The sequence below is a fragment of the Lolium rigidum genome, chromosome 2, assembly GCF_022539505.1.
Source record: "Lolium rigidum isolate FL_2022 chromosome 2, APGP_CSIRO_Lrig_0.1, whole genome shotgun sequence".
In the NCBI taxonomy this organism is placed as follows: Eukaryota; Viridiplantae; Streptophyta; class Magnoliopsida; order Poales; family Poaceae; genus Lolium; species Lolium rigidum.
In genome coordinates this window covers 198,077,430-198,148,551 of record NC_061509.1, presented here as the reverse complement: position 1 = coordinate 198,148,551, position 71,122 = coordinate 198,077,430, and the positions used below count along the sequence as shown (strand labels likewise).

The 71,122-nt window shown below is 44.0% G+C and overlaps 5 protein-coding genes across 7 annotated transcripts; 2 read left to right on the top strand and 3 right to left on the bottom strand.

The window, feature by feature from the left end:
* Nucleotides 1–1,687: 1,687 nt before the first annotated feature.
* On the bottom strand, nt 1,688–5,378 carry LOC124692808 (zinc finger protein STAR3-like). The gene is made up of 2 exons (XM_047226242.1): nt 4,185–5,378; nt 1,688–1,983 (listed from the first exon to the last, which is right to left on the bottom strand). The coding sequence occupies exon 1, from the start codon at nt 5,345–5,347 to the stop codon at nt 4,208–4,210; it is 1,140 nt and encodes a 379-aa protein (XP_047082198.1). The 5' UTR covers nt 5,348–5,378; the 3' UTR covers nt 1,688–1,983; nt 4,185–4,207.
* A 35,406-nt stretch (nt 5,379–40,784) lies between these two features.
* On the top strand, nt 40,785–44,595 carry LOC124692807 (cryptochrome-1-like). Of its 2 annotated transcripts, none has more exons than XM_047226240.1 (5): nt 40,785–41,658; nt 42,209–42,424; nt 42,563–43,269; nt 43,353–44,190; nt 44,277–44,595. In XM_047226240.1, the coding sequence occupies exons 1-4, from the start codon at nt 41,304–41,306 to the stop codon at nt 44,175–44,177; spliced, it is 2,103 nt and encodes a 700-aa protein (XP_047082196.1). In that variant the 5' UTR covers nt 40,785–41,303; the 3' UTR covers nt 44,178–44,190; nt 44,277–44,595. The 2 variants fall into 2 exon arrangements, with proteins under 2 accessions (XP_047082196.1, XP_047082195.1); XM_047226239.1 differs by having other exon boundaries at nt 40,787–41,658; nt 43,353–44,185.
* A 534-nt stretch (nt 44,596–45,129) lies between these two features.
* LOC124692806 (UDP-N-acetylglucosamine transporter ROCK1) lies at nt 45,130–53,173 on the bottom strand. Its single transcript, XM_047226238.1, has 7 exons — nt 53,046–53,173; nt 51,793–51,841; nt 51,492–51,718; nt 50,135–50,333; nt 49,924–50,067; nt 45,742–45,816; nt 45,130–45,656 (listed from the first exon to the last, which is right to left on the bottom strand). The coding sequence occupies exons 1-7, from the start codon at nt 53,171–53,173 to the stop codon at nt 45,495–45,497; spliced, it is 984 nt and encodes a 327-aa protein (XP_047082194.1). The 3' UTR covers nt 45,130–45,494.
* Nucleotides 53,174–55,852: 2,679 nt separating this feature from the next.
* LOC124692804 (ubiquitin carboxyl-terminal hydrolase 4-like) lies at nt 55,853–60,874 on the bottom strand. Its single transcript, XM_047226237.1, has 6 exons — nt 60,629–60,874; nt 59,552–59,668; nt 58,128–58,226; nt 57,547–57,735; nt 57,284–57,465; nt 55,853–56,481 (listed from the first exon to the last, which is right to left on the bottom strand). The coding sequence occupies exons 1-6, from the start codon at nt 60,872–60,874 to the stop codon at nt 56,085–56,087; spliced, it is 1,230 nt and encodes a 409-aa protein (XP_047082193.1). The 3' UTR covers nt 55,853–56,084.
* Nucleotides 60,875–65,390: 4,516 nt separating this feature from the next.
* Nucleotides 65,391–67,941, top strand: LOC124687947. 2 transcript variants are annotated; one of them, XM_047221671.1, is made up of 7 exons: nt 65,391–65,546; nt 66,487–66,789; nt 66,862–66,905; nt 66,987–67,049; nt 67,176–67,308; nt 67,382–67,442; nt 67,520–67,941. In XM_047221671.1, the coding sequence occupies exons 1-6, from the start codon at nt 65,417–65,419 to the stop codon at nt 67,432–67,434; spliced, it is 726 nt and encodes a 241-aa protein (XP_047077627.1). In that variant the 5' UTR covers nt 65,391–65,416; the 3' UTR covers nt 67,435–67,442; nt 67,520–67,941. The 2 variants fall into 2 exon arrangements, with proteins under 2 accessions (XP_047077627.1, XP_047077628.1); XM_047221672.1 differs by lacking the exon at nt 67,176–67,308.
* The last annotated feature ends 3,181 nt before the right edge of the window (nt 67,942–71,122 follow it).

The following is a 71,122-nucleotide window of genomic DNA, read 5'->3' as shown; positions in this document are numbered from 1 at the left end:
CCGGCCGCTCCACCGGCAGCACCGACATATGTTCTGTTGGCTGCCAACTGGCCGTGAGAGGTCCCGGAGCTCGTCATCCTCGACGATGACGATGAGTAGGCTAGGGTAGCAGGCATATCGACCTTTTTTCCATCAATATCAGAGATGCCGTCTCTAGCGATTATCAAATAAAGTTTAAAATAAAAATATTTTTTAGGTTTTCGAACTGTTTTTCTCAAGACACAATCTTGTGGATTTTAAAGGCAGTCATATGACATACACGCCAAACCACGTATCCATAAATACTGATGAAGTTCTTCCTAATTTTAATTTAGAGTAAATCGCATGGGCGATCCCAATTCTTTTCCGGTACCTTCACTTTGGTCCTGATTCTTTAAAATTGCACATCTAAGTCCTAAATCTTTTGTAAGTGCTTCACGCGAGGTCCTAAATCAGTTTGGCCCGTGTTGACCGGTGTCACGTGGACATTAGGGCCCGACCAGACATGTATATTTGTGAGAAGGTCCTCTAATTTACATTCCTTCCAAACCACAATCTTTTTTTGGGAGCAAGGCACCCGCCCTGCCCGCGCGCCCACCTCCCTCCTACGAGCTGGCCGCTTCTGCGTCGCCCTGCACGCCCCCGGCCGACTCCGCCGCACACGCCCGCGCTCGGCCGCATCCGCGCCGGTCGGTTCCGACTCTGCCCACCGCCACATGCGCCTCCGGATGCGCCCCTGCGCCCGCCTCGGCTAGCTCCGGCGCCTGGCAAGGCCACGCCCCCCGCACCCGCCCAAGCCGCCTCGGGCTCCGCCTCACGTGCCACCCAGCTCCGCCCCGGCTACTCCACTGCTCCGGCCGCTCCAGCTGCGCCCGGCCATGTCAGCCCAACATTGCAGAGGAGAAGAGAAAGGAAGAGTACGAGCTGGCTGAAAAAAAGAAGAGAGAAGATGGGCGCGGGGGCAACTCCTACCGGCGGAGGTCCAGCGGTGTCAGCCATGGTGCAGCAGCAACCGGTGGCGCCGGCGGCAACTAGCTAGGGTTCGAGTGGGAACATCAGGGTTACCTTTGAAAAAAAATCAGGTCACTGTTTGCAATAAAAACAATAGTCTAGGACCAGTATTTGAAAGAAATACAACCGGTGGGGGTTTTTGCAAAAACACACAGCTGGCTATACCCTTCCGGGCCCTACTGTCGATGTGGCACCGGTCAACACGGGTCAACCCGATTTAGGACCTTGCATGAAGCACTTACAAAAGATTTAGGACTTAGATGTGTGATTTTAAAGAATCGGAACCAAAGTGAAGGTACCGGAAAAGAATTGGGACCGCTCTTCCAGGCATAAAACCAAAATGGTTTTTAGGGGCGCCAGCTTAAATTTGTTATTTAGGGCGGCTATAAGGAACCAGCTGGACGGAGCTCCCATTTTGGCTTGTTAGCCTCTGCGAAAGACTGAGTGGAGATGCTCTTAGTCCCAAGTTCAATTGCCGCCGGCATTGTTCTTGTGGAGATTTCCAAGACCGGGACTCAAGGAGAGATGACTGCTGTCGTGATACTCATCACCATTCACCAGTTGAACAAAAGGGCGAACGAGCCACTTCCTCCAGGCTCCAGCCATGGTGCCTCGGCCTGTCGGCCACTACCACCAAGGTCGAACCATTCTAAGGGTAACAACTGACATTTTTACTTTCGGTGCCTCCAGCACACCAGAGACTGAATACACCATTTGTCAGGATAATTTTCTCATCAGTTGATACAGAAGAGGAACCATGCAACTGCATAAGTGCAAAACCAACAACTGGGTGTATTTTCCGCCAACAGGCAACAGAATAACAAGGGAGCAACATGACAAAGGTGAGGCGGAAGAAGTGAGCACCATGAAACAAGAGAGGATGGATGGGGAGAAAGAGGTAGAAAACCCTGTGTTGTCTTCAGAAGCACCTTCCTCACTGATCTTCCCATTCACTTTCACAAGCCAATGGCCCTTGTTGTGCCTACCGTACACCTACAGGGCAGAGTTGGAGGTTTGATAATTAGTCAGAGTGTGCTTGCAAACATCACCTTGTAGGAATTCACAATAACCCACGTGACGCCTTAACAGATGATGGACAATGCAACCCTATAAGTGTCATTTACTCGGATATGCAATGTTTACATAGACGGTATCTTTCAATATTTGTGTGAGCCATGAGAATAACAACATAACAATACTATATTAGCTTTCCTTATTACCAGCTGAATATCTGCATGAATTCAGAAAGAGTGGAATTCAACAAAGCCAAGTCAAATAAATATGGTATTAACAAACATCGGAGCAAATCTAGAGAAAAACCATTATTTTCCTCACTTACAAAATAACCTGAGGTATAGCAGACAACTAGAGGGCAAGTACATGTCCTGATAATGGAGTTGCGTGAGAGCGAACAAACAAACCCAGGTTCAATAGCTGGAACAGTTGGGTGGCACATGTGTCCAATATAATGAAGAAACAAAACAAAAGCCGAATCTAATTCAGGAAAAATCTTGCTTGCACTAAGCGGACTACCACATTGAGTTCAAGAAGCTTGTCATGCCCAACTGCCGCTTGCTGTTTCTAAAAGATTAGTAAGTTTTGCATGTACACCACTGCACATAGTAACCATTAATTGCTAATCCCTCCGTCCCACAATATAAGACGTTTGACAATATCTGTATGAGCCGTGAGAATAACAAGAACTTAACATTTTATATTAGCTTTCCTTACTAGCTGAATATATGCATAAATTCGGAAAGAGTACAATTGAGCAAAGCCAAGTCAAACAAATATGGAATTAACAAGCATCGGAGCAAATCTAGAGTAACGGAACAACGAGGATAGTGCCAAAACCATTATTTTCCTCACATAAAAAGAACCTGAGATATAGCGGACAACTAGAGGACAAGTACAGGTCCTGATATTGGCGTTGAGTGAGAGCGAACAAGCAAACCCAGGTTCAACAGTTGGAAGAAATCATGTTTGTCCAATAAAATGAAGAAACAAAACGACAACCGAATCTAATTCAGGACATGTCTTGCTTTAAGTCAGCAGACTACCCCATTGACTTCAAGCCACGTGTCATGCCCCAACTGCCGCTTGCTGTTTCCAAAAAATTAGTAAGTTTTGCATGTACACCACTGCACATAGTAGCCCTTGATTGCTACTGTAGTTCTTTATATATTAACAAGATAGAGAAAATGTAAGCTATTGATTACACTAATCATAAACAAAAAAAACAACCGGCATGCTACGGATGTGCAAAAGCTCGATTCCTTCCACAGCAGCCATTTAGTCATATTGCATGAAAAGGGCTAAAATACCTCTATTAGAATATAAATGAGGAATTCACTAAATCGCACGGAGTGGCAATGTGCCACTCACCTGGCCTAACCTAAGGCACCACATGAACACTTTCGAAATAACAAACCTAATAAGGAAGTTATTTAGTAGGGTTTCAAGTTCTATCCAAATAGACGAACAATGGTTGGAATGAACTGCATATAATGATATTAATTCAGCGCATACAAGAGTTCAAGAACAACCAGAGGAAATATATGACAAAGTTCCACAAGACAAAGTTGTTAGAACAGAAAACCAGAGGAATGAGCCAGATAAGAAACACAATTTTTTCCATTGCAATCAAAGTGCTCGTATAACTCGTTGTGGTGAACAAGGAGGCTGATTTCCAGCTAAGCTCACCATATTTTTCTATTTATCTTTAGTCTTTTTTAAACAGTACACATATGATCATATATTTCCACAAAATTTTGTACACGGATCTAAATTAACATTTTGTAGTAACATGAATCTTTTGAGAAAATATACAAAATTCTAACTGTAGAAAATCAAGAAGGTGTGTATATGAACATAGGTTCAAATTAAACTCCGTTAAACTCACTTCCCCAAAACTCGTTCCAATATAAAATACACTGCGCTAGTTCTCAGTTGCCTGGTATTTTCTTAAATCGCAAGTCACCTCAAACTGCAGACTAATACTGAAATTACATGTCATACAAGAACATCTTACATACTTGAGTTCAGTTGCATAAATCATTTATGCTTTTGGTGTATTCTTAACCTGGAATACATATTAGCATTTTGGCATTATTTATACCTTCTTTCACTAATTCATTTCAGATACTATAAGTTCCAATTTTACAACAAAAATGGCAGGAAGAGAAAGCTCTTACCCCAAACAGTACTCAGTACATTGCTATTGCCCGGCTGCTGCAGGTCCAGGCCAGCTTGTGCCATCAGCAGGTCCAGCACCATCTTTAAGCTCCTCCATCCACTCATTGAAGAACTCCGGATCAAACCTACCTTCATCGTCATCCTCCTGGTCACAGTTTCCTTCAATTCCTCCTTCATCCATTATATCAAAGGGTGCCTCTGTAGGCGCTGCCACTGCATCATTGTTCGGCGCGGAGATGGCAGGCATATGACCTTCAAAGAGCGCAAGATGGCCGAACAGCTTGTCCTTGCGGGAGAAGGTGGTGCCGCAGGAGCAGCGCCACTGTGCCTCCTCACCGCAGTGGCGAAGGTGACTGCGGAGATCGGCAAGAACAGCAAAACGCTTCTTACCACCGCAGCGCTCGCAAGCATAGAGCTTGGGGCAGTGGCTGCGGCGGAAGTGGTTGCGCGCGCAGACCGCCGACTTGAGTGGCCGGAAGCGGCGATGAACACGGTTCCGGTTGCACCCAGTGAAAGGGCACGAGAATCGCACATCGCGGCCAGCAGCTGGCTTCGCCTGGCCGGGCCGGGAGAGGGCGTCAAGGGTCTTGAATTGGTCGCCGTGTGCACGCATGTGCATCCTGAGGTTGGCGTCGCGGCGGAAGCCCTTGCCGCAGATATTGCAGAAGTGGACATGCTCCGCAAGCAGCTCTTCGGCGTTGAGCTCCACGACATCGTAGCCCCCATCGCCCTCGATGGCTTCCAGGGGAGGTCCTTGGGCGGAGGTGGCCGCGGAGGGAAGTTCTTGGATAGGAGCAGGAGGAGCAGGAGGTGCAGCAGGTGGAGAAGGGGCAGGAAAGGGGAGGGAGGAAGAAAGGAGGGAGGCGGCGTTGAGGACTACCAGGTGAGCGGCGGACGAGATCTCGGAGGAGACGGACTGGATATCGGAAGGGGAGAGGGGCTGCGATTCGCCTGAGATGGAGGCGGCGAGGCGGCGCCGGACGGCGGCCATGCGGTCCCCGAGGGCAGCAAGCCGTTCGAGAGCGGCGCGGGGGTCTCCATCTCCTCCTCCAGCTCCGGCACCGCTAACGGCGCCGGCGAGTATGGCCTGTAGCGGTGCCGCGTTAGCCGATGGCGCGCCGGCGCAGCCGCCGGCGGCCATATGCTTGGTTGTGGAGTCCATCCGGCGACCAGAGGTGGTGGCCAACTTCGATTTGGCCGACGACCTAGCTTTAGATGATTTCGAGGTTTGCGATTTCTCTTGCGTACAGGTCCATTGGACATGTGAAATTTGCGTTAGCGCTAACGGCACACTTTTCGGTTTCCCCTTTTCTCGCAATTTGAGGACTGAATAAGAAATGTGAATAAAGTTGGTGCCTTTTCAGTTATCTCCCTTTGACTATGCTGAGATTTTGTATGAGCTGCCATCTCCGTGTTGACATTTTCTTCATCATCTATTAATTATTGCACATTATTTTGTCATGTAAATTTTGTATGAGTTGCCATCTCCGTGTTGACATTTTGATCATCTATTAATTATTGCACATTATTTTGTCATGCAATAATTCACTACTCACTCCATCTAAATTAGGTGTCTCAACTTTTATAGATGTGGATGTATCTATAACTAAAGTGTGTCTACATTGTATTTCAAAAAAAAAAGTGTGTCTACATTGTATCTTTTCAAAATTTTGATTATATTGTATGTAATTAATATCATTGGATTCTTATTAAAAACACTTTATAATGATGTTAATTTTATACCAATATTATTTTATATTTGAAGCAACTTTTTGGTCAAAGAAAAAACATACTACTTTAGAAGATTTATTAAAATGAAGGGAGTATTATATACACTACTACTTTAGAAGATTTAAGTTCCAAATAAATACAATGTGAACATAATCTTGAAAAGCCCATAAAACATTTAATTCCTTATAAGTTTGGAAAATAACGTCGGCGAAATGACGTGATACATTATAATTATTTTGAAGTTTGATTATGTATTTTCTTGTTATTGATTTTTTTGGACTAAAATATCAATGTATAGTTTCACAAACAACTTACATACTCATTGATGTTGAATTTATAAGCAAATATCCATATGAAATAATCCGTACAGGTAATTGATAAATCATGACTATGAAAATAACAAGTAAACTAATCATGCAGACTAGTAAAGTAGATGAACAGATCACATCTAAACAAGACAAATCGATCGCATCTACAATAGAAACTAGAAGAAGAAACTCTAACAGAAACTGAAAGAGAAACGACAAGATCACATACTTCACAGCAGCGTCGTTGTCGCCCATGTTGAGGTTGTTGAAAAAGTCGGCGAGGTCCGGGAAGAAGTTGTCGGTGTGGAGGAACTCGTCGTCCGAGGACGACGTCGTGATGCCGGTAGTCGCGCCGGAGCGCTCCCCAAAAGCCCGATTGCCCTTCACCCGTACGGGTTCACGAGAGGCGGGGTTCCGGAGGCCTCGCGTCCCGGCGGTCGGTGCACGCCGACGGACGGGATGATGAAGACGAAGACGGCGGCGCAATGAACTGGAAACAGGTAGTCGCATGTGCGTCTGGTACAGACTAGGGTTGGAGTCCGCGCTTATATAGTGCGGTTCGGGAAGGTCGTGGGGCGCAGCCCACTTCCGAGTCGGCACAGCCACGATCCAGAAAAACCGGAAGGCAAAATGGCTGAGTAACGCGTCCGTTAATGACTCGAAATTGATTATACAATTAATTTCCCAAACAGCAAAAAGATAAGCTCGGCTCGGCGAGATTCCCGCAACCCGCGGCGCGTCGCGTCGTGACGAGGCGAGGCGAGGCGAGGCGGGCGGCGGAGGAGGAGGAGTGCGCGAGGGCTCTCTCTCTTCTCACTCACTTACTAGGACTAGAACAACCCACTTTATATACCACTCTAACTCTCTCCCAACTAGCAATGTGGGACTAAACTTTAGCTCCCACTAGTGCTGCCACTGATTATTGGAATGGGCCATGTGAGTTTCAGAATTTGATAATGGGCCATGGGCCAAAGGCCAAATACCCCAAATTCCAGCAATCCCCCACAAACTCTCATTAGCACATCTCATCAATAAGTTTTCAGAACATTGTTTTATATACCGGTATGTCGTGGAGACTGTTAAGTTGAACTTCCACTTAAAGCTTCATATTACACTAGATTGCAACTTGGATAGTGGACTATGCCTTGAACTACAAGTTTTCTGCTCACTAGCTTCATACAAAGCCTAGACCGATACTAGGCTGCCGCGAGACTTCCTCGCGGTTTGGAGCTTATACGTCATACTCCAGGGCCTTTCATGAGTTTACTAGAGAGCACCCAACTCTCATAGATTGCGACATTTAACAATCAGACTCATATATGTGTGTTCTTCAAAAGATGTTCTGCAGGACAACATCTTTGCTAAAATAAGCCACTTAGAACACATTAAGATAATTATCAACCTGCCATGCAGATTAAGAGAGTATTGCATCTTATGGATTGGTAAAATTGCTATAGGGATATATACTCTCCTCCCAGCTAACAAACAGCTTGTCTCCCGGCTCTAATTCACGGGATCTCCGATCACATAGAATGGGTTACCACCGTGGGCAGCTCATACTGTGGGTCTCATACCCATCTCCCTTGATGCATTTTCTATCACATTTCGTGATAGTCCCTTTGTGAAGGGGTCTGCCAGGTTTCTAGACGTATGGATATAATCCAACGCTATAACTCCGGAGTTTCTCATTTTCCTGACAGTTTTTCAGTCTCCTCTTCACATGCCTTGATGACTTCATATTATCCTTAGAACTCATTTACTTTAACGATCACGGTTTGATTATCACGGTTCATAGGAATAGCGGGTATTGGTTTCTCAACCACAGGTAAGTCCATCAAGAGCTCACGAAGCCACTCTGCTTCAACAGTGGCTGTGTCTAATGCTGTGAGTTATGCTTCCATAGTTGACCTTGTAATGATGGTCTGCTTGCAAAACTTCCAGGAAACAATGCCACCTCCAAGTGTAAACAAATAACCACTTGTGGCCTTAGTCTCATCAGCATCAGATATCCAATTTGCGTCACTATAACCCTCAAGTACCCTTGGATACCCATTGTAGTGAATGCCATAACTCGCATTGCCTTTCAAATAGCGCAAAACTCTGTCAAGAGCATGCCAATGAACATCTCCAGGTCTAGACACAAAACGGCTGAGTTTACTTACATCAAAGGAGATGTCAGGCCTCGTGGCGCTGGCTAAATACATAAGCGAGCCAATGATTTGCGAATATCGCAATTGATCTCTAGCAATTCTTTTATTCTTACGAATTATCACACTAGGATCATAAGGCGTTGGAGAAGATTTGCGGTCGCTATACCCGAAGCGACTTAGGATCTTTTCCACATAGTGGGACCGAAGCAATGTAATCCCACCATTGTCATCCTTCAGCGACTTAATGTTTAAGATCACATCGGCTACTCCCAAGTCCTTCATCTCAAAACAACGAGATAGGAACTCCTTGACCTCCTTAATCACGGTAAGGTTGGTCCCAAATATCAATATGTCATCGACATAGAGACAAAGAATAACTCCCTCGCCCCCACCATGGCGATAGTATACACACTTGTCGACTTCGTTTACAACAAAGCCTTCGGCGGTTAAAGTTCTTTCAAACTTCTCATGCCACTCGCTAGGCGCTTGCTTAAGCCCATATAAAGATTTCAGTAATTTACACACTTTTCCTTCTTGACCATCTACTACAAATCCATCAGGCTGCTCCATATAAATTTCCTCTTCAAGCTCTCCATTTAGGAAAGCAGTCTTAACATCCATTTGATGAACGAGAAGACCATGTGAGACAGCCAAGGATAGTAGCACTCGAATGGTGGTCAATCTGGCAACGGGTGAGTATGTATCAAAGAAATCTTCACCCTCTTTCTGGGTATAATGCTTGGCCACAAGACGTGCCTTGTACTTTTCAATAGTACCATCGGGCCTAAGCTTTTTCTTGAACACCCACTTGCATCCTACAGGTTTGCACCCATAAGGACGATCAGTAACCTCCCAAGTTCCATTAGCTAAGATGGAATCCATCTCGCTACGGATAGCTTCCTTCTAGTAGTCAGCATCCTGAGATGCATATGCTTCTGAAATAGAAGTGGGAGTATCATCCACGAGGTACACAATGAAATCATGACCAAAGGAATTTGCAGTCCTCTGTCTCTTGCTCCTTTTGGGAGCTTCATTGCCATCCTCTACAGGATTGTCAAAGTGTTCTATAGCCATGGTAGGTTCAGGAAATAATTCATGAGTAGATGAACTAGGCATCTCCTGAATTGATGAGCTAGACGTTTCTTTCATAAGAAAGATGTCCTCAAAGAAAGTCGCATCATTCGACTCCATAATTGTACCAACATGCATGTCGGATACCTCAGATTTTACTATCAAAGATCTGTAGCCAATGCTATGAAATGCATATCCCAGAAGAACACAATCCACGGTTTTTGGTCCAAGCTTGCGCTTCTTGGGTATCGGCACATTTACTTTCGCCATACAACCCCAAGTTCGTAAGTAAGAGAGTTTCAACCGTTTCCTTTCCCATTCCTCAAAAGGGGTAATGGTTTTGTTCTTTGTGGGGACACGGTTTAGGACATGGCACGTGATGACCCACAAGTATAGGGGATCGCAACAGTCTTCGAGGGAAGTATTACCCAATTTATTGATTCGACACAAGGGGAGACAAAGAACACTTGGAAGCCTTAACAACGGAGTTGTCAATTTAGTTGCACCTGGAAACAGACTTGCTCGCAGGAGTTTATCAGTAGTAACAGTTTTATAACGAGTAGCAGTAGTGAAATAACGAAGCAGCAGAGTAACAAAGACAAGCAGTAGTGATTTTAGTAAACAAGCAGGATTAAAATATCGTAGGCACGGGGATGGATAACGGGCGTTGCATGGATGAGAGAAACTCATGTAACAATCATAGCAGGGCATTTGCGGATAATAATAAAACGGTATCCAAGTACTAATCAATCAATAGGCATGTGTTCCAATTATAGTCGTACGTGCTCGCAATGAGAAACTTGCACAACATCTTTTGTCCTACCAGCACGGTGGCAGCCGGGCCTCAAGGGAAACTATCTGGATATTAAGGTACTCCTTTTAATAGAGTACCGGAGCAAAGCATTAACACTCCGTGAACACATGTGATCCTCACATCACCGCCATCCCCTCCGGTTGTCCCGATTTCGTCACTTCGGGGCCATTGGTTCCGGACGAGTGACATGTGTATACAACTTGCGGGTAAGATCATAAACAACGAATATCATGATGAAATAATAACATGTTCAGATCTGAGATCATGGCACTCGGGCCCTAGTGACAAGCATTAAGCATAACAAGTTGCAACAATATCATAAAAGTACCATCTACTGGACACTAGGCACTATGCCCTAACAATCTTATGCTATTACATGACCAATCTCATCCAATCCCTACCATCCCCTTCGGCCTACAGCGGGGGAATTACTCACACATGGATGGGGGAAACATTGCTGGTTGATGGAGAGGCGTTGGCGGTGATGGCGGTGATGATCTCCTCCAATTCCCCGTCCCGGCGGAGTGCCGTAACGGAGACTTCGGCTCCCGCGATGGAGTTTCGCGATGTGGCGGCGTTCTGGAGGGTTTCTGGCGACTTCGACTTCTCTCCGTGCGTTTTTAGGTCGAGGCGAATAAGTAGTCCGAAGGAGGGCGTCGGAGGCCGGCCGAGGGGGCCACACCACATGGCCGCGCGGGCCCCCCCTAGGCCGCGCCGCCATGTAGTGTGGGGCCCTCGGGCCTCCACTTCAATTGCCCTTCTGGCTCCGTCATTATTCTGGGAAAATAGGCCCTTTCGTCAAAATCCCGAGGTTTTTCCTGAAAGTTGGATTTCGCACAAAAACGAGACACCGTAACAGCTTCGCTGAAAACAGCGTTAGTCCGTGTTAGTTGCATCCAAAATACACAAATTAGAGGCAAAACAATAGCAAAAGTGTTCGGGAAAGTAGATACGTTTTGGACGTATCAACTCCCCCAAGCTTAGCTTATTGCTTGTCCTCAAGCAATTCGGTTAACAACTGAGCGATAAAAGAACTTTCACGAACACATTTGCTCATATGATGTATATATTCTCATGATATGGCTAATACTTGAGCAGTTCATAATAAGGTACATGCAAATAAGATCATCTAACAACTATGTCAATCATGAAGAGGTACCAACAATTAATAATAAGCATCATGAATCATGTATATAAGCAGGATTGCAATGTTCATAAGAGAGTATGATAAAGTGGTATCTCGCTTGCCTGTATTTGATTGGCAAAACATAAATGCCCGGGCACCTTCGAAGTTCATAGAAAGACTAGAAGTAGTGATTGTCAAAGATAAAAGCATCAAAGTTATACCACAATCAATCATATTTTGAGACAAGCATATTGTACTAAGAATGACAGTTGTGCTCTCAAGAAAGTGCTCAAAGAAAGGATGGAGACACAACATAAAAGTAAAAGATTGACCCTTCGCAGAGGGAAGCAGGGATTAACATGCGCTAGAGCTTTTCATTTGTAAAGTAGGAGTAAAATTATTTTGAGAGGTGTTTGTTGTTGTCAACGAATGGTAATGGGTAAACCAACTACCTCGCCAACCGGACTTTCAAGAGCGGCTCCCATGAATTATTTGCACTTTTATGTGGCACTCCTTCCAACCTTTCTTGCACAAACCATGGCTAACCGAATCCTCGGGTGCCTGCCAACAATCTCATACCATGAAGGAGTGCCTTTTTATTTTAGTTTTATTATGATGATGACACTCCCCCAACCTTTGCTTACACAAGCCATGGCTAACCGAATCCTTCGGATGCCGTCCAACAATCACAAACCATGGAGGAGTGTCTATTTAAGTTTAATTAATTCGGGACTCGGGAATCCCATTGCCAGCTCTTTTTGCAAAATTATTGGATAAGCGGATGTGCCACTATTCCATATGAGAGTCCGTCAAAAGTAAATGACAAGGTTGAAAGCTAAACACCACATACTTCCTCATGAGCTATGAAACATTAACACAAATTAAGAAGCATTTTGAAGGTTTTAAAGGTAGCGCATGAGAATTTACTTGGAATGGTTTGAAATGCCATGCATAGGTATTTATGGTGGACACTCGGAATAACTTGGTTTTCATGTGTTTGGAGGCACGAGCAGCGTTCCCGCTCAGTACAAGTGAAGGCTAGCAAAAAGACTAGGGAGCGACAAATCAAGAGAGCAAGAATCGTCATAATCATGCTTGCGGCAAAATAAATTAATTGAGGCATAAAAGTGATACAAGAACTCGAAGCAATGTAAATCATTGAGGCTTAATTGACTCTTGTTCAGTCATATGCATGCGTGAGCATGTTCCAAGTCGATATAAATGAATTATTCAGAGGAGGATACCACAATGCCATACTTACTTATGAATAAAACAATGCAAGCAAACATCCACGACATGCTACTCATATTAATAGATTGGAGCTAATCATGAGAGATCATGAACTACTAGACTTTCTTAAATAACATATACCTCACATGAACCAACTAAGCATGCTCACATGGATGAGTATATGTACAAAAATGAAAACAAATAGAGTTCATACCAGCCTCTCACCACAATCGATTGTCGTAGATCGTCATTATTGCCTTTTCACTTGTGTAGCTTGGATAATATGAAATGAAAACCACGCTCCAGCCACCGAAGACCATTGAACTCATGATGAACTCCCCCCAAGCTTAGGCTTTTGGCCTAAGTGGAGTTCAATCCCATCGATCCCATGAAGTAGTATCTCCGTAATATGAAGATGGGTCGTATTCCGGGTATGTGCTAGAAGAAGCACCCGGATATGTGACGGTGTGGTCGTAGGAGGTCCCGACGTCCTCGGAGTCATGTTGCTGGTGGAACTCTTGTATCTTCATATGTTCATCCACCTCCTCCTTAGTGCACGACCATGATTGCCTCGTCAATACCGAGCAAACCTGGTTGGGGAAGAGGGATTTCCTTCTCCTCCCCGTCGAAAACAACATTCTATATACCATATTATCTAAAGTAGAGTCAGTTGTAACAAAATGATGACTCTTCATAGCAGCAATATCAAATCTCCTAGGGGCCAATGGCACATCATTAGGATCAATAGGAAGATTAAGAAAAGTTAAAACACGCAAGCGCAATGGTTCCTCCAAAAATAGGCCCCCGGTAGACAAAGCGGCGAGCAATAAGAGCACCAAGGTGATAGGATGTTTGTCCAAGTAAGTGCAATGTTCAAGAAAGCAAGATGGTAGCTAGAGATATTACTAGTGTTCTCCCTACCAAGAATGCTAGTAGCAATGTAGTATGCAAAATATTTAATGGCGAGGAGTTGAATGTTCCTTATCTTGCCCCGCCGAATGGTGCGACAATCATCATCGGTAACCCTCGGTAGAGCTCCAGCAAGTCCCGGGGGTTGTCATCAATCCTACTTGCTGTACCTACAGGGGCAATATCCAAGGCACAACAAAAATCCTTCAACGGCATAGTCACAGTATTACCATAGATCCTGAACGCAACCGTTGGCTCATATTGTTTGTTGTTGAACTGGAAACTCTCGACGAAGGTCTTGGTGAGCAAGTAGTATTGCTCCCTTTCATCGCCCATATAGGTGGTTAACCCTGCCCTGTTGACAAGGGTTAAGAAATCCTCCAATATTCCTGCATTCCTTAGAAAATCATAGCATGGAAAAGTAGAAGCATTAGGAGGACCGTTGTCCTCTTCAGGCGCGAAGCTAGGCGCGAGGATGTCTTCATTGTATGATTGCCTAATCCGGGTGGCGGCCCTAGAGGGCCTCCCGGTGCTGGTTGTCCCCTTCTTGAACAACTCTCCAAATTTGAACTTCTTCATTTTCTGAAATTTTCAACAAACAATATAAAACTTGATTTGGTGACATATAATTGAGGGAAACTACCATAGGAACTTGCTAGAGTACTAATCATGCATCAAAACTAATTTCTACCAATTAGAACAAGCATGCAAGCTCACCAAACATGTTACCTACAACAGCAAAATATTCAAGATATACTCAACCAAACGAAATTCTACTTGGATGGGTGGAGGAGTCACATACCGAAGAGCAAATGTGCCAAATTTCAGCAGGAAATCTGGGCTGAGCAAAGAGATCGAGAAATCTGGAGTTCTTGAGCAGAAACGCGAGTGAGAGGAAATGTGTTCGAGTTTTTTCGGGAGAGAGAAGGTGCTGGGAGGAAGAGATGGCAAAGTGGGGCAGAGGGGAGCCCACACCACATGGTGGCGCGGCCACCTCCTTGGCCGCGCCGGCCAGTGGTGTGGCGCCCTCCGGTGCCCCACAGGTCATCCTCTCGGTGCTCCCGAGTGCCTCGTCGAAAAATAGGACCAACGGTATAATTTTCGCGAATTTTTGAAAACTTTGAAAAATGCACATTTTCTGGGTATTAAGTTTATTATTACTGGCCAGGAAAATTTTGAAATCTCTAATCAACTAAGAAACTTTGCAAATTAAAAGTGCTACAGCAACTAAAGCAAGTGGAGAAAGAAAGAAATGTTGTTTACCTCCTCTATGCATATAAAAGGTATTTGTTAACAAGGTTGATCAAGTCTTGCCACCAAATAAATTTTACATAGCATATGAAGAAATAAACCTCAAATCAATCATGTTACCTTGAATTGTATTGATATGGATCCAATAACAAGAGTTTGATATTCTTCTTTAGGCTCATATATAGGACAATCGATGGTTCCCACTTTGATAGTTCTCACATGAGAGATAGTATTAACTCCGCACGCTTTTTCAATCCTCTTGGGGAAATAGACAGTGTGTTCCTTATCATCAACATTGAAAGTAACCTTTCCTTTATTGCAATCAATAACAGCCCTCGCGGTGTTAAGAAAAGGTCTCCCAAGAATAATAGACATATTATCATCTTCGGGCATTTCCAACACAACAAAATCAGTTAATATCAAGCACTTATTAGTAACTTGAACAGGAACATCCTCACATATACCAACAGGAATAGCAGTAGATTTATCAGCCATTTGCAAAGATATATCAGTAGGTATCAACTTATCTAAGTAAAGTCTCTTGTATAGAGAAAAAGGCATAACACTAACACCGGCTCCCAAATCACATAGAGCAGCTTTTAACATAATTATTCTTAATAGAACAAGGAATAGTAGGTATACCCGGGTCGCCCAACTTCTTTGGAACTTTGCCATTGAAAGAGTAATTAGCAAGCATAGTGGAAATTTCCTCATTGGGGATTTTCCTTTTGTTAGTAACAATATCTTTCATATACTTTGAATAAGGAGGCAATTTAATAGCATCAGTCAAAGGAATTTGCAAGAATAAAGGTTTCATCCAATCACAGAATTTATTATAGTGTTCTTCTTCCTTTGATTTTAGTTTCTTAGCAGGAAAAGGCATTGGCTTTTGCACCCAAGGTTCTCTTTCATTACCATGTTTCTCAGCAATAAAATCTTCTTTAGTATACTTTTTATTTTTAGCATGCTTTTCGAGTTCTTTTTCAACCTCTTCTTTATCGTGAGTATCATTCTTATCATTATCTTCACTATTATCATGTTCATTACCACTTTCGGCTTTAGCATCGAAATAGAAATACTATTAGGATCATTAACAGGTTCGGAGGATTCTACAACATTTTTATGTTTCTTCTTCTTTTTCCTAGAATGAGCTCTAGGTTCAATGCGTTGAGAATCTTGTTCAATTCTTTTGGGATGCCCTTCAGGATATAGAGGATCCTGGGTAGAGACACCACCTCTAGTTGTTACTTCATAAGCATGTTTTTCTTTAGCATTATTTCCTAACAAGTCATTTTGCACTTTAGTGAGTTGATCAATTTGAGTTTGAATCATATGAAAATGTTTAACAAGCATCTTAACATCATTGGAGGTTCTCTCCACAATATCATGCAATTGACTAATAGCTTGAGAATTTTCCATTAGATGATTCTCTACTCTCATATTAAAATTTTCTTGCTTAACAATATAATTATCAAACTCATCTAAGCATTGCGCAGAGGTTTTGAATACGGAATATCTTCCCTAGTAAAGCGTTGAAGCGAGTTTACCTCAATCATGGATGAAGGGGGAATTATCTCACATATATCTTCTATTGGAGGTAGATTCTTCACATCTTCGGATTTAATACCTTTCTCCTTGAGAGACTTCTTGGCTTCCCTCATATCTTCATCATTCAATTTAATTAAACCCCTCTTCTTCACTATTGGCGTTGGAGTTGGTTCGAGCGTATTCCAATCATCATAATTCCGGCTTATTTTAGCCAATAATTCTTCAGCGTCGTCCGGAGTTCTTTTCCCGAAAACACAACCAAGCACAACTATCCAGGTATGCCCTAGACTCAATGGTTAGTCCACTATAAAATATATCAAGTAAATCATGCTTTTCTAAATCATGGTCGAGCAGAGCTCTAATAAGAGAGCAAAATCTCGCCCAAGCCTCGTGCAATTTCTCTTCATCTTCCCGATCAAAATTATAAACTCTCTCGCAAAGCAGCATGTTGAGCACTAGCAGGAAAGTATTTGCGGAAGAAAACAGCAAGTAATTCTTTTGGACTTTTAATAGAACTAGGCGGCAAACTATTATACCAAGTTTTAGCGTCATCCTTTAATGAGAATGGAAAGATTTTAGCAACAAAGTAAGTACGCTTCTTAACATCATCAGAAAACAAGCTACTCAAAGTAGATAACTCAGTCATGTGTTCAACAACACTTTCTTTTTCAGCACTCACAAAAAGGTGTTTTCTCAACAATAGCTATATGAGATAGATCAAGAGAAAAATCATAATCTTTATCCCTAATGTTTATAGGAGATGTGGCAAATTTAGGATCGGGAGACAGCTTTATATCTAACAAGTATGTTCTGCAAGCAACTTTTTAATTTTTCTTGCATCAGTAGTAGCATGGCATTTTTCAATAAAATCATCATCAAGTTCCACATAATCTTCATCAAGATCATCACTAGAGTATTCAAGTTCGGGTGAACTAACGGTGTAGTAGCATTAGGAGTTTCAGTATTTTCAATTTGTCTAGATTTAGCAATTGTAGCATCTAGAAAAGATCCCAATGAACCACTATCATCAAGCACAGCAGAAACATTATCAATATTATGAGAGTGTTCAGATTCAGCAGATGTACCCGCATGCGAAGCATGTGGCGGTGAAACAAGTTTATCAATCACAGATGGTGAATCAAGTGTAGCGGAGGTACTCAGAATTGTACCTTTTCTTGTAGTGGATGGTAATATGGCGACCTTAGTATCGCGAGGTTTACCCATGATGGAGAATTTGCAGCGAACAATATTAATCCAAGTGAACTTCCAAATAAAGCTATGCTCCCCGGCAACGGCGCCGTGAAAATAGTCTTGATGACCCACAAGTATAGGCGATCGCAACAGTCTTCGAGGGAAGTATTACCCAATTTATTGATTCGACACAAGGGGAGACAAAGAACACTTGGAAGCCTTAACAACGGAGTTGTCAATTCAGCTGCACTGGAAACAGACTTGCTCGCAAGAGTTTATCAAGTAGTAACAGCTTTATAGCAAGTAGCAGTAGTGAAATAACAAGCAGCAGAGTAACAAAGACAGCAGTAGTGATTTTAGTAAACAGCAGGATTAAAATACTGTAGGCACGGGGATGGATAACGGGCGTTGCATGGATGAGAGAAACTCATGTAACAATCATAGCAGGGCATTTGCAGATAATAATAAAACGGTATCCAAGTACTAATCAATCAATAGGCATGTGTTCCAATTATAGTCGTACGTGCTCGCAATGAGAAACTTGCACAACATCTTTTGTCCTACCAGCCGGTGGCAGCCCGGCCTCAAGGGAAACTACTGGATATTAAGGTACTCCTTTTAATAGAGTACCGGAGCAAAGCATTAACACTCCGTGAACACATGTGATCCTCACATCACTGCCATCCCCTCCGGTTGTCCCGATTTCGTCACTTCGGGGCCATTGGTTCCGGACAGATGACATGTGTATACAACTTGCATGTAAGATCATAAACAACGAATATCATGATGAAATAATAACATGTTCAGATCTGAGATCATGGCACTCGGGCCCTAGTGACAAGCATTAAGCATAACAAGTTGCAACAATATCATAAAAGTACCATCTACGGACACTAGGCACTATGCCCTAACAATCTTATGCTATTACATGACCAATCTCATCCAATCCCTACCATCCCCTTCGGCCTACAGACGGGGGAATTACTCACACATGGATGGGGGAAACATTGCTGGTTGATGGAGAGGCGTTGGCGGTGATGGCGGTGATGATCTCCTCCAATTCCCCGTCCCGGCGGAGTGCCATAACGGAGACTTCTGGCTCCCGCGACGGAGTTTCGCGATGTGGCGGCGTTCCGGAGGGTTTCGGCGACTTCGACTTCTCTCCGTGCGTTTTTAGGTCGAGGCGAATAAGTAGTCCGAAGGGGGCGTCGGAGGCCGGCCGAGGGGGCCACACTACATGGCCGCGCGGCCCCCCTGGGCCGCGTCGCCATGTAGTGTGGGGCCCTCGGGCCTCCACTTCAATTGCCCTTCCGGCTCCGTTAGTTTCCGGGAAAATAGGCCCTTTCGTCATAAATCCCGAGGTTTTTCCCGAAAGTTGGATTTCCGCACAAAAACGAGACACTGTAGCAGCTTCTGCTGAAAACAGCGTTAGTCCGTGTTAGTTGCATCCAAAATACACAAATTAGAGGCAAAACAATAGCAAAAGTGTTCGGGAAAGTAGATACGTTTTGGACGTATCAGCACGCAGTCAATATCGCCTCCCCCTACCATGCCTTGGATAGACCCGATGTATCTAACATGGCGTTAACCAAATCAGTTAGAGTACGGTTCTTTCTTTCGGCCACCCCATTTGACTGAGGTGAGTAGGGAGACGTCCTCTCATGGATAATACCATGTTCCGCACAGAAAGAATCAAACTCGTTGGAAAAATACTCTCCACCACGATCAGACCTTAGCCGCTTGATCTTTCGATCAAGTTGGTTTTCTGCTTCAGCTTTAAATTTTTTGAAGTGATTAAGAGCTTCATCTTTAGATTTCAGGAGGTACACATAACAATATCGAGTAGAGTCATCAATTAAAGTCATGAAGTATCTTTTTCCTCCTTTTGTCAATTCACCATTCATTTCACAAAGATCCGAATGTATAAGCTCCAGACGGTGCCAAGTCTCTTGCCTCCGCAGTCTTATGAGACTTACGTGGTTGCTTAGCTTGCACACATACTTGGCACTTGGATTTCTTGACAATAGCAAATTTCGGAATTATATTCATATTCGCTAGCCACGTCATGCACCCAAAATTAATATGACAAAGTCGTGAATGCCAAATATCGGACTCACTATCATTGCAAACATGATTAATAATTTGAGTACATAAGTCTGACAAAGATAAGCGGAACAGGCCTCCGCACACATAACCCTTTCCAACAAATTGTCCACACTTGGAAATTACAACTTTATTGGACTCAAAAACCAACTTAAAACCATCTCGACATAAAAGCGATCCGCTAACGAGATTCTTATTAATGGAGGGAACGTGCTGCACATTCTTCGACTGGATGGTCTTTCCCGAAGTAAACTTCGGATCCACCGTACAAACACCACGAACGGAAGCACGTGAGCCGTTTCCCATCGGGACGGAGGAAGTCCTTGCGACCTCGATAAGAAGAAAACATAGATACATCGGAACATACATGTGTATTGGCTCCGGTGTCTATCCACCAATCGAGAGAATTACATACCGAAAGGACGGTAGGGGAAATACCGTACCCAACGTCCTTCATCTCAGTATCAACGCCAATAACAACATTTGCGGACTTGCCACTGTTCCCACGCCGATCATGGCGTTCTGGGCAATCAGGAGCCCAATGTCCAGGAGCGCCACAAACATGGCAGTTCTCTTTCTTCTTATAAGGAGTCTTCCTCTTGAAGTTGGTTGAGTGGAGGCTTTGTTCTTCTCATCAAACTTGCCTTTTTCCATTGTTCTTATTCTTAGACTTGTGAGATTGGAAATTCTTCTTATGTACCACATTGGCACTAGAACCTCCCTCAAAACTACGAGCGCGTGTGTCCTTTGCTCTCGCCTTCTCTTCCACATGAAGCGAGCCAATGAGATCCAAAACGGAAAACTCTTGTCTCTTATGTTTCAGAGAAGTAGCAAAGTTCCTCCACGAAGGAGGAAGCTTGGCAATAATACCACCGGCCACAAATTTGTCCGGTAAGGTACACTTAAACTGCTCGAGTTCTTTGGCAAGGAACTGAATCTCATGAGCCTGCTCAACCACGGAGCGCTCATCAGTCATCCTGTAGTCATAGTATTGCTCCATGACATACGGTTCGGTGCCGGCGTCCGAGACCCAAAATTTGGCCTCGAGCGCATCCCACGCATCTTTACCATGGTCGAAAGCCATGTACGGGTCAACAATGTTGTCCGCAAGAATGCTGAACAAGGCCGCCTTAAATATGGCGTCGACCTTCTCAAACTTTTCCTGCTCCTCAGAGAGAGGCCCCTCAGGTCTAGCATCTGTGGCGCTAAAATAGCCTAGGTTTGTAAACCATAGAACTGCCTTTGTGCGCCACCTCTTGTAATGCATACCATCAAAGAGGGGAGGTCGAGTAGCGGCAGCAACGCTGCTTGAATTGATTTGCCTAAAATCAGGTTTTTGGATTGTTGAATATATAAGCAAATATCCATATAAAATAATCCGTACAGGTAATTGATAAATCATGACTACGAAATAACAAGTAAACTAATCATGCAGACTAGTAAAGTAGATGAACAGATCACGTCTAAACAAGACAAATCGATCGCATCTACAATAGAAACTAGAAGAAGAAACTCTAACAGAAACTGAAAGAGAAACGACAAGATCACATACTTCACAGCAGCGTCGTTGTCGCCCATGTTGAGGTTGTTGAAGAAGTCGCTGAGGTCCGGGAAGAAGTTGTCGGTGTGGAGGAACTCGTCGTCCGAGGACGACTTCGTGATGCCAGTAGTCGCACCGGAGCGCTCCCCAAAAACCTGATTGCCCTTCACCCGTACAGGTTCACGAGAGGCAGGGTTCCGGAGGCCTACTGTCCCGGCAGTCGGTGCACGCCGACGGATGGGATGAGGAAGACGAATGCGGCGTCGCAATGAACTGGAAACAGGTAGTCGCATGTGCGTCTGGTACAGATTAGGGTTGGAGTATAGTGCGGTTCGGGAAGGTCGTGGGGCGCAGCCCACGTCCGAGTCGGAACAGCCACGATCCAGAAAAACCGGAAGGCAAAACGGCTGAGTAACGCGTTCGTTAATGACTCAAAGTTGATTATACAATTAATTTCCCAAACAGCAAAAAGATAAGCTCGGCTCAGCGAGATTCCCGCAACCCGCGTCGTGACGTGTCGTGACGAGGCGGGCGGCGGAGGAGGAGGAGTGCGCGAGGGCTCTCTCTCTTCTTACTCACTTACTAGGACTAGAACAGCCCACCTTATATACCACTCCAACTCTCTCCCAACTAGCAATGTGGGACTAAACTTTAGCTCCCACTAGTGCTGCCACTGATTATTGAAATGGGCCATGTGAGTTTCAGAATTTGATAATGGGCCATGGGTCAAAGGCCAAATACCCCAAATTCCAGCAATTGATACATATCGGTGCTGGTGTTCAAGGACAAAATAGAAAAGACGGTTAATACATAGGAGAAATATCATCACATTATTATCTCTATAGCATATCCCAACAATATCTCACTTGCACGAGAGTTCACACTTAACCCATGCTTGTACCGCGAGAGTGGTATTTGCTTGAGTATGTGTTTGGATCTCCCAAGTTACCTTGTTTCCTTTGTTTACGCAATAGTATCACTATGCAAAAATTAGAGGTCCAACGGTTTGGGCATGCTCAAACATATGCCATCAAAAGTAAATTTCTTCACGCAAATACCTTACTCTCTGGTTTCTCAAGCCATGGTGTACTTGACTCACGCTTGAGATTGCGAGCGAAAATCATGCTTTGGAGTTCGGAAGCTTGCATATACGTAACCTATATATTACAACAAGTATTTACTCACCTATGTAAACTACGAACGTATCCTTAATCATTCCCAATTCTCAAAAGATAAGCTAACTCAGACCGTTTACTTGCGTGTAACACTCTAAACATAGGAAACTTACATCCAAATACATAACGTAGCATACAAGGTAACCTCGAAAACTGAAACCAGATGAATTGTACTCGACAGTCACTCTCATCAGAAGTTGTGGGAATATATGAATTTTGTTAAGACTAATTCCTTGCGACATACGTTCATTTTAGCATGAGGTAATGTGAAGCAGTAACGCATAGATGAACAATTAGAGAGGGAGGGAGATGTATCGGTAGGTGAAGGATGGGAAAGATGGTGAGTGAAGTACACGAGAGAAACATACACTGCATATGTTTGCGTGGTAGAATGATATGATCCTCAATTAGTTTTTTCTATGGTATAAGACTTGAATTACTTTTGGCTTGAAAGGATGTAAGTTGGAGGTGACTTGCGCGAATGATCCGCAAATACATAATTTTTTATAGTAGTACTGTAATTCAACATTTGAAATTGCATAATTTAGCATTTTATTAATTTAGACATAAAAAAAGGAACTTGTAGCTAACGTGAGAGCCTTCTCACAAGTCACACGGGCATAATTGTCCATATGTCAGGCTGGGCCAAGGACAGACCGGCTGCTAAAAACTAGGGCCAAGCCTGGCCCGACCTAGCCAAAATCTTGTCGGGCCATAGACTAGGCTTCTGTGTTAAACCTAGTTTTTGCACTACCTAGGGCTAGCCCGGCTTGGCAGTCGGGCCAACATTTTTGGGCCTAGGCCTCGCAATTTCAGGCCGGGCCAGGCTGCCCGTGGCTAAACAAGAACAAGGGTAACATATGGTCGAAACTTATTTCTCACATAGTAGCTTACCATAACACCTTATGTGTACACCGCCCTATAGGTTTCTTGCACGGCCATGTTTGCATGGGCGGGCCGAGGTACACCGGTGCATGGACCTATTATTTTTGGGAAAACAACACTTGATTATGTGTGTATAGTTCACATATACATCAAATAAACTAGAAACTCTTAGTAAAACAACAATCTTAGGATGATACGGTTATCCATTATTTGGATGGCTACTCCACCACTGCATATGTATATGTGTAATTGTTTCGTGGGCACGTTATTGAACGCTATCCAGAATAGCAAAAAAATGCAGAAAAGGGAGGGGGCTGGGGAAGGGGGCAAGTGAAACTTAAAATTTATGAGAAAATGCATGAAACTTAGTGCATCACTATTATTTCGTAGAAATGTACCAACATTTTAAGCAAAAATATAATCTAAAAAAATCAAACAGATTGAAATAACAGTTGACGCAAAACGGACATATATAACAGGAGAATCTGTTATGCAGTGAAAATGTGTGATTATTCATTTGGGGGAAATGTTTCAGTAAATTATATATGTGCGTGCCAAGAAATGTTTCAGTAAAATATAATCTAAGTGGAACTCTCACACTCAGCCCTTGAAAGAAATGATACGTGCCAAGAAAAAAAAAACTCCATGACATCAATTTGGCCTTTTTTTTAGCAGACACCAATTTGGCCTGGTCGGGGCTGGAATGTGCATTCGTTTTCCCACGTTGGGATAAAAGTTCAATTGGGCCTTATGGGATTTCTTTTCGGCTGGTAGAGATGCCTAGTGAACCTTTACCAGGCCTTAATTCGAGGTCTTGCTTACTCGTCCAAGAATTACAAGTTTTTTTTTCCTTTTGATTTGATGAGGGGGAAATTCCAATCCCTTAGGCCATGTATAATGGAGAGTGCTTAGAGAGGCGCTTGCAAAAATAAACAAAGCAATTTTTGAACACTAATACCTATTTCGGCAGGGGAGATTGGTGCCTAATTAAGCATCTTTGTTGTATAACTAAGCAATAATGCTTAACAGAAAACTAGTTTATTTTTCTAAGCATCTCATTTGTATATGTGGGTAATACATGAGGACGAATTTAGAACAAGTAAGAAGTGTCAACAAATTTGTGGAGCAAACAACATATAGTACTTCCTTGTATGTGTAGATTCACATGTATTCCTTCAAATACCTCGTCCATTCCAAGGTATGGAGACTAAGCAATAATACATCTCAAAACCACCTCGTCTTTCTACCATGCCCCAGCCGCCTCTTCTAAACTAGCATTGTCTCTCCGCCTCCTCCTCTTTCATATGTTGGAGCTGGCCTTACTGGCGTTGGGAGGGGTGGAAAACTCGATCTATGAGTTGTGTTTTAGTTGAAGTAGTGTTTTAACCGACTAGATATAATTGTTTCATGGAAGATGGAAAATTTTGAAGAACTAGAAGGTTTGCTGGGTTCTTTACAGTTTGTTTTGTAGCCGCTCAAGGCAGCAAATGTACATGGTATTGATTGTAAGAAAAACAATACTGTAATACATCTTGGAAGAATGTGTGTAGCTTTCAGTCACTGGGTCGGACGCCACAGTGGCTTCCACGGTTGGATATACGCAGCACATACTCGAAGTTGCCATCCATGTCGGGACCCTAGGCACAAGGGGTATGGGCCTCCGCCCGGGCTAGACGAAAAGGGCGTCGCTGTCGCCGGCGCGGGGCTTTATGCCGGCGCCCACGAGGCCGCGCGTGGCACCCAGGAAAAGAGGACGACGGACCAGCCACCGATTCCCTTCACACGTACAATCCAGCGCCGCCACTGATGCTCCGCACACCGGCGTATCGATCGGCGGCCAAACCCTCTCTGTCGATCGTGGGGTATGGGCGTGATCTACCATGCCGGATTTTTGCCGCGGCGCCGGATTCTGTCCCGGGGACGCCCATGCCGCCATGCCAAGCCACGCCGCGCCGGGCGAGCCACCGCCATCCCTCGGTGTCCATGTCCATGTCGACGCGCGCGAGCGTTTCCCCGGCCGGGTGCTCCGGCGGCATGGCGCAAAGCTAATAGCACGCCGTCATCTATCTATCCACTCCTCCCTTGCCGCTCGGATCGCTTTCACCCCAGTCAACGCGTACGCCCGTCGTGGCGTCCCGCTTGCCTCACGTAACTTATCGGCTCCGGCGCCGTCACGTGGGCCGGTTTTTTGGCACTCCTCTACAAGTCTCATTTCAACTTGTTGGTAGATGGTCGCTTTATTTTCACTTGTTCCACTAGCTAGCTGCTCTTAGAGCATCTCCAGCCGCGTTTTCTAAAGCGTCTCCCAAACAACGCTGGATTGAGTGTTTGGGGATATGTTTTGTTCGTGTTGTGTTTGAGGGACGTCGCACCTCAGCCGCGTCCCCAAACGTCATCCCCAAACTTTTCATAACATTAAAATACTATTTTTTTGCATTTTATTTCAATAGAAAGAAGAAACATTCCATAAACTAATACATAATTCGGAACATGGTTTACACAAACTAAGACATAGTTTGGAATATGGTTTTCACAAACTAATACATAGTTTAAACCATGGACACAAATATAAAAACATTGCAAAATAACGAACTACCTAACTAGTGTTGGCATCGCAGGTTTCGTGTGTTCGCTGCTAAGAAAAAACACTCTCAGGCACACCCAGTCACTCAAACTAGAAAATCCAGCTGTTGACGGTACCCCTGTTGATTCTTTCGAGGAACAACAACCAGAAACCTCTTTGCCTATTTCCGCCGCGAAGAAACGACACTCATCGTCGTCCTCCTCGTCACTATCGCCGTGGTAGTGCCGGCGGCAGCGCGTCTCGTCGAACACCTTGACGCTCATGTCCCCCTCGCCAAGATAGGAGAACGTGAGCATGAAGCCGGCTTCGAGGCGGTGGTAGTGCGCGAACTTCTACCAGCTGATTTGGAGGTACATCCTGCCGCGCGCGTCGAAGATCACGTCCACAATCCACCGGCAACAGCCGCAGGAAGCCTCCGCAGATGCAGCGACGACGGCTCGCTGCCGGCGACGAAGTCTGCGAACTTATCCGGCAGCCTCTGGATGCCGAGTGGGTCGTCCTTGAGGACGACGACGAACTCGAACATCACTTGCCGCTCCTCCTCCTGCGTGTGCGACGATGAAGACGATGTCATCGCAGGCGACGGTGAGCGTGCAGCTCTGCCGCGAGCTCGTCCTCCGCCTCTACCAGACATGGCGTCGACTCTTGAGATGGTGGCGGCTAGGGTTGAGGAGAGAGGCGCTAGGGTTTCTGTGTGAGGGACGATGAGAGACCGACCCTTTTTATAGGCCGGAGGGAGGCGGGGGAGCGGTGGCGCTCATTAACGCCGGCACACAGAGCTAGGCACGATGAGACTCTTCGATGCGCCTCTGCGGGAACTGCACCGTCGCTGCACGCCAATAACTTCCATCGCGAGGTGCGACGGTTAGGTTAAACTCCAATGTGCCACTGACGCGTCGGTCCCTCCACTCCTCACCTCGATTTTCGTTGTGTCTGACATGCCCGGAGCGTTCTTGTGGGGCGGGAACGGGCTCAGGGCGCCCGACACCGTATCGGACTGCGCCGGACAAAAAGAGCCTTTGGGGAACACGGCTGGGAACATTTTGTTTATCTAGCGTGCCCCAAATCCCTTTGGGGATGCTTTTCGGACACAGCTGGAGATGCTCGGTGACCCTTAAACCAACGCCGGCAAGCAGCGTCTGCTGAACCTCAATCTTGAAGAGGCGGGGGGTGCTTCACAGAGTTCGCCTCATCGTGTCGCCGTATATAGTATGAACTGCCGCACGGTTGGCACTTGTCGAACGACGGGTACGTGGTGCCACCGTTGCGTGTCCTCATGCCGCATCGCAGCAAAGCGACCCGGCATGGGGGCCGAACACTCGTGAGTGGCTCGGCGTCTTCCGGCACAGGCGTGATGCGGAGATCGCCCGCTTCACCGGCCCCAGCTCCAGGTGGTTCAACCACATCGTCGAGCGAGCGTGGTGTGGCACATGCGCCAGCTCTGGCTCCAGAAGTAGGAGGCCTACGACAGCCTCGAGGAAGTGTTTGCATCCTATTTCAACGACGACGGCGATGGCACGGAGAGCATGAACTACCGCGTGTTCTACTAGTTAGGTTTTTTATGTTTTGGCTTAAGTTTCGCAAACTTTTGTACAAATTAGAACGAACGTCGATGTCTGTTTTAATTTATCAAGTTTTAAAAAATTTAAATTTTCGGGGGCCAAACGTTTGGGGCGCGCCGGTGAGAAACGGTCGTCTCTATTCCTAGGGAGGTACTGCCGCCGCCGTCCATTCAGAAGCCGCCGGTAGAGATGCTCATGCATATCGATTCAAGTAGACAATGTATTTTCTTGTTTGTTATTGGAGTTTATAGTGGCGATAATCTCTAAAGAGATTGGGTGAACTCATGATCAATACGTAGTGTGATTCGTGATGAGGCTAAGTTTAGTCATAGCGGAAAGTATCATACATCGATATCATTCATGTATATTTTCATTGAATGAATCCAGGATTGATGACATACTCCAAGTTGTCCATAAGAAAAATGCTTTACTTACCACCCCTATTTATGAAGAGAAAGTAAAGAAGGCAATTTTTCAAACGGAACACAATAAAGCTGGAGAGGATGGCTTCCCAGCAGAGTTCTACGTGGAAGATAATCAAATTGGATTTGTTGGAACTTTTTAGTGATCTCCATCTCGGATAACTTGAGTTTTTTCACATTAACTTCGGAGAAAATTATTTTATTGCCAAAAGTTAGTGATGCAGAAAGGATTCAACATTATAGACCGATCTGATTTCTTAATGTTTGTTTTAAGATTTTCACTAAAGTTCAGTGGCCGATCATGTGGTTCGCCCGACTCAAACAGCTTTTATGCAAGAAAAAAATATCCTAGATGGTGTTGTAACCTTGCATGAAACGGTTCATGAGTTACATCGTAAAAGGACGAATGACATCATCCTGAAGATTGATTTTGAAAAGGATTTACGATAAGGTTAAGTGGTCCTTTCTGGAGCAGACTCTCAGAATGGAAGGATTGTGCTCTAATTAACAACTTTGTTTTTAGAAGAAGTGTAGCCATAAAAGTTAATGATAACGTGGGCAGATATTTTCAGGCGAAAAAAAGGTTTAAGGCAAGGCGATCAATTATCACCCATGCTATTCAATATGGTGGTTGATATGCTTGCTATAATTACTGAAGCATGCCAAGGTTGATGGGCAGATTCAAGGGGTGGTTCCTCATCTGGTTAATGGAACTATACATTCTTTAATACGCCGATGACACAATTTTGTTTATGAAACATGATATTGAGAAAGCAAAAAATCTGAAATTAATTTTATCAGCTTTTGAGCAATTATCAGGTCTAAAGATTAACTTTCGTAAAAGTGAATTGTTATATTTCGGTGAAGCCCAGGACAAAGCCAACCTATATGCCGAGCTTTTCAGCCAGGACCGGTCCTGAGATTTTAGGGGCCCGGGGCGAATCTAAAAATCAGGGCCCTTACTATTCACTATATAATGATCAATATTTGTAGTATATGGTAAGCATTACATACAATTTTTTAAGTGTATTCAAATTATTTATATCAACTCACTCAACTCATATGTTCATTAATTTATGCATCGACTGAAGTTGCATTTGCTTTTCGCGTATGGCACCCCCACTCCGTTTGGTAGCATCTACTAATTTGGAACTTAATTTGAAAGCCATATTTTAACCCGGATGCTTTTGTGATGCTTCAAATAACCAACGAATGGCAAGTGCTCTTCCTTGTTTAGATCCTATTTCAATCGAAACTTTTGAAATGCATCGACTGAAGTTGCATTTGCTTTGTTTATTGAGCGAATGATGTTGCATTTAGTGGACCGGTCTTTTTCCTGACTATTGGACACACCTCTTTTAACCCATTCGTAGCTAATTAAGGGAAAAGCCCATTCTAGCTAAATAATAACGCCAAGTTAAAGAAAGGGGAAGGGCCCAAGAAAGTCAAAGGATAACCTTGTAAAGGGTAATTGGCAAGGAAGTCAAAAGTGTGTTTTGTGTCATCATGATGAGATAATTAAACACATTTTCTTTTAATGCCAGTTTGTAAAAACTATATTGTCAATTATCCAAATAGATTCAACCTTATATCCACCTCGAAATGTTGCTAATATATTTGGCAATTGGCTTAATGGTGTGAAACATAGGTTCAAAATACTTATTAGGGTGGGAACACTTGCCATTATTTGATCGCTTTGCCTATGCAGAAATAAAAAGGTTTTAATGATAAAAATGCTCTCTTATGCAGGTTATCTGCCGGTGCACCGGTTTGCTGCATTCGTGGGCGTCTCTTCAGCGTACGGAGAACCTTGACATGTTTATGGAGGTGTCTACACAGTTGGAGGACACATCGAGGGAGTTTATTACCCAACATGGGTGACCGCATAATCTACGGATTGGTCCACCACCGCTCTAGGGGTCATCACAGTCATGCTTATGTTCTTGTATCGACCTTTTAATTCATGTTTTTTATTGAACTTTGAACGGTTGTGTGCATCTTAATTATGCAGAGGCCGAGCGTAATGGTTAAACTTTTTAAGTAATAGAGCCCTTTATTGAAAAAATCATTCATGTACATAATACTAGTATACTACGCCTCTATAATGCATGGTATCATACTATCATGTGGTAGTATTATAGTCTTCTTATACTTATTGATTTATAAAATTTTAATACAGAATTGTGTACAAGATCTATTTTATATTTTTTTTGCGAAAATTTCGCCAGTCTATTAATAATCATCGAAATCAGTATAAAGATGCCTAAAATTAATAAAAATTACAATTGGACCACCAACACGATATGATATCACTATGATTTTTCACATCATTAACAATAATAATGGTACATCAGCTCACGCTTTTGGTAGTCTAAACCGTACCACAGAGGCACTGGCCAAAGATTAGTTAGCCTGTCCACTCCAATCCCATCCTTATCGATCCGACCCACCCAGGTGCTCCAGGAACATCATTCAGTACCACATATACAGTTCACTCCCTGCTCGATTCATCCAACTGTTGCGATTGATTAATTCCAACAGGAACCACTTCACTGAACACTTTAATTTGTTCTCTCCGGAATAAAACTCGCTTCCAATCAACATGACGAGGAGTACGTGGCATGGGCAGTGCGAATGTGCGATGCGATGGTCATATCAAGTCAGGTCACTCAGATTTTTTCAGATGGAGGATGAGGAATCGTGTTCGTCAGGATAACTCGATCGGCCAGGTAGAGAGGAAGCAGCCAGGCGAGAGGTGCCCGGAAGAAAAGGGGTTCACGCCTTCACGGCTTCGGGAGAACAACTTCTCTGATCCAAACGCGTCACGCTCCTTTGATGAAATACCATACACGGAGGAGACTGTTGTTCGTGTCGAGATGATGCAGATGCCGTGCGGTCAGAAAGTGTTACTGATGGAGTGTAACATCTGCCGGCGAAGTTACCGCAATTCTCGCTAAGTTCGTCACCGGAACGTGTCGTGTGTATATGCAGCACATGTTTTAGAGAAGGTAGTAGCATTCTGCTGCGTTTGCTTGTATTTATATTTTAAACTCCTGCCGACCATATACTACAAAGTAAAAGAGGGGGAAATGCTAAGCTAGGTTAAATTCTGGTGAAAGTTATCTATATCCATGTTTGAAATGTATCAAGTCATTTTGAGTTGTTCAGGTAGCTCAACTACATAGAGCAATATATAATCTCCACGAATCAAAAGGCTTGAGATGTATGATAGATGCCATGAAATCATGGATCGGTGCTACAAAAACATGCAAACCAAACACCGACTAACAGAAGAGGACCATTCAGTAGCACCGACACTACCTTAGTGACATTTCGGCGCAATAAACTCACCTCAATCTACTCCGCAGCCTTTCGAATAAAAATCCTACTCCTATCCCACCTATCCCATTCGTCCTCATCCCCTCTCTCATATTCGGCGGCGCTTTCTACCGATTGGTCCATTTAGAGTCGCCAACCTTCCCCCTCCCCTCCACCTAATGGCATCATTGTATCCCCCTCATAGTCACTCACTGTCGCCCCCATCCTCCTTTCTAGTACACACACATCCCTCTCGTCGGACCCTAATTAACCGCAAGGGAGCTTAGTTTGCACCATGCTCCTAGACCATTGTCAAGACACTCAACCTGCCCCCTGACATGTTTGAGAGAATATTCAGTCATGAGCCAAAGGTGTAGGAAGAATATGTTCAAGCAGAAAGATAGGCTTTGTTGGGAGGAATATTGTTCACCCAATGAGCGCCACCCAAGATTAGTAGATGGCTACAAACGAAAGTCAAGCAAAGCCAAGTCAAGACTAGTCAGCTAAAGTCTACGGTTATGGCAAGCTCCACAAGTCAGAGACAACAAAAAAGAATAAATAAAAGATAAGGTCAAAGATGAAGCTCATTATGTGAAGGATGGGCTAGTCCAGCACCTCCACATCTCTCCTAGACTAGTGGTTTTACCAATGCACCCTCCTAACCTATCACCATGGTAGCCCTAGTAATTTTGAAAATACCACTCTCTTATATAAACCCTCCCAAGGAGTGGATGCCTATTCACTCATCATTCTATAAAAGAAGGAAAAGGGCTAGAGCTAGAGCTCCAGTTTCAGATCCGATGAGCCACGCTCGACTCGAACCCACGTCATAAGGATCCTGATTTCGCCCCCGGGGAGCCGCTGTTAGAGATATATTCCGTGTGCAGTTTAGGTAGTCTAGGATAGAGATAGATCTCGTGTCTTGTCTTGCACTCCAAGATGATCCCTGTACGCCTATATATACTCGCCCATGAGGCTCAATAATATATCCAACACATTACGCCAATCCCTCTCCCTCTCTATCGTTCTACATGGTATCGGCCGCAAGTTCTCGACCTAGCCGCCGCACGGCTTCCGCGCCGCGCCGCCCTCGGGGAGGTCTCTCCATGGCCTACTCCGGGGGCCGCGCAACCCGTATGAGGGTTCGTCCGCCGATCCGTTGATCCGCTGCCCTCGAGTCTTTTTTTTCCAATCCGTAGATTGGTTTTCTTTTTGCTCCGCCGGTCGCTCGACCGGCGTTTTCTTTTTTGGTTTACCGATCATAGATCGGATTGAGTCGCCCACCGCCGCCATCACCGCGCGCCTCTACTCCGACAACGACGTCGATCTATACCGGCCATCTTCATCAACCGCGCGGCACGGCCGCACGCGTCACACACGGGACGCCTACGTGCGACGCAGCAGGCTGTCTCGCCCGCGCGGTCTCCATCGCCGGTCCGTCTTCGTCGTCATCGACCGGGACATCACCGACAACGTCGCCAACGACTCCAATCTGCGGCACGTCGTCCACGCCATGGCGCGTACAGCGCCGCCGTCGGTCTGATCAACCGACCGCGCGCACGTCTCCCGCCAAGCACGTCCCCGAGCACGCGCCTACCACCGATCGAGCTACGGGCTGCCGCTGCGTCGCCCTTCGGGCCGCAGCGCCGCCGCCTTTGGTGCATGCTACCGGCCTCCGACGCGCCTTCCAAGGCGTGTACGTTGCTGGTGGCCTCCCGCCGCTGCATCGACTCGCGCCCTGCAGCTACGTCGGCCCCTCGGGTCGAGACGTCGCCGCACGCAGTCTACTTCGCCGTCCCCGCGCACCGACGTTCCAGGCTACTACCGCGGCACCCCAACGGCGCAGGTCGCCACCGTCAGCGCAAGGTCTACGTCAAGCCGCCGGGTTCCTCCTCGCCAACTTCGAGTACCGCCGCCGCACCTCCACAGGTAACCTGCATGACCACTTTTGGTCGTTGCAGGCCTCGCCGACCACCTCTACAGTCTAGGCATCCAGCATGGTCACTCCTGGTCACCGCTGGTTTCGCCGCCTTCTATGTCTCCGTCCACCACGACCTCGTCGCCAGCGTCATCGACAACCGCGGACTGCATCGGCACCTCTCCCTCTTCGCCGCTCTGCGTCTCGCCACCGCTCTGGAGGCCACCTCTGCTGGTCCCCTGACACTGGCGCATGGTCCATGATGGTCCCTACCCCCGCACGCCCGGTATTGGCAACACCGACGCGTGCCTTCTTCCCCGACGCGTCCCCGAGCACGGCAAGCTCGGGCCGCCGCCTCGTCTTCATCGGCTTCGACAACGTCTTCATCGGCATCGACTCTTCTACGACTGCCTCGACCGCGTCGCCGACTTCGTCTTTGCGTACTTGGTTCTGGCAAAACCGAAGTATGCCTTCGTCCCCGACGTGCGCCTAGTTCTGGCAAAACTAGGGCAGCACCTCGTCCTCGACGGCTCGAGCACGCATCGACTTCGGCATCGACAACCTCCACGACTGCCTCGATGCGTCTCCGTCACTCTCCTCGCGCACTATGCGCTTGCGGCTTCATGTGCGGCTACCTCGACACCGGCTCCCGACCACGACATCGACCACGGCATCTCCTCGCGCGGCTACCCCGACCAAGGTTGCAACACCCACGCTCTCGGCTCCCTCGACATCGGCACAAGGGCTACCACCTCGCCCGCGCCTCACCAGCTTCCTCACGGTCCAAGCATCCGCGACGCAACTCCGTCCACGACGCTCCCGCCGTGATCGCGGGGGAGTGTCGGCCTTCCGGGGTCCACTTCGGTTTATCTCCGGTCCGACCGTCCGCGACGCTACCGCGTTGTTCACGTCGCTCCCGCTACGACTGCGGGGGAGTGTTAGAGATATATTCCGTGTGCAGTTTAGGTAGTCTAGGATAGAGATAGATCTCGTGTCTTGTCTTGCACTCCAAGATGATTCCTGTACGCCTATATATACTCGCCCATGAGGCTCAATAATATATCCAACACATTACGCCAATCCCTCTCCCTCTCTATCGTTCTACAGCCGCGGTCGGCCTATGGGTCCATGCTTAAACCCTTCGACGCTCTCACAATATAGGACTAAGTCGTGCTCCAACAAGATATCCGAATCTAGTAAGAAAAATCTTTGTAACAACTCTTGCATAGTGCACAACGGCCTTCACTATAAGACCGGTGTACACACGCCTACTAACCACTACTAACTTGACGGTAACAATAACATGTTCCATGTATAGATCCAAGAGTCGTGATTTTTTCTCAGGATTATTGTTTGAAGAATTTGTGGAAGTTAGTGTAGCTCATCAAAAGCTTGGACTGGAGCAAGAAGATGATGTACAAAGTTATAAGTTACAAGTTTTTCCTAGCTAAGTCGAACTATTTTAAGTTTTAATCAACTTTAAAGAGAACTATATTAACATCCACAACACCAATTTAGTTATATTAGATTCATCATACATTCATACTCTATAGATTTGACGTTGTAGATTCTCATGAGTCATATATGTTTTCCTTAAATCTGGTTAAACATAGAGGTTTGACTTAAGGCGAGGTTAGACTTCTGTTAATTTGGAACGGAGGGAGTAACTGAATTGACAATATTTGTGGAAACAAAGGGATACGTACACAACATATCTATTGCATTCTGGATTTTAAAATCGTGTGATAACATTTATTTATACTTACCGTTGCTGCTGAATTATACAGGATGTTATACTGATAAGATGAACACGTACGAGCCTGTAAGCTGCAACATTGATTACTGGAGACTACACGAACACCACAGTATCAATGATAACTCGAATCCAACACAGATCACTGTGTTCTCCAGCAAAGAAAGAAGAGATCACTATGCAAAGGCTCTTCTACTACACCGATGGATCGGACAGAAGGGCCACATCTGAAACCGATAGCGAGACACGAAAATCGCCATCAACCCAACGGGTGGTTGTGAGGCGAACACCGGTGCGACGTGGTCCTGATGCGTGTAATTCTCGGGGATCACCACACCTTATGTAAGACTGCGTACAGAGAGAGATGAGGTTGCGAAAAAACAGACTGCGACAGTTGGGTGATTGGAAATTCAGAATGGACCAAAGAAAAAGAAAAAGCTGGGGATGGTAGGGGCAAACCCACGTGTTGATATGGCACCCCTTTTGGCCTTTTCGAGCTGTGCTCATTGTACCTATGCCTGCCTTGGTCTTTTTTCCCAAATTTAGTAATAAGGAATATTTATTTCTCAAAAAAAAATAGCAGTAAGGAATATTTTTCCTCCCCTCCAATTGAACTAGATTATGTAATTTATTCTATTAGTTAAAAGGTTTGATAAGGAATTCAAAGTTCATTTACAGACAGGCATCAATTTACGCAAACGCTTTGCTTTGGCGGACACCAAACTTTTATCTCTTCCTTGATCTTTTCGAGTATGACCTTAGGCGGCGCTTGCTTGTTTCGGAACACTCGCGTGTTTTGCTCATTTCATACGTCACAAGATCTGATGGGTTAGGGATGAAATGGCCTTGCGGTTCGGAGTTTTGCAACCGGTCATGATGAGTCACCCATCCTTGAAAGATTTTGTTTGCCATAGTTGGAAATCGATGAAGTAGAGGTCGAACCAATCTTTCAAAAGGCTCCAAAGTCTAATGGTATATCGGCAATGAGTGGGGAGGTGCTCACCCGACTCCACGGTTCTTTTGAAAAGGGGCAAAGGACATAATTTGGCCATCCTCGCTTCTGAAGTCGGTCCATCGCAGAAAGTCTATTTTGGAGTGCAGGCCAAGCAAAAAAAAATTGATTTTTTTGCGGCGCCCAAATTTTCCACACCACTTTATTTATGTCAGTGGAATAGCTCCAATAAATTAGGCCTTGTAAGCTGAGACCCCGAGTACTCTCTATTCGACGATAGGTTCCAAGTGATAACATCCTCTATGTCATCATCGATATGAATGGTTTGTAGTTGGATCCATAAGTCGACAAATTGTTCCTTGTGAGCAAAGGTGAAGTCCGCGGATATGGTGGCTTGGAAATCGACCAATTTCCATGCAAGGCCGTGTTGACACTCCACTTTTTCTCCTTTTGACACCGCATGGATGAGCGGTGCGATGTTTTTAGGCTTAGAACCAGTTAACCAAGACCACACAGTTAAGTGTAGCAGAGATGCGCATGTTGAGATGGATATGTGGCCACACAAGAAATGATCGGGTACGGAACGACGATATACGGGAGAGAGTTGGGGTAGCACCGATTGAAGAGAAGCTGGTCCAACATCGTCTCAGATGGTTTGGACATATCCAACGGAGGCCTCCGAAGCGCCAGTGCATAGCGGATGGATAAAGCGTGATGAGAATGTTAAGAGGGGTCGTGGTAGACCAAACTTGACATGGGAGGAGTCCGTTAAGAGAGATCTAAAGGTTTGGAATATCGACAAAGATTTAGCCATGGATAGAGGTGCGTGGAAGTTAGCTATCCACGTTCCGGAACCATGACTTGGCTTTGAGATCTTATGGGTTTCAACTCTAGCCTACCCCAACTTGTTTGGGACTGAAAGGCTTGGTTGTTGTTGTAACCAGTTAACCAAGAGGCATCCCAAAAAGGCTCGTTCTCCCCATTATAAATCGTGATTGTGGTGGTGGCAGCGTAGAAAATATCTATGTCGACCTCTGAACAAGGATGACCCATGCTGATCCAAAAAAATTCGGGTCCTTAATTCCATTCAAACCACGACTATCTCAACCTTAGAGCCCAAGAAAACTTCTTAGTCTTTAGAACACCAAGTGCTCCAAGGGTTTGGAGTGGCAAACCATTTCCCAATTTACTTTGCAATGTCCTCTCTGTAACTTTTTTATGGTGGCCAACCAAAGAATAACTCTCTCAGTCTTTTTCATGTTATTTATGACGTCCGGATGGATGTTGAGTGGAGTTAGACGGAAGAGTGGACATATTTAACTCTAAATTCTCTTGATTTAGAAGAGGCTGTTATATACATCTTTCAATTGACAGGCTCGTCCTGCAAATAGCACCCACCTCCTGGAACTTGATGGACCAGTCGCGAACATCGTCCGAATGGTCTCTGTGTATTCCCGGCAAATCATAGACGTAAGGTGAGGTGATGGAGATTGAGGAAAACAACGATGCCCTGATCGCTTCATGTGGTGTTTCTGTAGAGAGGACATCATGCAGCTGACTATACATGTGGTAAACTTTTCCTGGGACTAACAAATCAACCCCGGGAAATGTGAGAGCGAAGCCCTCGCGTCATAAATGCGCCTTTCTTTCATGCGATTTCCACGGCGAGCTAGCTGATTGCCGTGACAAATGACAGGGGCATCAGTCGACAACCACACGGCTTCTTCAACGGGAGAATCAAGTCGGCAAACCCAAACGGACTACTACACACTCACACAAACAGCAACATCTCTATTCCTAAATTTGTCATCTTTGCTGAGCTCCGGTGGCTTCCAGATAGGGTCATAAACGTTTGCACAAACCCACTAAAGCATAGACTAATTTGAACTAGTATGATTCGCTAAAAAGATACTACAACTAACCTACTTCCTCCTGTTCAGAGATTGTTTAAAAATGAATATATCTTAGATATGTTTTAGTGTGTAGATACAACAGATTTTATGCCCAACGCGAGATCAAGGCCGCACGTGCGATCTACCAGACTTGGCTCGTAATCTTTATCCCTTCACTGATGGAGATCACACGTTACACAGGTAGGTATATATCAGCATATAGTGCTCACAGGACAAATGATTCAATTAATCTGGCCAGATTGTCGGTAAAAGCTGACCCACGAGTCGCACCGCATCTAGCTTGCTGCTTAACTACACGCGCTAGCGATCGAAAGCTGCAGTTTCTCTCGTACTCGTTTCTCATTAATATGTTACAGAATGAAGCTCCGACAATGTCGCCAGTCATTCCAAATGTCATCATTACTTCAGAACTATTCATGTCATCGTCATTTCGGATTGCTTGGCAGTGAAAATTGCATTCGCATGCTTTTCCCGGTAAATTATATATTCTCATCGTTTGTTCCTTGTTAGCTGCCGTGATCTGCAGAAAATAATACTACTCGGTTCCACAACATAAGCCGTTTATTTTGCTAAAATGGTTTACATTATGGTGATACATACCAATCAGTAATTAACTTAGAGCTGGTGAGCATAAATCAGTTCATTGTAAGCATTACTAAAAAAATTAGATGAAGAATTACTAATCTTTTTTTTAGATGAAGCATTACTAATCTTTGCTTAATTAATTACAATAGATTTCCATCGTAAGTTAACAAGCCACGGTGGATACTGAGCCTATGGTGTATTATCTGTTCCTTCTTTCGTAAACGCTAATTAATCTAAGCTGTCAAAAAAATCCTAGCTTTGGAGTGATAAAGCTCTACCTTATCTTTACTACCGTTTTGATAATATAATCAATATACTAGTTTTGAACAACACAATTTGAAACATATTTTTTAAAAAAAACAATGCAACATATGTTATGAATCCACATGTTACGTACTAGTAATACCGTTGATGACAGAATACAAACCGTCTGAAACTTGGAGGAATATCTGCTCAGATTTAGAGCTACAAAGGGTATGCAAGACAGTTTTAAGTTACTTTAGAGGCAATTTTTGGGCCTACAAAATCATCGAAGCCTTTCTTGCTTTGGAAGCCATGTGCCTTTCTCAAGTGCAAGATTTTTTTTTTCTTGGTTAGACGACGGATAGACTAGAGAGAAGGGGAAGGCAAAATTGTAACCAAGTGCAAGAATCTGTCTCTCATCTCCTCTACAAATGCCGGTTCACGATTCAAGTTTGGTCCACATTGAAGAATTGACTTGGCCTTGATGACACTAAACCAACTAACCAAGCAGTTGGGACACTACACTTCGTCAAAGAATGGTGGGTTGAGACCATTCATAAGAATGACCAATCTAAGAAGGCCATGACCTCTCTTGCCACGTTGGTGTTTTGCCAAATTTGGAAGAAAAGAAATACACGTGTCTTGCGAAACCACACCTCTACCTCTAGGGTTGAAACGGAACGTAAACTTTCCATCCGTTTCTAGAGAAAAAGGAAACGAAGAGCGAAAAAGGATATAGAAACAGGTAGTTTGCGGAAAAGGAACGGAATATTCTAAACGAGAACGGGGGAGCCCGTTCCAGCGGAAACAGAAACAACAAGAAAAACTTCAGAAAAACAAATAAGGAAACTTTGCCGAAATATAACCCATCCATGCCTAAATACAGAATATTACTCCGAGTTGGTGATTTCCTTTGCGCATGGGGCCATGAACTACATGAAACCTAGGGCCTACGTCACACTTGCAACTAGGCCATACTATGTAATATGTTGTACTTTGTGTTCAACTGCCACTTGTCGAAGTTATGAGCTATTCATTTTCTTGTTGTCTACTTCTTTATGTTTGTCTTTTGCTGCACACGTATTATACTTGTAGGTGTTCCGACAAATGTCCATTTTCATATCGCATCCATCTCGTACCTGCTTCGTATTCATCATTGGTGATTTCCGCTTCCATATTTATTTCGGGGTTTCCAATTTTGTTTCCAATACTGGCGAGATAGATGGAAATGAAAACAATAAAGCATGTTTCCCCCGGTTTTCCATTTTCAACCCTGTCTACCTCCTCCGCCATGCTTGTGTCAAAGATCAAAGAGGAAGCAGCCATGTGAAGCCTCGCCGAGGCAAAGGCCTTCTGTAGTGTAATGTTGTGAGAGTAGGCCTTTGTTTATTTCTTGACCTTTTGGTTGAGTTCGGTTTGTAAGACCTAAAAACCTCCTTATTATTCATTGAAAACGGTAAATAAAAAAAAAACGCATCGTGCTCAAGGCATATCAATACATGAAACATGTGACGTAATTACTTCATATAGAGGTGGCAAATTAAGGTGATATAGATATTTTTTTATTCAAGCTTTGTGGAAGATGAGAACTGTCAAATATCGGGCTGATCGTCGTAAAGAAAGTGTAAACTTTTTGTAAAGAAAATTCCAGTTTTTTTTTGAACTTAGAAATATTCCAAATCTTCAATGTTGACAACCTCATCATGCCGTGTACTGATGTACCTCAATGAACACACTCATTCCCGACACACAGCCGTGATGAAAGTGCGACACCTTCGTATGTGCATTGCTCCTAGCTAGTAGTTGCAAGGCGACTATAGGTGAACGAGTACCTTCAAATCGTTAGCAGTGGCAGACAACCACATCCTCATGATATGCTTGGACTGGTACTTGCTAGATGGAGCACCAGTTCAGTTCTTGCTCGTACTATGCGTGCATGTGCTGGAGTAACGAAAAAAAGGTTTTGGGGTATAAGAAAAATGTTAGAACCGTACTAGTAATACGAGATCGGCTCATATAGTATATGTGAGGTGTGTAATTGCTGAGTTTGAACAGGCTGAAGTGTTCAATTTTCATGGGTGATGTGGTTGGTCGTGTGTCTCAGTGACATGCGAGACGTAGACCCGCCTGTTATTTTCAGAGTTAGCCGCATTTCCAGAGTGTCGACTTTATCCATGAAGAAATCCGAGCCCACTCCTCAGCGACGCGTAGAAATTCCAGCCGGTCCGAATTTCTTCTCCTTGGAGATGAAAATAAATCGAGGGAATATTATGGGAGAGGAGAAACCCAAGGGGAGAAGAGGGAGAGAAAGCGGTGGGGATAAATGGACAAGAGGAAAAGCTGGGAACAAATCCGAAGCAGCCAACCAATCCCAATATCCACACACCATGCTCTCCATTGGACCACACACAGCTCTCCCCTCCCCCAAGCCCAACCAAAACTAAGAAACCCCTGCAACTCCGCAAGAACACCCACCATCATTCCGTTCCCCAGGGAAAAATACATACTCGAGAAATATTTTATTCGGCGAAAAAGGGAGAGAGAGGTCAGATTACTCCACATCTCCCCCCATGCAGTTGCTCTGAGGAGACCATTCCCATCCAGCCCATTCCACGGTCCCAGGAAATCCAAGCGGTTCCTGACATCTTCTTGAGCTGCCCACACCAGAGCGCCCTTGTTTCTTGGCTTCTGATGGCAGCTGCCTGAGCTTTTGCTCGTCATCCAAGAGAGCCAGAGAGAGAGAGAGACACAGGAGCTTCTTTCTTTGGTTGGTTAGCGGCTCGTCAAGTGATTTGCTGTTCCGGGGGTTCTTGGTGAGCTGCTTGGATTGGGTGCCATGTCAGCGTCGCCGTCCACGCTGAGCGGCGGTGCCGGGGAGGCGGCGATGCGGACGGTTGTGTGGTTCAGGAGAGACCTGCGCGTGGAGGATAATCCAGCCCTGGCGGCAGCGGCGCGGACGGCCGGGGAGGTGGTGCCGGCCTATGTGTGGGCGCCAGAGGAGGACGGGCCCTACTACCCCGGCAGGGTGTCCCGGTGGTGGCTCAGCCAGAGCCTCAAGCACCTGGACGCCTCGCTACGCCGGCTCGGCGCCAGCCGCCTGGTCACCCGGCGCTCCACCGACACCGTCGCCGCCCTGCTCGAGCTCGTCCGCAGCACCGGCGCCACCCATCTCTTCTTCAACCACCTCTACGGTTCGATTCATCTATCCCTCTCCCTCTGTTGTTACTCTCGGCCAGTTATTTTTTGCTCTTCTTGCAAACATGGTACTTCTTACTACGATTTCCCTGTTGAGATCCTCGAGCTTTTCGGCCCTTTGGCTCTGTACTTTTTTGGAGCCTCGTGCTCTTGCTCTGCTCAACTAGATCCGCTCGACCATGATCCAAAGTTCCAAACAAAGAAAGCTGAGAGGGGAATCTTTTCCATCAGCAGTACCTTGTGTCTGCCAATCATGGAGTATTTCATAGCCTAAACATCCTTACTCCAAACGTCAAACAGCACCAAGTATAGCATCAAACACTCCCTGAACACTTGGTCACCGTCGCCCTCTTTAATTCCCAAAAGTTCACCAACCTATTACTACTCCAGTTTAAACTCCCCTCCTAATCCCCTATAACTCTCCATAACTAGGCTACTACTAGTTTTCTTAAAGAATATAGTAATGGATAGTAGCACCTTATCGTGTGAGCTGGCACGAGTGGCCATGTGTTGCTCACCAATCGCTGTCTGTTGCCTGCTATGTAGACCCGCTGTCGCTGGTCAGGGACCACCGGGTGAAGGAGGTGCTGGCGGCAGAGGGCATCACCGTGCAGTCCTTCAACTCCGACCTGCTATACGAGCCATGGGAGGTCCTCGACGACCACGGTTGCCCCTTCACCATGTTCACGCCCTTCTGGAACAAGTGCCTCTGCATGGTCGACCCCGCTGCGCCCACGCTGCCACCCAAGAGAATCAATTCAGGTCTCTGCAAATCCTCATCAGCCACGCTCTAATTGCTTCATGATATTACGTAGCAGCAACTGATGCCGCAGTTTTTCTTTTTTCTTTTTGGAGAAACACTGACATGCAAATGCTCTGCGTGTTCTTTTTACTCCACAGGTGACTTGTCGAGGTGCCCGTCGGACGACCTGATCTTTGAAGACGAGTCGGAGAGAGGGAGCAATGCGCTGCTTGCACGAGCGTGGTCGCCGGGATGGCAGAATGCCGACAAGGCGTTCGCGGCCTTCATTAACGGCCCGCTGATCGACTACTCCGTGAACCGCAAGAAGGCGGACAGTGCAAACACCTCCCTGCTCTCCCCTTATTTGCACTTCGGCGAGCTGAGCGTCCGCAAGGTCTTCCACCAGGTCCGGATGAAGCAGATAATGTGGAGCAACGAGAGCAACCGTGACGGCGAGGAGGGCTGCAGCCTTTTTCTCCGGTCCATCGGCCTGCGTGAGTACTCCAGGTACCTCGCCTTCAACCATCCATGCAGCCACGAGAAGCCCCTCTTGTCTCACCTCAGGTTCTTCCCCTGGGTGGTCAATGAGGTCTACTTCAAGGTCTGGAGGCAGGGTAGGACTGGCTACCCTCTTGTGGATGCCGGCATGCGGGAGCTCTGGGCGACCGGGTGGCTGCATGACCGGATACGTGTCGTCGTCTCAAGCTTCTTCGTCAAGGTCCTTCAGCTGCCATGGCGCTGGGGGATGAAGTACTTCTGGGACACCTTGCTAGATGCCGACCTTGAGAGCGATGCGTTGGGCTGGCAGTACATTTCCGGGTCTCTGCCTGATGGCCGTGAGCTCGACCGTATTGACAACCCACAGGTACATACACATCGTTTCCGTCATATGGTGAGATCTCTTGATAATCAAAATAGCAAACTGATTTCCTGTGTTGCATTTCTCAGTTTGAAGGCTACAAATTCGACCCATATGGGGAGTACGTCCGACGATGGCTACCGGAGTTGGCTAGGCTGCCGACGGAATGGATACACCACCCATGGGATGCCCCCGAGTCTGTGCTGCAGGCTGCAGGAATTGAGCTAGGTTCGAATTACCCGCTCCCCGTTGTTGAGCTAGATGAAGCCAAGTCTAGGTTACAGGATGCCTTGTCAGAGATGTGGGAGCTTGAGGCTGCCTCTCGTGCTGAGATGGAGAATGGAATGGAGGAAGGCTTGGGAGAGTCCTCAGACGTGCCACCGATTGCTTTCCCCCAAGAATTGCAGCATATGGAAGTGGACCGAGAGCTGTTCCGTGCTCCTATCCCCACACCAGCAACAGCCGGACGGAGACGAGCAGATCAGATGGTGCCTAGCATGACCTCTTCCTTTGTCCGAGCTGAAACAGAACTTTCAGCGGATTTTGGGAACAGCGAGGTGAGTAGGCAGGAGGTGCCATCGCAGGTGCGCTTCCAGCCTCAGATGGAAATCAGGGAAGAAGTTGTCAACGATGGCACTGCTGCCAGAAACAACGGCATCCATCACCAGCAGTATAACAATCAGAATACCCTACACCGTGTGCGAGCTGGCATAGCACCATCCACGTCAGAGGCATCAAGCAGCTGGACTGGGAGAGAAGGCGGAGTAGTACCAGTCTGGTCACCTCCGGCTGCCTCAGGCCATTCAGATTCTTACACTGCCGATGAAGCTGAGATTTCCAGTAGGAGTTATTTAGACAGGCACCCACAGTCACATAGATTAATGAACTGGAGTCAGCTCTCCCAGTCATCTTGAATTCAGATGTATGGTAAACCCAACTAGAATTTGGTTCAAGTATTATTATATGGATAGAGCATTCTATATGATTACTAACGTTCCACTTTTTTTATGAAGCCTGGATGTAGGACAGCAGGCTGCGAAGGGGAAAATTGATGTTGTGCGTCCAAAATTAAATGGGTATGAGTTGGACAGTGAGAGGAATACACTATGTACATTATCGCCTTTTGTTCATCTATAGCCTTGGTATGCATGAATCAGGTGATGCAGCTTCACGGATGCAATAAGTTATGTAAAACTAGTCTTATAGAACTTTGTGGTATAGGTTGCTAGTTGGATTTGTACCATTTATCAGATAAGAGGGTTTCTTAGCATTATTGTGCCTGTAATTGTACATTACCTTTGTTTATTGCAATCTTTGCCGATGAAGAAGTCACCAAAGAGCTGTCAGATCATCTCAGTTTAGTAGCACGTACCTTGCATGTTAAGCTTGACTTGGAGACTAACCATCAGCATTGCATAATGGTAGAAGAAATAAATACAAGGATCTGAAACATGAACAATCCAAAAGTAAGTTGAAATAAAACTGTACGAGCCTTACTAGAGACAGCATATATGAAGAAAGTGAGCATTAGCATGGGCAAGACCATACTATTTTGCATTGGCTTACCATGGGAAGTTTAACTGACTGACTGAGAACTGCTGCAAAATAGTACTGGAGAGGGAGAGAGACAACAGAAGTGATCAAGTAATCAAATCGAAGTTAACACAAGTGAACAGTCCAGGGCACCACTGTATTATCATTAGCTAGGATTAGAAGCATAATGGTGGCATATGCGACCGTGTCCTTGCTGAGTGAGAGCCATAGCATGAAAACGAAAAGCAACTCATTTGACCTAATGAGGCATTCAATGATAAAGGTAACATAACATGAGCTTAAATTGTATAGATATATATTATCCTAAATTGCAAACTGAAAAAGGACGATGGCCCTTGTTTAAAGTGCAAACAATCAGTGCAAGAGCATACAGGCAGTTCTTCATGTTCTCCATGATACAGTACTCACAAAAGTTTGGTCGACGTAACAGTAACTCAATACTAAAAGGGAATACAACCAGCATAAAATTGACTGGTATCAATTACAGGTTAATGCTTAGTGAAGCTTGTAATTCAGTTGATGTCGGGATTGGCAGATGGTTGATACATAGCTCCACTAACAGATACTACTAAAGGTCAAATATGCCCCCCTTCTGAGAGCAAACTTCACCTTTCGTGGTGGGTTAATACTATGTTGTGCTGATGCTAAGTAAAACCCTTCTCTGACCAGCATCTTTATCAGTCTTTCTTCTTTCTATCAACATATGGATATTTCTGGTAAATGAATATGCTTGCCATGACAAGTGGTAATGCCATCAGGCAGTAGACTGATGGCGGCTTCCCATCAAATATAAACTGTAGTAATGCAGTTACGAGGAGAGCTGAGACAATCACAAAACCCTGAATAGGAAAAACAGCATGGCTCAATTTTGGGGTGTAAATGAAAGGAAAGTATATTCCATTCAGTGGCAGTTTAGGGACTTGCCTTTTTAACACCTCCTGCATAAGATGTGACAAGACCCACAAGGATTCCACCCAAAGCATTCATTAACACTGGTATCTGAGGAAAAAAAGAGTGATGAGTACATGCCCACAAATTAGTGATGATTCATGATCAATATTATTGAAGTCTAAAGGTTTATATCAAGTACACGACTTTTTCGTACTTTTCATGGATCCCTATTTTGAAATAAAACTGTGTAAATTGGATATGTTACAGGCATTTTTAAATCAGTGCAGAGACTTTTCTAAGTTTTCTTAGTTATGTCAAATAAATAGCATGAAATTGCATAAAGGGAAGCAACGGGCGCTTTGAAATAAACTACTCTTAGTTGTTTTTCTCGACCAGGAATGGCCCAAATCATCCTTTGAAATGAAAAAATGTTTACTGAATGTGTTACAGATGCACTTCTAAATCAATGTGAACACTTCTATTTTACCTCAAATGGATAGCATGAAATTGTTCCACAAAGGGAAGCAATAGACATACGACCTTTGTAGATTAACAATGGCCCACTTATAAATACTAAAGAAGGGGTCACCGCATGTATCAATTATTAATCATGCAATAAAAGGATAGTTTATCTACCTATTATATCTCAATCATCCTCCCAGTGAAGCAGCACAAGGTTGTGGAGGAACAACTCCACCGTGTTGCTACAATGTGGACAGCACAAATGTTGAAGGAACCGCTTCAACGTGTTGCGCTAGATATCGCTCTAGGGGCGTAAGCTAGATATCGCTCTAGGGGCGGGGCTGTCAAGAGTTCAATCCAAACTCTCAACACAAGATCTAATCCAAGATCTTAAAACAAGAACAGAAAGTTCTCCTTATTGATAGGTAGATGGTACATAGTCTCGTTACATAGGTAGAGGTTGGACCTCTATTTATAGGCTGCATGAGCGTTCACTACTTAGCTCTACTTACAACTAGAGTGTTCTAGAGAACACTACATAAGCTAGGGAAAGAACTACAAATATCCTAGTTACAACTTATACTAGAATACTCTGGAAACCACTACAACACACATAACTAGAGGACCATATTACCTAGAATATAGTAGAAGTGTGTAGAAGCTAGTACTAGATCTTACTTATGTTTTATTTTTATTTTATTTTATATACTGTCCCTCATCATTCTCCCATGGTTGTTTAGAACTCGACCTCGAGTTATCTTCATAGAGTGCTTGTTCTTGATGATAAAGAGCCAAGTCTGCCACATTGAATATGTTGGATATTCCCATATCAGCTGGAAGATCTATCATGTAGGCATTATCATTTATCTTCCTTAGAACAGAGAAGGGCCCGTATTTCCACCATCTAAGTTTCTCTTTGATGTCTAATGGTGGTCCTTCTTTCCGGAGGTATACCATCACCTTATCACCAACCTGGAATGATTTTAGCCTCCGTTTGTGGTCACTTTTCTCCTTCTCTTTGGAGCTATTACGATTTGATTGATTTGGTAGAATGATGATCTTCCGCTTGTTCCAAGTGAAAGAGTAAGAATTTTCCTTCCCTTTGTGTGTTGTATTCACATCATATTGCCAAGGTCTCCCAAGAAGAACATGGCTGGCATCCATATCAACAACATCACATAACACATTTGCGTGATAGTGCTTGCCCAAAGAGAGTGGCAGGTTGCATTGTTTGGTGACCCTCATATTCACTCCTTTCTTGATCCACCCAATAGTGTAGGGGTTTGGATGATCATGAGTCTCAAGCTTTAAATGATTCACCAAATTCTGAGAGATAAGGTTTTCACAGCTGCAACCATCAATCACTAATTTGCATACCTTGCCATTCACTGTGCATTTGCTCTCAAATATTTTCTTTTGTTGTGTGTTGTCGGGCTGCGGTGTTGAGCACAAGGGGCGCTGAATCACGCATACCACCTCTTCTCCCTCTTCTTCACAAATATCTTGTCCTTCTACATCTTCAGATTCATATTCTTCGCCATCTTTGCCATCATGGATTGTTGTGTTGACAAATTTCTTCAATGGGCAATTGCTAGATACATGTCCCTCTTCACCACATTTATAGCATTTTATCACAGGCTTTGCCCTACTCTTACCTCCGGCTTGCTTTGGGACAGTTTCTTTTGCACCGGGTTGAGTGGTCTCTTCTTCCATTCCGTGGGAGTGACTCCCAAATGAGTCTTCCACATGAGAATATGGAGCCTTACTTGCCTTTCTTGCCTTTACCAATCTCTCTCGCCTTTAATGCTAGAGCTTGTGCTTGATCAAGGGACCAAATTTGTTGCATCATCAAACGGTCCTGGATAGCATCATTGAGACCATTGATGTATCTTGCAACTTGTTGATCTTCGCTTCACCAAGGTGGCACCTCACTTGTAGCCTTAGGAACTCCTCCGTGTATTCTGAAACGGTCCTATTTCCTTGAGCACAATTCTGAAACTGAATAAATAGGATCTGATCGTAATCTGCAGGCAAAAATCTCCCTTTCAAAATATTCTTCATCTGCCGCCAAGATCTCACACGAGGTTCTCCTCTTAGCCTGCGATCTTCTTGAAGGCGATGCCACCATGCACTAGCTCCTCCTTTTAGCTTGTATGCAACCAAAGAAACTCTACGATCTTCCGGAATATCCATAACCTCAAAGAAAGTCTCCACCTCATACAACCAATCAAGGCACCCCTCAATATCAACATTTCCATTAAAAGTGGGGATCTCAGCTCTCACCTTGTATGTATCCCTCGCATATGTAGAGCGGTGTACTCTCGGATATGTATGGAGATCGGGTTCTTCAAGGCCCTCGTCATATTCGTCACCTTCGGAAGCTTCAGCATACATTGGCCTCCTTGAAGTACGCTGAACAACTCGTGAATGAGGTGTTTTTGCTTCAATACGACATCCCATTCTTCGACGCATATCATCTGCCTCCTTTGATGATTCTTCATTGGCAATAGGAGGAACACCCTTTCTTACCATCTCAACTAGCTGATCAAATCTGCGGTTAAGGTCTTCACGGAGCGCTTGGATTTGTTGATCTACAACATCCACTCTTTTCCCCAATTCCTCCATTGCTTGGTGCAGCTCTCAATGAGGAGACCAACAGCTGGATCGGATCAGCAAGGCTCTGATACCACCTGAAGCAGCACAAGGTTGTGGAGGAACAACTCCACCGTGTTGCTACAATGTGGACAGCACAAATGTTGAAGGAACCGCTTCAACGTGCTGCGCTAGATATCGCTCTAGGGGCGTAAGCTAGATATCGCTCTAGGGGCGGGGCTGTCAAGAGTTCAATCCAAACTCTCAACACAAGATCTAATCCAAGATATTAAAACAAGAACAGAAAGTTCCCCTTATTGATAGGTAGATGGTACATAGTCTCGTTACATAGGTAGAGGTTGGACCTCTATTTATAGGCTGCATGAGCGTTCACTACTTAGCTCTACTTACAACTAGAGTGTTCTAGAGAACACTACATAAGCTAGGGAAAGAACTACAAATATCCTAGTTACAACTTATACTAGAATACTCTGGAAACCACTACAACACACATAACTAGAGGACCATATTACCTAGAATATAGTAGAAGTGTGTAGAAGCTAGTACTAGATCTTACTTATGTTTTATTTTTATTTTATTTTATATACTGTCCCTCATCACCCAGACCTATGTTCTACTCCTCAATCCCATATGCCCTGCCATCCGTCCATTTTCATGGCGGTAGTTACCCATGCTCTTCCACCATCATAAGCAATGGCAGATAGTAAACCCCTTTGGGTGCAAGTGGTCTCCCTCCGATCCATAATAATTGTTGTGGCTTTACTTCAAATTTGAACTAAAGCCACGACACTTATTATGGATCGGAGGGAGTAGATGAAATTTCCGGCACTTAACCAATCCCATGATGGATTATTTTCAGAAACAACTCTGGAGGGGCACAGTGTTCAAAGTTATAATACAGTTAAGTTGCATCTTACGAATTTCAATAAAGATTATGGGAGACAAAAAAGTATAGCACAAACTAGTTCAGATGTCACATTGTGTTACACTTTACTTAGCCATCTCAATGCCAGCTTATTTTATGCAACTAGATTATGGCTATGACTGCTTACTGTTTTGTAACGCATGTACCACTTAATTTGCCAAATTTCACCTCATAGTGAGAGAACATAGCATAACAAATTAACAAAAAGTACTCACCACTGTCCACAAAGTCCATTCATGGAAAAAACCATATTTTCTCAGGGCTTCTCCGTCTGGTGACTGAAAGGTACTTGCTAACAAGCACATACTCCCAATAAATGACATCTCGATAGTCATCATATAGGACGTATGCTTTTTTACCTGTAATTATTGAAAATGTTAACTGCGGCAACAAACTCTTTCTGGAAGGTAAAATGACAAGTCTAACCTGGGATGCCCACTGACACAAGGAAGAGGCCAAACCAGACAACACTGATGCGACCGTCACAGGAATGATTCCATAGAGTAAGACATAATCAGAGCTACCACCACTTACACCTTTCCTGCTACTCTCCCCAATGCTTAAAAGGACAGCCGCGCTGATTAAGAGGGTTAATGCTAAAATTTGTTTGGGTGATTGTTTTTGCCTGCAAGATGATCCAAAAGGTAATCAACCTAATGAGAACGAAATTACTCTAGATAGTTTTCTATTTGCAGACTGAACAAAAAGTAACGAGATCAAAGGTACCAAGCACCCCTGGTACATCATTAAGAAGAGAACACGATCCACTTGTTTATTCACCCCGTAAAATAAATCAATGACATTTAGTCTGCCCCACAGTGTCCAGACCCATGCTATATGTGTAACACAAAAGATAGTACACTTTGTTTTAGAAAGAAAAAAACGGCTCCTTAAATGAACACGCTTTTTTGCATATTTCATCCTTTCTCAGGGAGTAAGGTAAAACAACAATCCTTAACTTGGACTCTTTCATGTACTAACCTTATATCACCCAGGGTTCAGGATAAAACATCTTCCTGACAATTTCATTTATTTTATAACTCAAATCCTTGGGATAACTTACAGCTAATGGTTCAATGTTTCTTGAGACATGACCTGAAGGTGTTTTCTGTCTTTCTATACTGCCTTACTATGTTTCATCACTTGAACTAAAAAGCACACATGTACACGCCAGCAGCGGCGGAGACAGAAACATCCCAGGTGTGGTGCTAATACTGGCTTAGTGGTGCTAAACATCTAGGAATTTCATGTTTCTACCCTTGAAAGCTATGACACACTCATTGCAGTGCAGCTGCTGGACCGGTGCTACAGCACCGGTAGCACCAGGGGCAGCTCCGCCACTGCACGCCAGGCAAAGACATCAAACTAAGCCAATAGAACAATTAGCGTCATGGTTGATTCAAGTTGAAAATTATAACCAATGTTCATGCAGGGGTGCAGGTCATTAACCAATGTTCTGAATATAAATCATATGCTTAAGCAGTGGCCACAGCCGCACGGAATCTTGCAAAAAATACAACTTAGAGGCTTAATTGTATAGTGTGTTAAATTTGGAGCGCTACTTTTTCATTTAGCTATGCACTAAGCTGTGGTTACATAAATAAGCAAGAATCCCTTGTTCTTGCAGTATCATAACATTCCAAAGAGAATACTATTCATTCAGGAAGTTCACATTATTGTTATGCCTACTTTTTCATGATTAATGCATCATATGATCTTCAATATTGTCATTTTTCAATACTTAAGACAATATAATTGAAGTAGAGGAATCAGCAGGACATACCCCAAAATAAGATACGTGAAGAATGCTGTGAATAATAGCTTGGTCTGATTAAGGATTGAAAAGGTCAGGGAATCTAAATTCTTGTATGATATCTGCAACAGGCTATTCTGAAGTGCATAGATTGCAGCAGGAAGTCCTGACGCAGTCAGCGATCCGACAAGACTCCAATTACTGAATTGCTTCTTCAGACTGCCCTCTGCCAGTAATAAAATGACAGCACATATAACCTATACACATGTATATAGAATCAGAACTGGCCAGGTGAAGATCATTCTAGAGCAAATGAAATCAACTACCGTACCTTTAATACTTCAATTGCAAGAACCAATGAAGTTACTATAACTTCTCGCCTGCAGCAGTACAAAGCAATAAAAGGAGTTAAGAACATCCAGATAGTACTTCGCTTGATTATTTCGTTAGTGGAAGAGATCCGAACTCATGAAGTACATAAAACCTGGTCTAACGAATTGTTAAAAGGGCAATGCCTGTAACTCCGCTGTTACCTGGTGCAGTTTTACATGAGTATTAAATTATTAACAAACAACCCATTTGATTCATCAGTTGCCAACAAAACCATTTCTGGTGCCATATTGACAGGGAGGATCTGTCAGAAATTTAACTGACGCAATTTCACATGAATATTAAATTCTTAAGTATTGATAAATATGTATGTGTCCATCTGATTCATCAATTGCTAGGAAAACCACATCTGGCAATGTAGCAACTAAGAGGAACTAAACTGCTTGTTTCAAAAATTACAGACCACACCTAGTACTGGTTCACAGCCATATACCAGTAAGAACTAGTTTTGTTTGCAAAGGTTCCTTTTGTCAAATTTCGAATTTGAATTTTGACTGGTTTCTGTCTGTTTAATTTCAGACATTCATAGGATTTCTAAGTTTTTGAGCATGGACTCTTTTTCCCAAGTAGAGGATCAACAAATTTTCATATTCAAGCATTTATGAACTCTGCATCTAGGCTTCTGATTTCTCATACAAGGATAACATATGAAAAGACAGCTTATACAACATCGTTTCGGGAACAAGACCAGGCTACGATTCAAAAAAATAAACTCATTAAGGTGCCAAAGAACAAAAACTTCTAGTACTGCAAGCTGATGCTGCTGGCAATAGTTAACCAAACCGATGCATCCACCGTAGATACTACTACTAACATGCCCATTAACAGACAAGTGATTTTTGCTCTCTTCCAACCATGATGTGATTTCTCAAACATAATCGGATGCGGATGCTACATATATTCGTTCAAGACTCAAGTAGCATAACAATCATCTAAACAGAACGAGCATTCTGGGAACCAGATGCTGCCCGAAACAATTGCAGAGCTATCATTATCACAATGGGCACAACAATATGCACTCCACCAAACTGGTCCAGGCTAGGCTGGTACGCAAATCTGATGAATCCGTGAAGGTGATACCGACCATTCGTCCTGACCCTAGTGACCATTACTGCACTGCCTAGTCGACACCACGTTGCTCATCTACACCCTACATGCTGTTGGCGTACAGTGATATGGGAGCGTGCGGCTTACCCGACGCAGCGCTTGGAGATTAGGGGCTGGGCGCCGTACTGCAGGGTGAGGAGCGCCAGGCAGAGCGCCACCTTGCGCCGGCTAGGCGCGGCCGCCGCCGACGGAGATGGCTTAGAAGCCGAACCCATTCGGCCTCGCCGAGCCCGCCTCCGATGGAAACCAGGGTTGGCTGGATTTCCGGTCCACCGAGTCCACTCTAGGACTGGGGAGAACGGATGGCTTGCTGCAGCCTACCTGGCTTAGAGTCGAAAAAACGAGGCGGCGGCGGCGGCGGCGCTGGGGAGGAGGTGAGGAATTGGGGATAGGAGCGAATTGGGAAGTGAGGCCGGATTTGGAGACGGAGAAAAATTGGGGATCTGGGGCTGTCGTCGATCACCTCCGACTCCGACCAGGACGAGTTTGGGAGTTTCGGTGCTGTGGTGAGGGGTGGGCAACAATGGAGGACGGGCGGGGCGGCGCGGCGCGAGGAGAGGGGTTCCGGCGGAGGGGAGCGAGGTAGAAGGGGACGTCCTGATTGGTTTCCACCTTTCCAAATGCCGAATCCTAGGTAGATTTGTGGGACCAGACCAAGGTCCCAGGCTGACAGCATTTCCCGACTCGGTCAAACCACCGTGTACACAAAGAAAATGCAAATCTTCTAAGGTTAAAAAAGAAAATGCAAATTTAAGCCCAACTGGCAAACATATGAATGTAAAATAATAATATTGCAGCTAGATTAATTTAAGTAGTTACATTCAAATAAACAACATAGTCCATATGCAATGTAGTCCAACAAATAAGATTGCTCCTGGTCTGCTAATGCTCAGTGATGCTCAATTAGGTTTGCTTGAAGTCGATTGTGAATGTGGTGATCACGGAGCTCATTATGTATATGGAGGAACTTCTCAAACGATGATGCCTTAGGATGCGGCTCAGCCAAGTCACCCTGAAATTGCCACCATTAGTCATGGATCATCACACTCATCCTCAACGATCATGTTATACATGATCACAATCGGTCATCACCTCCCACTGGTCTCAGCACTCCATGTTCTAGCAGGATAACGAACAATAGCCCACTAAGATTGGAGCACATCTAATGCCCGCTCCACATTTTTCCTGCAAGCTTTTTGTTGTTTGACAAATCTATTCTACAGGAGCATGGGTGTTATTCACAAGTGTGTACTAGTCAGGATAGATGCCATCATCTAGGTGATATGCCTCGTCTAATGCATGTTTGTTGATTTCATAGTTAACCACTAGAGCATTGCCTTCTACAAGCCCCGGGAGAATACCGAAGAGCGCCGGAGCACGTTGAGTTCATTGTGAGAATCTGACATGCTAAAGAAAGAATGTCAAATCTATAGATCATGTGATGCAACTGCCTTTGCATGCCCGCTATACTGCCACTACAATCCATAAGGACAATTATTCCACTCCCAATGCATGCAATTTATTCTTGCAATCATCCCTAGAAACCTGCATCATTGATCGATAACAACGGGAGGTGTCGGGAACATTTGATCCTCTCAAATAATCCTCGTCAAACAACGCAATCACGGCTTGACGAACTTGTACATCGAGTCAAGGCATGTATCTCGCTCATTCGCAAAAGTACTCATTAACAAGATCACAAGATAGTCCATATGCAAGCATGCAAATAGCTGCAAAAAAATTCTGGTAAGAGGTGAAGCCAAGCTTTTCGACGGCATCGGGCATGCATCTGAAGTACAAGTTGTAGACCCTCAAAGTGCGCTGGAAAATGTGATCCAGGCAGATTGGATTTGTAGGGTGGAAATAGTCCATTTGGAGCCTGTAGTGTCCAGCTTCTTGATTGCCCTTGAGATTGCCATGAGTGGCCTTTGTCGAGCCCCTGCGAACATGCATCTGCCTCTCCGTGTGCTCATGGATGAGGGTGGTGGTGGTGGCAATCATGAGGTCGGAAGAGGCGTCCGACCCATCATCGCCCGATGATGTGTAGACGATGTTCTCATAGAAAAACTCGATCGACTTGGTGAGGTCAATCTATTCACAACACGGATGTGTCAATGGCCAGTATCCTTGGCGCAAATGGACGAAAATGGTCCAGGTTTGTACCTCAAACTCGGTCGCGCAAATGGCCGAATAGGTTTTGGGCGTCATCCTGGTGGGCAGTGCCGAGGCGACGGGGTCGGAAAATGTGCGCGAGGAAACTGGCAGGAATTGTGGCCTCTAGGGAGCAGCAATCCAAATGGCGGCACCAACACGAGGGGCGGGGCAGGCGGCGGCGTCACGGTAGGGTTGTGTCGTCGGGGGAGGGGTGCGACCTAGGTGGGGAGTGGCTTGTGTGCCACTGGTGGGCGGCCCCCAAGAGTACAAGAGGGGAACATGTGTATGCACCGGTGCATTTTCAGCCCAAATTTAGGCTTGGAATGGATTGCCGCAAATGTCTGATCCATTTGCGTCGGCCGCTAAACTGGGGTTTTGCTGTTCTCCCAACAATGTGGATTGAACGAACAACCGCGGTCATGTGCTCCCATCTTCACAACATGGCACCAATTCTAGATCAGCCGTTAGTACATGGTTTAGTCATTGGTCAAACAAAATATTCTGGAGGGAATATTACAATTGCTGTGCTGATTAAGTGCAACAAGCGAAATTCGATCTGCATGTTGTTTGTGTTGACCCATTGCTCATATTGTGTTCAATCTGCATGGTAAATTCAGTCCACTTTACGCATCTGACAAGAAAAGACAGATAATGGAAAATATAACTCATTTTGTACACTCCCCATCACTTGCACTTGTAAGATGATTAATCTGGAGTCCAAATATTTATTAAACCAGCGGTTATAATTTGACTACTTTCTGCATCTATTATGAAAACTGAACTAAACAAACAGAGAAGTCCAACCCGAATCTGAATTACACTTTTGATCTCTGTAAAAAAAGAACTCTTATTTATCAAAGTCTACTCTATTGAAGTGCAGTAACTAAACTGAGACAAATTATCAGGTTTCCATCATTTACACTGTACACCTTATTTCATCTATCATCACTACCGCTAATCAAAGAAAATTTCCTAGCTCTTCGCAATGCGCTCATAGAACAAGATGTAGCCATGATCGGTGTTGCCAGAATATTCGCGGGAAGAACCGTAGAACGTTTGCAGGCTGGACTCCTGAATCTTCTCGACATTGTCATCATCGAAACACAACCAGTGGTCAGAGCTTTTAATTTGGCTTACATAGTGTCCCTGGTTAGGGCCGCTCCCAAGGTGGACTACCACAGCAAAGAGGGCGTACTCGCAATCTACATCGTCAGAGGCACTGCTCAGCTTCAGCTCCATGGGATACACCACTCGGTATGACAGTTTCTTGTGCCGACTCAGCTGTTCGATGAACTTGAAGCGCTTCAAGTGGATCACCAATATTTGTGGTGCCTTTTTTATCTTCATTCTCTTCTGTGCTTCTTGCAAACTGAACAGTACACCAAAATGTCAATGTTAAAAAGTGAAGACAAAGAAGTTTTCACCCATGGTAGTTCTCGACGTATTTCTTCTATCTACAAAGACATAGGATGACAATCCAGCAAGGACCAGGAAGAACTGAACAAACTGACATCTGAGGCATTGAGCTACTATTCTTAACTACGCCCTCCATTCCAAAATAATTCAAGTTATTTTTTTTTTTTGAAAGGGAAATAATTCAAGTTCTAGTTTTGTCCTAAGACAAACTTCTCTAGTTTTTGACCGCATTTAAAGAAAAAGTTGTCACTATTTGCAACATGTATATAGTATGAAAATATATTGTATAATGAATCTAATAAAACTTATCTAAATGTTGATATATTTATCTATAAACTTAGTCAAACTTAAAGTAGTTTGACTTGGGACAAAACTAGAACATCAATTATTTTGGAATGGAGGGAGTACATATATACAGATAATATACAAACCAAGGATTATGCAATACTTACAAGGAACAAAGAATAAACAAAACTTGCAGAGAACATAAGAAATTGAGATTGTTAACCTTGCCCCACAACTGAGAGTGTTAAAAGCAACAACTTCAGGGAAAATAATGAAATTGACCTACAAGGTTCTCTTGAACAACAGTTGTTTGAATCTACTTATCTATTGCCAAATTTAAAAATATTTATTCGAACCATTCCATAAGTAGTACCATAACAATTTAAACTCTTGTTAGTCTTTGTGTTCAGAAGGCTATCGTTGCCCAGACACAACACATTATGGATGGAAGTGATATATAACATAGTTACCTGCAGCATTTGTCACAGAAAAACTTGTCATCGGCATTCAAAGTTTCAGTGGAACAGAAATTCTTCAAGCAGCTTGTGAGTGAACTATTCTGTTCAATGTCGATGCTTAAATCTAAAAATGTCTCATCCTTCGCGGTGACAGTCTCACACATCAGGCACTTAGTTTCATTGGTCAATATACCCTGCGTATGGGGAAATGGCCACTAAACACGAACTTCTTGGTAGAAAACAAATAAAATTTCGCACTTTAGTAATTGTAGTACCTGGAAATCCTTGTGAACCCATGTAACCAATGGCTCCCTTTGAACTCCATTTGCTAAATGATTAGCTTCCCCATTTGAATCCCCTCCATCAGGGGATGTGGTTTCAGAAGAATCCTTCATGGTATTGAACTCTCTTTCCAAAATATCGACAATCTCATTCAGCAAAAAATTCAAAAATTCATGGGCATCCTACATAGAAATAATGAAAAGAGTTACTTATGGAAAGATCGCTCTTTTATGTCCCTGCAAGATAAGCATAATTCTGTTCTTTTTGGCAACGGTTCCAGACATCGGAGATGATTGGACTTCTTTAATACAGCCCGAGCAAAGGCACAAAATTAAAATATTAAGCAACTCTAAAGGGCCAGTTGCGTCAGTGGAGGGAAACTCTTCTCAAGTACACCAGAAAAAAGAGTGCAACAGAAAGAGATGCAGGCCATACACATAGCCCACTTTGAATTACTGAATTACCATATAAATGCCTGAGCACTAATAAGCTACCTACATTAGTAAGGTCCAGGTTATGATATGATGATGCAGTTGACATGATGCAGGAGCATTGTAAACTATATGTAAATTACCTGGTGCATATGACTCCGAAATGCTTCATTCTCTTTCCTCACCCTATGAACAAAACGTTTTGGAGAAATAACACCAGTCTTTTTCTTTGATAGGCTTATCTGCAAGTTATCATTAACCGTTGTTACTAGATGAATAAGAATCGGCAGAAGTTTCAGGTAATATGTGCAAACCAAGTAACATCATGCTCATGAAAGCATAAAAAAGAGTTAACAGCTAATAACATGTCTGCTTGCTTGCCTTGGTTGCAAGTGAGTTGACCTGACAAATCGCATTTATGAGTTAGCATGTTAGACAAAGCAATTCATAGAATTGAATTGAGATTTGGGACAAATAAAATTAACTATGGTACTATCTAAGTCTACAATGCGTCTAATCACTACAATGAAAGCTTAGCTTATCTTGTAAAGTAAAATCTGAAAAAATCTCCAGAATAAAAGAGCTTCCAATTTAGATTGTATAGCACAGTTTTTTCAGGTTCACGTACTCCTCCCCAATGCAGACGCATACACGCACACACGTTCTGGTGCACACAAACTGTCACATAGTGCGAACAAAACTCAAGTCCAAATAATGGAACAGAATATCAAGAAACGATGTTATTACTTCTTATTGATGTTAGTACTTCCTTGGTCACTAAGTTAGATCGTTTTAGGGATTGACATGGTCACTTTCACGAGTGTCTGCTTGTCTCATTTGTTGCTATAAGAACAACATATGCATAACTTTTGAGTAAATTTCTAGAATAAATTTCTGCCATGGTTTGTTATTGCAACCAGTCAATCACAAATACATATAGATTACCAAAGTATATTTCAAAAGGACATGGATAACAATTCATGTCGATAACCTATATATTTTGTACTTTCGACAAACTGCTGGTCAGAACAACACATTTTTAATTAAACACATTGTTGGAGGACCTATGATATTTTTTATACAAAAATAATGAGCTAGTAATTGTTGGTTTTTCAGTCTTTGCCATCTTCCCCACTTGTGTCATCCGCAATTTATAACCCCCTTATTAATGAAATTTAATAGCTCAGGCAATACGTTGGTCCAGAGCTATCCATTAACTGCCTTCGAAATTCCAATTACCCACCATAATCCCCTCTAACAATCACCAGATAACTCAAAAACCTGACGCATACCACTTTCATTAACATGATACCACGATTTTTTTGACCCTTCTGGCCTTGTATACGGTAGAGCTGATAGAGCGAATAATTTCAATCTATTAGTAAGCTTACAGTTGAAGTAAAATGAATAATCTTCAATATTACTATATTTTTGTTTTTACCAAATACCATGACATGGAATCCATGTGTGCATTGACTAGATAGTGATAGAGGGAGTACACTAATACATACCAGAGAGCAACAACATAGAAAATGTAGCAGTATATCAGATAATGATGTTTTTTCACCTGTGTAAAAAGATCTGCCAAACAGGTCAGCAAATTTTCCTCAGCCTCTCCTGGATTCTTGCAATTTGCAGAATATTCTAGCAACTGCTCTCGAAATGGAATGCAATAATAAAGTGCCTGAAACAAAGTATATAAGTTGGGCATTTAATGAGATAATGTACCAATAGCTGCGTAGTACTTGTAGCAAGCATGAAGAAATGATCTATGTGAAGAACAAGAACTTACTACAATACCAAATAAAAACTGGAATTAAAACTGAACATTGAATAAGAAATAATTTGAACACATATAAAACCTCTCAACTAAATAAGATAATTCTGAACAGAAGTCACTGAAGGCTATCAACAACACTACGCAAAAGGCTCACCGTAATACATGCACGCTACTCCCTCCATTCCAAATTAGTTGTCGCGTTTTTTTTTTCTTCCAAAATGAGCGAAACTACACACTGAAACGCGTCTATATACATGTGTATCTAGACCAAATAGCGAACACACAGATAATTAACCATTGAGTTGTGTCAGGAATATGACTTCCCTTCAAATTCTATATGGAAATGCCCCCCTTTTAACTGGGATTAAGCAGTATTAAACAATAAACACCATATGAATGCTATAGTCAGACACGTTTTTTTTATTAAGAATGGAATTCGAGAATACCAAGAATCCACAATTAGTAATGCCAAACAAAGATGTTGTCCGATTTGTATCACAGCAACCAACAAACAATATTTGATATGTAATGTGGAACATGGATAAGATGACTGAGGACATAATCATATTGCCCTATTGTAATAGTTTACAAAAGATAAACGCATTTACTGAGGGGGTGAGGATCATAATCAGCCGTCAAGGAATATAACAGAAACAATCATGAAATACACGATTTCTTGAACTGCGACTATGTGCCTAGAATAACAAAATCCGATTCCGGCCGCAAAGAACCAATACGGACATCCCTAACTGTTTCGGAAGGAAGCAACGCCCAAATCAAAATCTAACACGAATACCAGCAGGTTGCCATGGATGGAACATGAAGCTGTCATATGGACCGAGTATGGGGGGGATTGGGGGTTACCTGAAGGACGCTGTTGCAGTAGCAGGTGTTGCCAAAGTTCTCCAGGCCGAAGTAGTGCTCGCCCTCGGGGAACTGGTCGCCGAGAGCCTTCTCGAGCCTGGATATGCCGGTCCCCACGACCGACCACCGATCCAGAAAACCTGAGGCGGCGCTGGCGAGGGAGCGGAGCCCCGACCCGACGGCGGACCGGGACCTCTCCGGGGCCGGCGGGGCCTCCGCCGTCGGCGATCGCGGCGCTTTAGCCATCTAGGGTTTGGACGCCCTCGCAAGCAAGCGGCGGCGGCGGCAGGCCCTGAGCGAATGGCTGATCGGAAGCGCGCCGAGGTAGCAACCTTTCTTTGTTAGCCGGCGCCTCAATCGGTACTCCTACTTTGTTTCTTCAACGGGAAACGGAGTTAAAGGCTCTGATTCTGCATCTAAATTTGACTTTGTTCTCAGCAGGATGGACTCTACTATTTCTAGACATTCTTTTTTTCTGGTTAAAACCAAGAAAACGTCTCCTTTAAACTCCTCATCTGGCCTCTTGGACTTTTCATCCTACTAGGAAATTTCCGCGGCGGCACGCCGCGCCCTTAGCTGCTAGAATATTTGTTATAGTATTTAAAAAAATACTACTATGAGTTATTTGAAGTAATGTAAAAGTGCTAGTGTGGAAGTACTGATCAACAAATGTGAAAGTGTACTCCAAAAAAAAAAAAAAACAAATGTGAAAGTGGTACTATAGCACCATGGTTTAGATTCTGTCTGGAAAAAGTAAAGTAATTTCGTCGAAAAGAAAGCATGAGCGAGATATTCTTCCTTAATGTGGATGTAAATGGCAGAAAGATAGGAAAGATAACAGTGCAAAATCACTTGTTTGAAACATTTTAAAAATAGTGTGAATTGTATTTTCGGTTGTGAAAGGGGAGAAAATGGAAAATCAGTACGCCCTAATCATGATACGATGAAAAAATAGTAGTATGGAAAGCGGCGGATGGTGGAGTTCTTTTGTTTCCGGTGTTGCTATAGAAGGAAGAAGAATAAGTGGAAGGGTTAAAATCCTCTGCCCGGAGAAAGACATGAAAGATGAAAGTGCAAAATCACTTCTTTGAAACATCTTAAAAATATGGAAAGTTGTATTTTCGGTGCTGAAAGGGAATAAAATGGAAAATTAGTAAGCCCATGAGACGATGAAAAAAGAGGTAATATGGAAAGCAGTAGATGGTGGAGTGCTTTTGTTTCTGGTGTTGTTATAGAAGGAAACATCAGTATTTTCTCCGACTGAACGAAGCAGCGGGTGCTGGAGAGTAAGTATATTTCTAAAGGTACCGTAGAAGAAGTTAATAATATTTTTCACGTGTGAAGACTGAAGAAAGAGGCGACGAACGGTGGAGTAAGTATATATTTTTTATGATATTGTAGAAGAACACATTTTTTTTCCGGGTAAAAGAGGGGGCGAATGTTGGGTTTTCTTTGGAACTATCGCGAAAGAATTATGCACTCGACAATAATTACCGGCGTGTAATTACTATCAGGAACCATAGCTAAAGCTGAAGATTCATGTAAAAATTTGCAAGCTTGTACCGTCATAGAAATATGGATCCTCGAAATAATTACTGTTAGGTAGCTAACGACAAGTTTCATAGTTGACACCAGGGAAACTACTATTACTAATAAGTAGTTCATGTCCTATTTTATAGTTGACATCGACATTACCGTTGACACTCAAGATTTGTGCGGAGACATTGCTTTTCATAAAAATGTAGTAGTTGCCGCTTGCGGAAAATTACTGGCGGAACTATGGTTCAAGTTGAAATTACCACACTTATGCACCTTTCAGAAATTACCGTCATAAAAATATGCGCTCTCGAATAATTACTATTAGGTAGCTAACGACCTATTTTATAGTTGACGCCGGGGAAATTACTATTGATTGTTCAAGATGTCTACCAAATTTTTCGAAAATACAAGTAGTTACCGCCTCGCGAAAAATTACTGCTAAACGTGATAAATCAGTGCAAGAGTTTAATATTTCTACCGCTGAATGAATGCAAAAAATTACCATCGAAACTTTTTAAATTTACCATAAAAAATTTGAACAAAAAATCTGAAAAAGCAAAAAAAAAGTGGTTCACGTGCACTGTTCATGAGCGTGAACAATGACCGGAACGCTTAAACACCATAAGCTTTTAGATATAGTATATAAGCATGTTGAAGGTCCGAGCTCTCAAATTATCAACTTGTCGATCTCGGTCCATTTCAAAGCGGCTTTCATTCATCCATTCTAGACATTTTTCTCCTCACACTATCCAATTTATAATGAAAATAACATATATATCATCTAGACAAAAAAAATGACGTGACAAGTAATTAAAGAGGAGAGACAAATAAAGTATACAACTCTAGAATGATTACTCGGTTTGAGGTTATGGTGATGCTAATGTGATAGTATTAACTTTGGTAAATGATATTATCGCGTAGGTCCGACTCACATTGCGAGGAGCAAGTTATTGTCATCTGTTAGTCGTCCTTAGACCTGAGATCTTCGCAAGATATGATTTGGGGTTGACTACCTTAGGGTATATGAAATGATGCATTGTAACTGAGATTTAAGACTCAGGTTGTCTGGAGTGGTTGACCAAGATAATATTTTTCCCTTGATTACTCCCAACTGTATGAGATAGTTATAGCATCTGAAGGTAGAAGTATAGAGTTCTAAACCACGGTAGCAACAAGGTAAAACTATTTATGCTCTCAAACTAGAGTGCCACAACTCTACTTTTATATGCACTAAAGCAATTACACCTCTAGTGATTGTTTTTTTGCTTTTATTTTAAAACACAATGGCATGTACATCTAAAGGTATCGTAGTACTTTTCGCTCAGAACAGGGTAGATTTAGGAATTGTGCATGCATCTGAAATCATGGTGGATTTTTTTGCTTTTGTTTTAAAAGATAAAGTGATTGAAATCACTACGCGCACTCTTGATGACCTAGGTGTTATCGTTTGGAATGTGTTTTGGATTTTGAACTAACCTTTATTTTTTTTTTGAAAGGAAACTAACCTTTATTGATATTTGCAGCAAAGGGAAACATGGAAAAGAGGATTACAAATACAACATTTGAATTCGAAAATGAAATTTGAATCTTACAATCAAATTTTAATTCATATTTCAGTCAATTACAAATAATAGTTAAATATCCATGCGTTGCTACAGAGAAACAAACTATTTTATTTAAAATTTTAGTGTCAAACATAATACACAAGTATTGTTCAATTGCATAATGCCACAATCACGTATTTCCTCTACCCCTTTTTTGTAACTAAATTCATTAATGTTTTGAAAAAAGATATCCAGAGAGCTATCAGATTGCATAATCCACGAACAGTTGATGTTGTGTTAGTTGTTGCTGAAAAAGAGGAAGAACTGCTGGAGGAGGTGTGGCCCATTCCTTCACACTCCGTTTAGATGTACGATTTCAACCAGAAATTGAAGAATTGGAATCGTACCAACCGAATTCCACGCATTTGGACGTCCACCGAATCATCGCTCGGAAACCTCGCCAAATTCTCTATTTTCACGAGTCCAGGAGCTTCCCGCGGGACGGAGACGAGCAGCTGCGAGGCGGCAGCGGAGAAATCTTGGGCGGCGACGACGGCGGCGAGCAGGTACTCCATTATCATCTAGCAGACCTCGATCTCTCCTCCCATGGCTCCCCTCTATCTCTCCTCTCACAGAGCCCTGCTCCCCTTTCCTCCCATGCTTGTCCCCGTCCCATCTCCTCCCATGGCCACCCCTCCCATATCCTTCCATGGCTCCCCCCTTCTCTTTCCTGCAATACACAATCCATCTCCTCCATTCTCGACCTCTTCACATGGAGCCCCATTCGTTCCTCCTCACACAGCGCCCTGCACTATCTCCCCATGTTATTTAACCCTAGAACATCAAAAGAATCTTAAAATCTTAATCACTCTCTCCCTTTTGCAGGTTAATTCCAGTTTGTTGTAGCAGAATCCGCAGGAATCAATTCAAGAAAAGGTAACAACAGTGCTCAGGGCTCACGTTCTTTGATTTCCTGTGTTAAATCGTTAGTGATTAGGAGCAGATAATATACTCTGTAGTCTGTACAGTATGATTACATACATATGGCCCTTAATGATGTGCTACTAGTACTGTGTGATACATGATGTGTTTATTTTACATGTAGCTATTTAATTATTGTATATGCAGATGGTTTAATACGGAATGATTACCACGATGACATGTTGTCTCTTTACTTCGCATTATTTTTTGTTGTATGTTCTATTTGCAATTGTGTGTAGCTGGATAATGTCGAAACGACCATTAGATTTGCTATCTTGCATAGTTGAAGAAAATAAAAGGAGAAAGAAGAGACGGGTGTTATTTTCAGAACTATACTTTGCAATGATTGTTGTGGTGGTAGATTATGTCAGTAAGGAGAGGATACCAAGAGATTATGTCAGTAAGGGGAGGATACCAAGAAGAGTCTATCAGTAATCTGTATGGAACCTGCTGGACAGCGACTTCAGATGCCATTTTGTATCGTCGCTTGCCCAGATTTGGAACAGTAGGCTCATTTTAGCATGCTTGTTGTTTTTTCTGTATTTTGTTCATATTTGTCTAGGCGGTTCAAAATTTCTGGACAGCAACTTGATATGTTATTTTACCATTTCAGAAGTGCTCAGATTTGGATAGAATTTGAACAGTAGGCTCATATTAGTATGTTTGTTTTTCTGTTCTTTCCCCAGATTTCTCTTCCCAGGATCTTCCCCTGAAGCACGAGGCGATGCCGCCAAGGAAGCGGGGGAAAAAGGGGGCTACCACCGCCACCAAGAAGCAGCAACCGCCACCGCCCGAGCCCCCTGGACCTGACGCTCCCGTGCAGGAGAAGCTGCGGTGGCTTGCTGACCAAGAGAGTAAGTGTCTCAGAGCCCTAACTCCCTCCCTGCTCCTTGCCCATCTGTCCTGCCCAACATTTTTGAAATACAATCTAGGTTTGATAGTTTGCAGCTATCAGTCAGACCTGTGAGTTGCAGGATACAGCAGTTGCTGCCCTGATGGAATGATGCTTTGCAATGTAAACGGTTAAAAATACTTCAGTTCTTGCGTAGGTTCGTAGGAACTGCTTGTGAAGCTGTGTCTTTTGGGCTTAAGTGGTGTGTATTTGGGCTTGGCGTGACGTGATTGCATGAATCCATGTGTCAACAGTACATTGTGGACCTGTTTTATCAGTTTCATTGTTATGGTATGAAATCGGGAGCGGGGAGCTCCTTAATCGAAAAGAGAAACTATCTGGGAGATTATCTAACTACCTATATTCACCAGCTGGATCGAGTCCCCAATCATGACTGCTTTAGTACAAGTTTTTTCTTTTTTTGCATAAATCAGATATCAAGCTGTAGAAAGCAACTGTTCAAATTATCTGCAGGAATCAGTTAAAAATTGTCTCGAGGCGGCAAGAAACATTCCTTAATGTTGACTTTAGTTTGAAGGATGCAGCATCCACAATTTTACAAAGATGTAACGACACCATTATTGTTGTACTCGCAGTTCGTAGGCTACAGTCTGGAACCGATCTTGAACTCGAAATTTAATGTTAATGGCAAGGTTTGTAATCTAGTGCACATAAAATATGGTACTGAAGGCTAATACTAAAATCTTATTGTCTTGGCAGATGGCTTCAATATGTCTTATCTAACGCTGACTAGCATTTAGTAAAGGGTGCATTAAATTTAAGAACTTAAATTTACTTGTTATCTTGCTCAGTACTCCCACTTCAATACATAGAAGCACTGCCCACTTCACTTAATGTAATGATCAGGACTTCAATGCTAATCCAGTCTCATCAATAAATAGTTGAACGTCGGAAAGCTGCCATCAGAGCTATTCAAGCAGCAGAGGTTGAGGGTGTACTTTCTCGGATACGCTTAGCGCGAACCTACATTTCCAAGGAGCAAGAAGAAACATGTGCCTTGCAATATTTTCAGGAGAACTTGCCCAACGTGTCAGTTGTCCCGAATGAAAAACAGGACGAGCTTGAGTTGAAGTGGAATGAGTGGGATAATCACATATATGGAGATCAGAGGGATGACAAGGTTTCACGAGCTTCGATCACGTCATTGGCAACTGCTGCTGGTTTTCATTTCTCGGGAGATTCAGGTTCGAGTTCCATCTGCTTGTTGATGATTTACTCTTATAGTGAATGATTTTGTCACCTTATATAATGTGCAGTGCAGAAGAACTTCATTGAGAGCACCTTTGATTTTAACAACTTTGTAAGTATTTCTTTGTATAGTGGTACCAGATATTTTTGCTGTACCCTTCACAACTCTTAACCATTCCCTGCTGCTTTGAAGACTTGGAGTGAGCTACCCGAAGGTCAGATGACAGGGGCAGGGGATTCTCTACAGACACCCGGGGTTTGTGCTTTACCCTCTACACACAAATGTCATCTTATTATTTTAAATCTGGATGATCACAATGAATAGCTTGGTCTTGAATCGCCTTATAAGCTTTCCTGTTGGTTGTAACATAACCCTTAACAGGCTACGAGTAGCCGACTCTCTTTTGGCATGACACCAAAAACTGTAAGAGTACCCAAGAATGGCGAGATGCTCTTATCTGTGCATGGGTCACCTCTTGGAGTGTACAAAGAAGAAAGTCTGGCAGCCATTACTGGTATTTGCTTGCTCCTAATACAACACCCATCTCTTATTGCTGTTCATTTACTAATATAAAAAACATGTTACAGAATCTGGAAATGGAAGTGAAGAGCTGCCTCGTGATGCCACTGGCCCTCTGTAGTAGCAGTAGTAAGAATGCTTAAAGCTCAAGTCCCTGTCTTCCTTTATGCATCTAGTTGGTGGTTAATCCTTTATTTTCGTTGCAGGAGTAAGCTGTGGGATACTAATCAGAACTTCAACCACTAATTCAGGGTATTCGTAGAGTCTCAACCCTCAGTGCCTGACGAGGTTCGGTGTGTTTAGGTTATCCTTTTGTGTAGTTTGATGAAGCATGTTGTAGGGCGCCAGTTTTAGTCAGCTGAAACCGTTTGTCAGGTGCTTTAGCACAGTGTTGTCCTTTTGTGTAGTTTGATGAAGCATGTTGTCTGTTGTTAACTTCGCCACCAGGAAGCTGGTGGGATTAGCTGAATCTTTGGTGCGGCATTCGTGATTCACCCAGTTATGAAGACTTCTGTAACGAGATGAGATGAGACATGGTGCACTGGGCTACTGGCCATGCTGTAAACGGAACTGCTATTTGACAAGATCTTAACATATCTTTCTGATTTGCAAGTTGCAAAGCATCTTACTTTCGACTTCGTTTCTGAGATCAATACCGTGCGAATGATGGTGAATCAGTAGTGTTCAAATGAGTTATATCAGATACTATTCTGGAGAAGAAATAATCCTGTGGAACTGCGATACATATTGTATCGTCAGATCCACCGTTTCAGTTATTTTCTCCACGGCTCCACCACGCCCCTGTTGCCTAGTAGTTTTTTTTTAAACAAGACCCAACGAGCCCAGCTTTACATTGAAAGCTAAAATAGTGACTTAGAGCATCTCCAACAGAAGCTCCAAAATTCGGCGGGCGTAGTTTGCAACGCGCTGTAAACCGATACCGCACGTTGGCGCGAAAGTTGCCCCGCCGGAAGCGCCATTTTGCCGCGCGTGCTCGGGCAGCAAAAGTGCTCCTCCGCCGGAAGCGCCATTATGCAGCGCGCGGCGCGGCCCGAACGGCTGGTTGCTTCGTTTTCGTTCGAAATATAAATCAAACAAAACAAATAAAACACGAAATATATTGAAAGTTCGACATTTTTAGCGACATTTGAAACTACACTCGGAGTCTACTCCGAGTCCCAGTCGAAGTCCGAGGAGTGGGAGCTCGGAGTCGTCTCCGACACCGGCGTCGAAGTCCACTCGAAGGACGAAGAGGAGGAGAGGACGATGGTGGATGGACCTGCGCCGTTTTTCTTCTCCTCCTCCTTCCTCGCCGCCTTCTCTGCTCTCGCCGCCTTCCTCGCCGCGGACTCCGCACGACGCTTGTCGCGGCTCGCCTTCTTCTTCGCCTTCGCCGCCGTCTTCTCCTCCTCCTTCTGCGCGTGGAAGGCTTCGGTGGCGGCGACATCTTCAGGAAATTGCCGCGCCCACTCGAGGCAGAGGGCCTCGTCGCGCTCGGCGATGAGTAGGCGCTGTTCCAGCTCCCGGCGGCGGCGCTGCTGCTCGCGCGTGATAACCGGCGGCGGAGGCAGCTGCTCTGCCTGCTCCAGCGTCCAGACGTCATGAAAGTTCATGGTCCGGCGGGGGCGGCCGAGGCGCCAGGCGACGGCGTCGTACGCCCGCGCCGCCTCGTGCGCCGTATCGAACGTGCCGAGGCGGATCCGCTCGTCGCCGGAACGGATTTCCACGTCGAAGCGGCCGCTCGTCCGCGCCCGAACGCCGTGGTAGCCGGAGGCGGAGCGGCGGCGCGGAGGCATCTTCGGCGGAGGCGCGCGGAGGCGGAGCGGTCGACGGGAGAGAGGTGGAGCGGCGGCGGGGAGAGAGAGGCGGGGAGAGAGACGGACGCGTGGAATGTTCATACGGTTTGCCGCGTTCGCGCGTGTCCCGTTTATAGCGCGCGCGGGAACTTTCCCGCGCGGGCGGTAAAATTTGCAGCGCGCGTCTTTTTCCCGCCTCCGCTAGAGCTTCGCGCGGGCGGCCGCGCGCGGCAAACTGACGATTTTTTTTGCCACGCGCAGCTTTTACATCGCCTGTTGGAGATGCTCTTACAGCTGGAAAGTGCGCGGTAGGGACAAGCACGACTTCCATCAGCCAATCCCAGCACGATCGCCTCTCCCATTGTTCAGCTCTTGCAGTTTGCCATCAAACCTGCTCATCATCACATCTTCAACTCGAGTAAGATGAGAGTACTATTGTGGGCGATAGTAACCTTAAAGTTTATATTACTGAATATTATAAAAAAAATATTTGGACCATTTGATCCTAGCACTGTCACCATGATGGAGGACAGAACTCAGGATATTCCACAATTGTCAGAGGATGAGAATGACCTCTTGATTGCTGACTACTCAATGGAGGAAGTACATGAAGCTATTTCGCAGATAGAACATAACAAATCTCACCAACACATGGATTCCCGGCGGAGTTTTATCAACACATATGGGAAGTGATTAAGAATGATTTAATGGGGCTTTTTGAATGCTTCTAGAGAGGTGAATTACCTCTGTTTAAATTAAACTTTGGAGTTATTACGCTCCTTCCAAAGAAGGAAAATATTGTCCAAATTCATCAATACATACCTATTTGTTTGCTTAATGTTAGCTTCAAAATCTTTACTAAGGTTGCAACTATTCGCGTTTCTGGGTTGGTACATAAAGTGATCAGGCCACTCAGACCGCGTTTATACCAGGGAGACATATTCTGGAGGGTGTTATCGTGCTTCATGAGACTATTCATGAGCTGACTAGAAAAAAAATTAGATGGTGTTCTTTTCAAAATTGACTTCGAGAAGGCCTACGATAAAGTTAAGTGGCCCTTTTCGCAGCAGGTGTTGCGAATGAAAGGGTTTGATCCTGTTTGGTGTGAGCGGATTAGACATTACGTTCAAGGTGGTAGCGTGGGAATTAGGGTCAACGATGATATTGATCATAATTTTCAAACGAGAAAAGGGTTGAGACAGGGTGATCCTTTATCGTCGATTCTTTTCAATATTGTAGCTGATATGTTGGCTATTATTACCGCGCGCGCAAAAGAGGAGGGCCAAGTTGCGGGTCTTCTTCCTCACCTTTTTGACGAGGACATTTCTATACTACAATATGCGGATGATACGATATTGTTTATGGAACATGATATTAATAAAGCAGTTAATATGAAGCTATTTCTTTGCATTTTTAGCAACTCTCGGCACTAAAAATTATTTTCCATAAGAGGGAGCTATTTTGTTTTGGTAAAGCTAAGGACATGGAACATCAATATAAGCAAATATTTGGATGCGAATCTAGAGTTTTACCACTCAGATATCTTGGCATACCTATTCACCATAGAACTCTACGAAATGCGGAGTGAAATCCTATGGAGAGTCGTTTTGTGTCAAAGCTTGGCTGTTAGCGCAGTAAAATGTTATCTTATGGTGATAGGTTTATTCTTATTAATTCAGTTTTAACTAGTTTGCCGATGTTTATGCTTTCTTTTATGGAGATCCCGAAAGGGGTTAGGAAAAGACTGGATTATTATTGATCTAACTTCCTCTGGCAATCTAATGAGAATAAGAAGAAGTATAGATTGTCAAGATGGGATGGTGTATGTAGACCAAAAGATGAAGGGGGCCTGGGCATTGAGGTTTTAGAATTAAAAAATAGGTGCTTACTCAACAAATGGTTGTTTAAGCTTCTATCAGAGGAAGGGATGTGGTAGCAATTACTATATAATAAATATCTCAAAGATAAAACGCTTGGTCAGGTTGAGGCCAAACCTTATGATTCTCATTTTTG

Bases quoted from the DNA above. Each gene is read 5' to 3' on its own strand.
- LOC124692808 (XM_047226242.1), bottom strand. From the start codon at position 5,347: ATGGACTCCACAACCAAGCATATGGCCGCCGGCGGCTGCGCCGGCGCG.
- LOC124692807 (XM_047226240.1), top strand. From the start codon at position 41,304: ATGTCAGCGTCGCCGTCCACGCTGAGCGGCGGTGCCGGGGAGGCGGCG. The intron at 41,659-42,208 runs GTTCGATTCATC...CCTGCTATGTAG, and splicing joins CTTCTTCAACCACCTCTACG to ACCCGCTGTCGCTGGTCAGG. The intron at 42,425-42,562 runs GTCTCTGCAAAT...TTTACTCCACAG, and splicing joins ACCCAAGAGAATCAATTCAG to GTGACTTGTCGAGGTGCCCG.
- LOC124692806 (XM_047226238.1), bottom strand. From the start codon at position 53,173: ATGGGTTCGGCTTCTAAGCCATCTCCGTCGGCGGCGGCCGCGCCTAGC. The intron at 45,817-49,923 runs GTGAGTACTTTT...TTTTTTCCTCAG, and splicing joins AATGGACTTTGTGGACAGTG to ATACCAGTGTTAATGAATGC. The intron at 45,657-45,741 runs GCAAGTCCCTAA...TTTCCTATTCAG, and splicing joins ATGCAGGAGGTGTTAAAAAG to GGTTTTGTGATTGTCTCAGC.
- LOC124692804 (XM_047226237.1), bottom strand. From the start codon at position 60,874: ATGGCTAAAGCGCCGCGATCGCCGACGGCGGAGGCCCCGCCGGCCCCG. The intron at 58,227-59,551 runs GTGAAAAAACAT...GATAACTTGCAG, and splicing joins TGGCAGATCTTTTTACACAG to ATAAGCCTATCAAAGAAAAA. The intron at 56,482-57,283 runs GTAACTATGTTA...TGTACTGTTCAG, and splicing joins TTCTGTGACAAATGCTGCAG to TTTGCAAGAAGCACAGAAGA.
- LOC124687947 (XM_047221671.1), top strand. From the start codon at position 65,417: ATGCCGCCAAGGAAGCGGGGGAAAAAGGGGGCTACCACCGCCACCAAG. The intron at 66,790-66,861 runs GTTCGAGTTCCA...TATAATGTGCAG, and splicing joins TCATTTCTCGGGAGATTCAG to TGCAGAAGAACTTCATTGAG. The intron at 67,050-67,175 runs GTTTGTGCTTTA...AACCCTTAACAG, and splicing joins ATTCTCTACAGACACCCGGG to GCTACGAGTAGCCGACTCTC.